Source organism: Echinops telfairi, unplaced genomic scaffold (genome assembly GCF_000313985.2).
Source record: "Echinops telfairi isolate 266 unplaced genomic scaffold, ASM31398v2 ScPeMD7_7407;HRSCAF=8445, whole genome shotgun sequence".
Classification (NCBI taxonomy): domain Eukaryota; kingdom Metazoa; phylum Chordata; class Mammalia; order Afrosoricida; family Tenrecidae; genus Echinops; species Echinops telfairi.
The window spans coordinates 5,612,422-5,665,558 of NW_022111307.1; the positions used below are offsets into that span (position 1 = coordinate 5,612,422).

The 53,137-nt window shown below is 44.5% G+C and overlaps 2 protein-coding genes across 2 annotated transcripts; both read left to right on the forward strand.

Moving 5' to 3' along the window:
• The first annotated feature begins 4,460 nt into the window (after positions 1 to 4,460).
• On the forward strand, positions 4,461 to 29,002 carry TBCCD1 (TBCC domain containing 1). The gene is made up of 8 exons (XM_004713418.2): positions 4,461 to 4,533; positions 7,778 to 8,156; positions 15,105 to 15,257; positions 17,415 to 17,781; positions 19,763 to 19,949; positions 20,093 to 20,590; positions 26,667 to 26,822; positions 28,252 to 29,002. Exons 2-7 carry the CDS (start codon positions 7,821 to 7,823, stop codon positions 26,794 to 26,796), a joined length of 1,671 nt encoding a protein of 556 aa, XP_004713475.1. The 5' UTR covers positions 4,461 to 4,533; positions 7,778 to 7,820; the 3' UTR covers positions 26,797 to 26,822; positions 28,252 to 29,002.
• Positions 29,003 to 31,661: 2,659 nt separating this feature from the next.
• CRYGS (crystallin gamma S) lies at positions 31,662 to 36,449 on the forward strand. Its single transcript, XM_004713419.2, has 3 exons — positions 31,662 to 32,050; positions 35,250 to 35,492; positions 36,032 to 36,449. The coding sequence occupies exons 1-3, from the start codon at positions 32,030 to 32,032 to the stop codon at positions 36,302 to 36,304; spliced, it is 537 nt and encodes a 178-aa protein (XP_004713476.1). The 5' UTR covers positions 31,662 to 32,029; the 3' UTR covers positions 36,305 to 36,449.
• Positions 36,450 to 53,137: the final 16,688 nt, after the last annotated feature.

Here is a 53,137-nt window from a genome sequence, read left to right on the forward strand (position 1 = left end):
CGGGACACCATTGATAAAACTCATATTCTGGTGAAATAGCCACATGGCAGCTGAAAACTGTATACCCTAGCTTGTCGTTCATTCTTTCCAAAAATCGGGACTTTTTAAAAACGCTGCCGGATGCGGGAAAAATTGTTAAAAATCAGGACTGTCCCGCCAAAAGCGGGATGTCTGGTCACCTTACCTTACCCTCATGATATGGATACTCCCACTACTGTTCCTGAGGGTTTTTATCTGTCCTGAATTTCATGTGTCCAGAGCTCTTATCTGTACCAATGTGTGTACTATGGTCTAGCCAGATTTGTAAGGTAGAACTGGGGGTGGGAGAAAGCATTCAGGAGCTAGAGGAATGATGTGTGTTTCATCAGTGCTATACGGCACCCTGGTTGACTCCTTCCTTGTAGCCCTTCTGTGGGGGAATGTCCAATCATCTATAGATGGGTTTTGGGTCTCCCCTCCAACCCCCCCTCTTTTGCATCGATATAGTTGTTTGTTTTGGATCTTTTGATACCTGATCCTGTCGACACCTCATGATCACACAGACTGGTGTGCTTCTTCCATGTGGGCTTATTTACTTCCCTGCTAGATGGCTGCTTGTTTAACTTCAAGTCTTTAAGACCCCAGATACTATATCTTTTGATAGCTGTAGTGTTGCCAATTTTTAAGAGGGGAAACACCGTTTAGCACAGTGTCTGGCAATAGTAAGTAAGCAGGCAACTAATAACTTATTACAGTTTCCAACTGAACTCTGATTCCCCAGTGTAGTTTGGCTCATTTCCATAAGCGCAGCATCTGTTGTTAGGTGCAGTCAAGCTGGTTAGGACTCAGAGCAACCCCATGTACAGCAGGTTTCTCAGGCGCATTCCATCTTCACAATTGTTCTTATGTTTGAACCCATTGTTGCAGCCACTGTGTCAGTCCATCTTGCTGAGGGCTGTGTTAGTCCAGGTTGACTAGAGAAGCAAATTCATAGACCCTTATATGTATATAAAAAAGCTTTACATAAAAGAGCAATTGTATATTGAGAAAACATGCCAACCCAGTCCAGATCAAGTTTGTAAGTCCGATACTAGCCCATATGTACAATACCAGTCTATATATACCTCTTCAGACTCACACAACACATGCAATAACGCTGAATGCAGGAAGATCACAGGCCAGTGGATGGAAAGTCTTGTGGATCCAGTGACAGTGGAGGCATCTCAGTGCTGGCAGGGGTTTCCATGTGGCTCATCCAGCTCCAGGGCTCTGGCTCCATCACCGTAGCCCCATGTGGCTTGTCAACAGGAATGTGTAGCAGAGAGAGCGTGTCTGGCCTCCAGTGAGCTATTTATCTCCATTGTGCCTCCAAATGAGGTCATCAAGCTGTGACCTGATTGACAGGCTAGACTCCACCTGTTCCTCAAGCTGGCAGTAAACTATGTAACTGCCACAAAGGCCTTCCTCTTTTTGCTGTGCTTTTTACTAAGCATGATGCCCTTCTCCAGGGACTGGTCTCTCCTGACAACATGTCCAAAGCACTGTGAGACGAAACCTTACCATCTTCCACCTCTAAGAGCATTCTGGATGTACTTCTTCCAAGGTAGATTTGTTTGTTCTCTTGGCCCATGGGGCTTATAGTATTCTTTATACCATAGTTCAAATGCATCTGGAAATCCTCATCCCTTGTTCACTCGTGAACCTCTCTTGTTATGGAAAAAGTTAAATTGTGTCACTTCTGCTTAAAAGTGCTGATGGCTTTTCATTGCATGTAAAATAAAATTCTAACTCATGACCATAACTTACATGGTCTATATGATGACTTAATATACATGAGTGTTCCAAATGCCGGGGAAACAGCTGGGAACATAAAGAACCAGATTTATGATCTCATGGAACCGACATTCCAGTACGTGAGTGCAGAAGACAGTTGTGGAAAAAGTAAAACGGGGTGGTATAAGAATAAGGGACTCCATCCAGACTCACTGCCATTGAGATGATTCCGACTCATGGTGACCCTAAAGCAGCGGTTCTCAACCTGTGGGTCACTACCCCTTTGGGGGTCAAATAACCCTTTCACAGGGGTCACCTGATTCATAACAGTAGCAAAATGACAATGATGAAACAGCAACAAAAATCAGAACTGCCTCTGTGGATTTCCGACACCGGAACTCTTTACAGGATTAGAGAGCCATGCCATTCTCCCAAGAGCAACTGGTGCTTTTAAACTAATGACCTTGCAGTTAGCAGCTCAACGCATCCCCACTAAGCCACCAGAGCTCCTCCTAATAAGGGACTCAGTAGGGACTAATTTTGATTGGATGACCATGGAAGTTCTCTCTGAAATTCTTTAAAAAACTGGTTTTGTTTTTCAAACTCACTCCATCCTAGACCCTAGTCTATTGTACTAGTGATTCCTTCTGCCTTCAACAGTCTTCCTTGCGATCTTAATATGAATGACTCCATTTTTAGCTCAGGTATCAAGGTATTTAAGCATCACCACTTTAGAGAGGATTTGTCTGAAAGAGTCGCTTATTCTCACACTACCCTGTGTTATTTTTCCACCTCTATCTCCTCACACTCACACACTGGAATGGTGGGTCCGGGAGATCATAAATCTGGTCCATCTTGTTCCCAGCTATGCTTACAAAGGTGTAGAACAGTTCCTGGAATAGAGTGGGAGAATATATATATATACATATATATATGCTTCATATGACTAGCTTATTCTTCAAAATAGTCACACTACAAAGTGCTTTCCAGACCTATTTCATTATATCTTCAGTAGGTACTACTAAAATTATCCAATCTCATTTCTTTATAAATATACACTCCAAAAACACAGGGACCTTGTCTATTTTGTTCACTGCTATAACACTAGCACCTGCTCAGTCCAGTGGCTTTCATTTTAAAAAAAAAGTTACTGTTGCAGAAAATCCTAAGGCATAGAATGGTGATGAAATTTGCCAAAGGTCATTAAGTTAATTAAATGATGTGTGTTGAATCTTAACTCAGGGCTATTTTAATCCAAACCCCCTGCTTTTTGCAGCATGATTCTTTGTGGAGTTAAAGGGAAGACAAGGATTCTTGTTTTCTGGAAGATGCATAGTAGGAAGGAGAGACTGAAATACATGTTATTGTCTCGTTTAATCTTTGTCTCTCCCATGAGGGCAGAGAGCCTAAACAAAGAAAGCAGGAAATGACCAGAAATCATGAAATAGAGGTTCAGGGAAAGGAATGATAAATTCGAATGAAATCCAAAAAAGCTTCTTGAAGGAGGGAGCATAGCATAGCCTCATCTGAGACTAAGTGAATTAAGTAGATACCACAGGGTGCTCTCCTTTCAAACTGCCTGGGTTTGAATCTTGCCTCCAAATCTGACACTGTGAGACTTTAAGGTTAAGTTACTTCAACTTCTTTAATTCAAGCAAATATACCGGACTTAAAGGACTCTTGGTTGGGAGACAGATAATAATACAAAGAAGGTGCTTTTCACATTGCCCACAGTACATCATGTGAGGTTGATTTTACAACGTAAAGAAAAAAAGCAAAGCTAGAAAACAGTGTCAGGTTTATTTCAGAGCTCAGGGAAGGGAAGGGAGAGCAGAGAAAGGGAAGGAGGCATCCTGAGCTCCTCGGGTGAGGTTCCCGGGCCCCCAATTGGGGCCCTGAGAAGTGCACAGTTGGTAGAGTTTTATAGGCCGGGTCTGGGGGAGAGGGAGTAGCTGCGGAATTTTCCACTGTAACTTTGTTGTCTGCAGGCCCAGAGCTAAACAACAACGTTCAAAGTTATCTGTAACGGTTAGTCTTCTGCACCTGGGTCTGAAGGCCACCGAAGAAGGGGGGGAGGAGGAGGGAAGAAGGCGGAAGAAGGGGAGGGAGAGGAGGGGAGAAGGGGGTTCAGTGCCCTTGGAGTGTTTTCACCAGCTCTATCTTCTTGCCCACCTGCCCTGCCAACTCCCTCTTCTGCCTGATATATTCTCCATTGATGCAAACTACTATTGTTTATGGATCAAAGCAGGCTGACCTTGCCAATAGCTATTGGCTGACTACATTTTTGTGGAGCAATTGAGAATTTCCCTTCCTTATGTGGGAGCCTTGGTGCTGTAGTAGTTAAAGCTCTCGGCCGCTAACCAAAAAGGTCAGTCGAATTCACCGGGCTGAGGGGGAAAGGCCTGGCGATCCTGTAACCCGAATGCGCTCCTCCAACCCACAGGGGCGCTGTCCGTCGGAACCAACTCCACTACAGTGGGTCTGGTTTGGGGTCGTTCGGAAAGGCAAGACCCCAGAAATTAGCCGAGTCTGGCCACGGGTTGCAGCGTGAACTCCGGGCGTTAGACCAGCTTTTCCCCCCAGAAGTAAACGAAACCAAACCCGCTGCTCTTCAATGGATTCCCATCCTCCACGACCGAAGGCGCGAGTTGCCGCTCTAGGCGCGCGCCAGCGGGCTCTCGTTGGTGCCGAGCTCGCGCTTGCGCACTGCGGCGGAGGGCGAGGGAGCGACGCGCGGCCCCGCGGGCGTGGAGAGACCGGCGAGTGGGCCTGCCTTCGCAGGTAACCGCGGGTGGGCCGGCGCCGGGCGGGCGGGTGGACCCGTCGAACGTCAGCCCTGGACTGCGCGGTCAGGCTGGCTTCCCGGCCTCGGAAACCGATCCTCTCACCGCGGGCGTCGGGCGAGGCCGCCCGGGGAGCCCGGGCCTCCGTCGGACCCCCCACCCGGAAAACCCTGAGGTGCCCGAGCATCCCTGGGAAGCTTTGGGGGAGAGATCCCTTTGCTTTTGTACACACTTGAACTTCTGGAATCTCGTAGTCCAAAGGAACCTTATGGGATCATCTCCAGAATGTAGCCTTCAGGGATAGAAATTCACGCCCTCCCAGTGAAACCTGTTCCCCTTTGGGGACCAAACCAAGTCTTCCGCCTGTCACTTTGACCATCTGGCTTTCCTCAGAATGAGGCGCGCGCACTCACTCACCCGACTCCTAGCCACCCTATGGGACAAGGTAGAACTGCCCTGTGGGTAACTCCCGTAACTCTTTATGGGAGTAGAAAGCCGCATCTTTCTCCTGTGGAGCCCGTGGTGGTTTCGAACTGCTTACCTCGAGGTTAGCGCCCAAAGTGTAGCACTCCCATATTTGAAAATAGCTATTATTTCCCAATCCACAACCATCCATTGGGCATATGCTCACGTGTCCTTTCCAGCGCTTTGCATCTATCAGTCATGGCCAACAAAGTGAAATTGGAATAGAGCTGCACATTCCAAATGTATTCGATCCAGAATGGGAATAATTACCACGCTAAACCCCGGAGTGGGGGACAGGGAAAATTACAGGCCCCCTGGGAATGAGAGACACTGACAAGGCTTCGTGAGGCCCTTTCAGGATCCTGACGCCTGGCACTGGATTATTGTCAGGACTGTGAAGAATGACACGTTCAAAGCAGCTCAGCAACCATCTTTGAGCTCGACACTGGTGTTTCCCACTCTTCTGATAAAGCTGCCCTTGTGTCTAAAAGGGAGATTTAAGTTTCTAGTAGAGCTTCAACCTGTCTTTTTTCTCATTCTGGTTCATGTTCTACATTTAAGTGTAATCCACACACATTTAAAAAGTACAAGGCTGTTTTGGTTTTGCTTCATCTACCATGACCACTGGGCTGAAGAAGTTCAAACCCAGCTAACTTCACCTGGCCTTTAGATATACGCTCTTCATTCTTGTAATCCTTTGGATACCCTCCTGTCTTCAGATGGTATCCCAAAATAGGGTTCCCTGACAAACTTTGGAGCAACACAGTTTTCAAGTGTGACAGATCTGAATTCTAATCCAGCACTGTGCTGATTATGTGACTGTGGGCAAGTTCCTTATCTGAAACTGGGCATAGTCATATGTACTCTGGCCTTGCTCTGAGGTTTAAAGGAGGTGAAGTATTCAAAATGGGCTAATCAGTGTATAATTTGATACAACCATTTTGGAAAGCTATGGGAATATATGTCAGGAATTTAAGAAATGTCAGTATTCACATGCCAATACCCATATGAGATTTTACCTTGAGAAAATATTGGAATAATGGAAATATGTTAGTAATAGCATTGCTCACAATAATAAAAAGTAAACTTTTTATACACAAAAAGTAGAATAGGTGACCGAACCCTCACCCATTACCCATCTTTAAGAATTAGGAATATTTTTTCCTGTACAAAATTTTAAACCTGAGTGCCTAAAATTGGGAAAACAATGTAATAATCTAGAGTTTTTAATGAATGACACTTAAGGAGCTCCCCTCATGAGAAAGACCATGCTTCCTACTTCTGTAAAAAGTTAAAATATCTGAAATGTGCAGGGGAAGTTCTACCCTGTCCTATGTTGAGTTGTGTGTGAGTTGAATTTTTGAGTATACATTTATTTAGAATGCCACGAAGCATTGATACAGAATTGTATCAATCCGTTACATTATTGTCACAAAATTTAGAAGCAAACTAACTTACATATGTATAGAAAAAATAACCTGCTGCCCTTTGGTAGTGGGACTGTGATTTCTACTTTTAGGTATTTTTATAGATGTTTCATAAAAATCATCCACTGGATTTTGAGAATGATGATGGCAACAAATGTACAAATGTGCTTGACACAATGGATGTATGTATGGATTGTGATAAGAGTTGTACGAGCCCCCAATACAATGATTAAAAAAAAATCATGCATTGGTCTTAGAACAGAAAAACAACAAATTTAAAATCATACACTTAAATTTTAACTAATAACAACAGCAAATGAAGAGGTTATGACATCTCTTGATTGATATTTGCAGGTTTATATCTAATTATCAATTGCAAGTGCATTTCAATCCATTTTTGGCACTCACTGCAGTCAGTGCTTTTGACCTTAAGCACAAGGAGTTGGATCAGATTTCACAGGTTAAGGGACAGTCCTCCAGACTGCTAAATCTGCCCAGGACTTCAGATGCCAGACTATGGTTTCCACCTGAATTTCTGATGATAAATTCTTGGGTTCTTAGTGCCCCCTGGGGTATGATAATTTGCTAGAATGATTAACAGAACTTAGGATATAAAGGGGCTTCAAAAGGTTTATGGGGAAAATTTCATTATTTTGTAATTCCATTTTCCATACATAGGACTTCGCACATAGGATGAAGTCCATGTCCCCAGGCACTTGTTTACTTCCTGGTGCATGGATGAATGAATGCCTTTCACCAACCAGGAAGCTCATTTGAGTTTCAGGGTTCAGGGTTTTTCTTGTGGTTTCCTGATAGAGGGATCATTGATTGACCAGGTGATTGAACACAATCCCAAGCTCTTCCTCCGAAGTCCAGCTGACTCACAGATGGGTCTTTTTGGAATGTCCAGCCCACTCCATGGGCTGTGTCCTTAGCATACACCGTTCTGTTTGGTCTTGTGCACTTCATAAATAACAAAGGCAATATCCAAGATTTTAGAAGTTGTATCCTAAGAACCAGGTCCAATGACCATATTCTTTGGATAGCCAGGTAACATCTCCAGATCTTTCACCAACTGCCCATCCCTCACACATTTACTCTCTCTTCCTGAAACTGTTATTTCTAAGAATTTGAATAAGATTGTATCACATAAATTCATCTTATAACAATTTATCTTGCTAAAATAGTTTGTAATGAGGCCTGACCAAAAAAACAATTCCGATGACTGGAAAGTACCACTTACCCAAATGATATAGCACATGTAACAAGTCAGAAGAATGCTCATTGTTCAAGAAAATGCATAAATGAATTTTGTTTCAACTCAGTTTGTGAAGAAACCTTGTTTTATAGGTATGCAAAGAAGCCTTTCCACACAGATGTCCTTAGAAGTAATATGGATCAGTCCGGAGTTCTCCTATGGGTGAAAGCAGAACCCTTTATAGTGGGTGCCTTGCAGATACCACCTCCGTCCAAGTTCAGCCTTCATTATCTCCGGAAGATAGCAACTTACGTCCGAACCCGGGCCAACGAGGGCGCTTACCCGCGGCTCTACTGGTCTACATGGAGGCACATTGCCTGTGGGAAGCTGCAGTTGGCCAAGGACCTGGCATGGCTTTACTTTGAAGTATTTGATAGTCTTGTGGTGAGGCCACCAGAGGAGCGTCTAGAATGGGCTGAGGTTATATCCAACTGCACATCAGAGGATGAAGTTGAACAGCAGAGAAATCAGGTATCAGTTTCTGTCTATGAGCGCGTATGTGTTTAATTCTTCTCAGAAATATGTCATCCTTAATCTTTGTACTAGGAACCCAGTGGTGCGTTTGGTCAGTGCTCTGTTGCTACCTGCAACCCACCAGCTGTTCCATCTGCTGCTCCGTGGGAGAAAGGTGTGGCAGGCAGCCTGAGAAATCCTGCAGGGTGGTTACCCTCCATCCTACAGAGTTGCCTTGCATTGGGATGGACTTGATGGCAATGGGCTTGGTTTTTTCAAATCTTTACCCTGGTGTATAGTTTGTGGCTGTATGTTAACCACCATTGTGATGCCAGAGCACCGTTTGAGTTGAGTTGTAACACTTGCAGATTGTGAGTATTTAATGAATTGATCCTTACTCGCCTTACTCTCAAAGCAATAATCTTCTAAGAACTCTTTATCATTGAAAGAGGAAAATACTTTCCTTGACTTAAAAAATACCGGGCGAGTTCTTTTGCACCACTGCTACTTTATTATCAGGGTACCTGACTAATTTTACGTGAGTATGCTGTGTGCTGGGATGGAAAGATGACAGAGCTCGTTGACTAGTAGGGGAGGGTAGTGTGTGAGAAATGCTGTTTAATAGTGTGATAGGCATCACCTCAGCATGTCAGTTCTGACCCATAGCAATCTGATAGTAAAGAGTGAAACTGCTCCTGGGGGTTTCCGAGACTGTAAGTGCTGCGGGAGTAGAAAGCCTCATCTTTCTCCCAAGGAGTACCTAGCTAGCAGTTTCGAACTGGTAACCTTACCCACTGCACCACCGGGGCTTAGTGCTGTATGTAATACTGAAAGTATTCATAAAGCACAGAAATAGAGTGGAGGAGAATGATTTTCATTCAGTTAATCAGGAAAGAATTCACAGAGGAGGTGTATTAATCAGGACAGGCTAATCACAGCAACAAACAAGCCCAGCAGGTAGCTTAGCACACCAAGAGCAGGCCAGCACAGCTGCACCTGTGGGTTTCTCTGAGCTATTGTTTCCTGAAAGATGATTGAGGGATTCAGATTCCTTTTGCCTTTTGGAGCTACTATTATCCAAGGGGGCTTCAAAGTTTGTGGAAAATTGCCATTATCTTTCAATTCCATTTTTCCACAAACTCTTTGGGGGGGGGGTGTTATTAATTAGTAGTAGTACTTTTCAATCATTTTATTTGGGGCTTGTACAGCTCTTATCACAATCCCAGCATACATCCATTGTGTCAAGCACTTTTGTACATATGTTGCCATCATTTTCAAAACATTTTCTTTGTACTTGAGCTCTTTGTATCAGCTCAGTTTTTCCCTCCCTTCCCCCTCCACCCTCCCTCATGAACCCTTGATAATTTATACGTTATTATTATTTTTTCATGTTTTACACTGACTGATGTCTCCCTTCACCCACTTTTCTGTTGTCTGTTGACAAAGTAGATGTCAGAGGAGACTCTGAAACTTGCTTTTAATCAGAGTATCTATGGCAAATGGAAAAAGAATGATGACATAAAACAGCTAGACAGAAAATTTCAAAGGACACCTCAAGAAGACAGTAAAATATTTTAATGGAATATGCAGACCCAGAGTTAGAAAACCCAAAAGGAAGAACATGCTCAGTATATCTTAAACTTTAAGAATTGATGAAAGAATTCAAGCCTCAAGTTGCAATATTGAAAGATTCAACGGACAAAATATTGAACAATGCAGGGAGCATCAAAAGAAGATGGAAAGAATATACAGAGTCACTGTTCAAAAAAGAACTAGTCACCATCCAGTCATTTCAAAAGGTAGCTTATGATCAGGAACCATTGGTACTAAAGGAAGACTATCAAGCAGCACTGAAGGCATTAACCAAAAACAAGGCTCCAGGAACTGATGGAATACAAATTGAAATGTTTCAACAAGCTAAGGAAGTACTAGAAGCATTTACTCATTTATGCCAGGATATTTTGAAGACAGATACCAGGCTAACTGACTGGAAAAGATTATAGAACAATATCATTAATATCACATGAAAGTAAAATTTTGCTGAAGATCATCTAGCAACAGTTGGAGCAGTACATTGATAGGTAACTGCCAGAGGTTCAGGCTGGATATAGAAGAGGATTTAGAACAAGGATCATGTTAAATGGATATTGGCTGGAAGCAGAGAATACCAGAAAGATATTTGCTTGTGTTTTATTGACTGTGTAAAGGCATTTAGCTGTGTGGACCATAACAAACTACGGATAGATTTTAGAAGAATGGGACTTCCAGAACCCTTCATTGTGTTGGTGTGGAGCCTGCACACAGATCAAGAGGCAGTTGCACAAACAGACTGTGGGGACACTGCGTGGCTTAATATCAAGAAAGGTGTGCATAAGGGTTATATTCTATCACCATGCGTTTTCATTCTGTGTGCTAAATAAATAATGCAAGTTGGATTATATTAAGAAAAATGTGGTATCAAGATTGGAAAAAGGCTTACTAAAAACCTTTGATATGCAGATGACACGACCTTGCTTGCTGAAAGTGAGGAGGACTTGAAGCACTTGCTAATAAAGATCAAAGATTGCAGCCTTCAATATGTAAATATGTCCCAAATCCTCACAACTGGACCAATAGGTAACATCGTGATAAATGGAGAAAGGTTGAAGTTGTCAGTGATTCATCTTTGCTTAGATCCAAATCAATGCTCTTGGAAGCAGCATTCAAGAGATCAAATGGCACATTGTTTTGGGTACATCTGCTTCACAAGACCCTTTTAAAATAATGAAAAGCAAGGAGGTTACATTGAGGACTAAGGTGTGCCTGAGTAAAGCCTTGGTATTTTCAATCACCTCGTATGCATGTGAAAGTTGAACATTGAATAATGAAGACTGGGGAAGAATGGATGCATTTGAATTATGGTGCTGGCAAAGAATATTGAAAGTACCAAGGCCTGCCAGAAGAACAAGTGAATCTGTATTAGAAAAAAATGAAGCCAGAAATTTCCTTAGAAATAAGGATGCCCAGACTACTTCTCATGTGCTTTGGATATGTTATCAGGAGAGAGCAGACCCTGGAAAAGGACATCATTCTTGGTAAAGTGGAGGGGCAGCAAAAAAGAGGAAGAATCCCAACAAGATAGATTGACACAGTGGCTGCTACAGTGGGCTCAAACATAAGAACATTTGTGAAGATGGTGCAGGATCAAGCAGTGTTTTATTCTGTTGTACATGGGTTGCTATGAGTTGTAACTGACTTGATGCACTCTAACAACATACTAGCAGCGAGCAGGTAAACACTGAAGTGAAACATACAATAATAATTTCACAATTATGAAATTAACTTAAAATACTTGGTTGTAAATTTAACAAAACGTGGGGCTGTTTGCTGGAAACTAGTCTCACCGCCATCAAGTCAATTCTGACTCATCGCGACCCTTATAGGACTGGGTAGCACTGCCGTTGTGGGATTCTGAGATTGCAACTCTGGATGGGACTAGAAAGCCTCATCTTTCTAATGGGGAGCAGCTGGTAGTTTTAACTGCTGACCTTGCAGCTCTCAGCCTAAGGTGTAACCCAGTATGACAGCAGGGCTCCTGAAAATTACCTAGCTCTGATGAAAAAAATCATTGGAGACATAATGTGTTTATCGATTGGGGCACTCAAATACTATAAACATGTTAGTTCTCCCTAAATTTTTACAGGTTTAATGTAGTTCTTATGGAAAATACCACTGATTTTTCTTTTGTAGATATAAACAGCATTGTGGAAAGCAAAGGTCAAATTTTACTAAAACAACTTTGGAAAAGAAAATAAGATGGAAGAATTAGTCTTCCCGATTTCAAGATGTGATTGTATAACTGCAGTAGTCAAGACTGGATATTGACAAAGGTACTGAAACTTAGATCAATAGAACAGAATAGAGTACCCAAAATAGCTACATTGATTTTTGACAAGGCTACAAAAGCAATGCAATGGTGAAAGAGCCTTCTTCATAAAATTTTAATTTGATATCCACAGACATGAACATCAACCTAAGACTCATACGGTATAGAAATATGAATTAAAAATAAACTATGCACTTAAATGTATAACATAAAACTTGAAAAATATATAAGGGAAAATCTTCATGATCTAGGGCAAGGTAGAGAGTTCTTAGTGCCCAAAGCATAATACGTAAAAGGGAAACGTGATAAATTGGATTTTATTAAAATTAAATCTCTTGCTCTATGAAAGACCCTGTTATAGAGAATGGAAGCAAAAGTTACAGACTTGTAGAAACTATTTACAAATATATTTTACAAATGAGTAGGACCTATATTAGGTAACTCTCAAAAAAATCAACATTTAAAGAAAAATCAGGTATGCAGATGGTAAAGAAGCACATGAAAAGATCTTCACTATTAATCTTTAGGGAAATGCAAATTAAAACCACAATGAGGCATCATTACATTTCTATCTATCATTACATTTCTATCAAAAATAGCTCAAATACCCTAAGACAAAATGGATGCATAAGCAAATGTGCTGAAGAAAGCTGATGGTGCCCAGCTTTCTTAAAGGTCGGGGTCTTAAAGGCTTGAAGATAAACAAGAGGCAATCTAGCTGAGATGCAAACAAAGTCCATATGGAAGAAGCACACCAGACTGTGTGATCATGAGGTGTCAATGGGATCAGGTATCAGGTATCAAAGACCCAGAACAAAAAAATCATATCATTGTGAATGAGGGGGAGTGTGGAGTGGAGACCCAAAGCCCATCTGTAGACAATTGGACATTCCCTTACAGAAGGGTCACTAGGAAGAGATAAGCCATTCAGGGTGCAGTATAGCACCGAGGAAACATACAACTTTCCTCGAGTTCTTTAATGCTTCCTCTCCCCCACTTTCATGTCCCCAATTCTACCTTACAAATCCAGCTAAACCAGAGCACGTACACGGGTACAGATAGAGCTCATAACACAGGGAATCCAGGACAGATAAACCCCTCAGGACTGAGAATGAGACTAGCGGTACCAGAAGGGGAAGGGGAAGGTGGGGGGAGAAAGGGAGAACCAATCACAATGATCTACATATAACCTCCTCCCAGGGGCACAGACAACAGAAAAGTGAGTGAAGGGAGACATTGGTCAGTGTAAGACATGAAAAAATAATCCATAAATTATCAAGAGTTCATGAAGGAGGGAGGGTGGGGAAGGGAGGGCTCAAGTAGAAAGAAAATGTTTTGAAAATGCTGATGGCAACAAATGTACAAATGTGCTTGACACAATGGATGCATGTATGGATTGTGATAAGAGTTGTATGAGCCCCCAATAAAATGATTTAAAAATAAAAAAGGAAACATTTTGTCTTGTTTCCTAACAGTCTCAGCTTGGGACTACTGTACCCAACAATTATATTCTTGGGGATTGTCCCAGAGAAAGGAAAATTTATGTTTACATGAAGAGTTTTTTTTTTCCACATGATTTTTTTGTTTAGTGGCTTTATTCTAATAGCCCCAAAATGGATGCACCCTAGGTGTCCTTCAGCGAGCGGTAAATGGTTAAACAAGCCTTGGCACATCCATGTCACGGAATAGTATTCAGCAACAAAAAGAATGAGCTACTGACGCATACAGCAACTTGATGAGTCTCCAGAGAGTTCTGCCAGCGAGAAAGGCAGTCCCCAAAGGTTCCATGCTGTAGGATTCCATTTAGGGAAGAGCAGTCTTGATGACAAGCTCTGGAGACGGCAGGCAGATAAGTGGTTGCTGCCAAGCCTGAAGGAGAGAGAGGGGTGGGGGAAAGTGAGTGTGGCTGTAAAAGGGCAATATCTGGGGTCCCTGTGTTGATGGAAAATTTGAGTCTTAACTATCAATATCCTCTGTGTGATACTCTGGGAGTATGATAGTTTTGCAAATTGGACAACTGCAAAAGGTTACATAGGATCTTCATTAGGTTCCTCAAAAATTAAGAAAATCGAAATTAAAAAGTCCGGCTTCATGAGGGTATTACATTCACAGGTGATCGGGTAAATCTGGGGCAGCTCCTGAGCATCTGTTAAAAGTTCCATAGGTGATAGTGCTTTTCAGTCCGGTAGAATCAATAAATCCAGCCTCATTTCTCTGTAGGACGGTAGACTTTCTGAAATCTTCAACAGTAGACCAGACGTATTGTCTTTTGCCTCTCCTGTACGTGCATGGGGAGAAAGATGAAGCTTCTTGCCCCCATAAAGATTTGCAGCCTTGCACACCCACAGAGGCAAGTCCACATTCCTGTCAGGGTCACTGTGAGTTGTCACTGGCTCAGTGGCAAGGAGTTTGGTTTTGGTTTGTGTATGGGGAAAGGGTATATGAGGATAATCATGTGCTTGAAACTGCGCCCATCAAATAAGAAATTATTTCTAAGCATCTATCAGACCAGAAAGTATTTGTTTTTAGTTAAGCACCCTTAGAGAATTTGGTGGAAGTCTGAGACCTTTGTCACAAAATGCACATACTCCAAAACAATGTGAATACAATCTCAGGAGTTGGTGTTGAAAGGCTAGCTGACTGGCTGGCAGTTTAAAAAGTGGCTGTCAGCTCCCGTGAAGATGTACAGCCTTAGAAACCCTAGAGCAGTGGTTCTCAACTTTCTGAATGCCGCCACCCTTTAATATAGTTCCTCATGTTGTGGTGACCCCCCAACCGTAACATTATTTTTGTTTCTACTTCATCACTGTCATTTTGCTACTGTTATGAATAGGGCAACCCCTGTGAAAGGGTCATTTGACCCCCAAAGGGGTCTTGACCCACAGATTGAGAACCACTGCCCTAGGGAGTACGACTCTGTCCTATAGGCCTGCAGTGAGTCACAATCGGTTCATTAGCAGTGGGTTTTGTTTTGGGTTGATGGCTGTGATTTAAAAATGCTGTGAAAAAACGTATATACATTTTCTTGAGCTCTGTATAGAAGTGTGGTGTAGATATTGCAGTTTCAAGACGTGCTGATAATTTACTTCCTTCTTGCACAGCTCTCCGTGGACACCCTGCAGTTTCTGCTCTTCTTGTACATACAGCAGTTAAACAAGGTCTCCCTGAGGACATCGCTGATTGGGGAAGAGTGGCCCACTCCCAGAACCCGTTCTCAGTCTCCTGACGTGACTGAAAAATCCACTTGTCATAAGGTACCATTTAAATAGTCAGATGATTCATCGTCATCAAAAACTATCTTGGGTTCTTTATACAAGTTGATTTAGTGACTTTTCCTTTTTATTCTTTACCACCACCCCACCCCCATTAGAAAACAAATGTGTGATCTGATCAGTGATTTCAGTTCCTTCATTAACATCAGGTCCCTCTTGCTAGCATTCCCATTTCCCTAAGTAATAGTACATTTGAATCTGCTTATTTAACATGATAGGGCAAAGGAGAGGATGGAGTACTTACAAGGTCTGTTGAAAAAGATTTCTATGAAACTATCTTTTCATAGTTTCGTCTCTTGCTTGCTTAATAATATATATTGTGACAACCTAGTAGCTAAATTTAATGGCTTCACACTGTGACTTTTGGAACATATCTTATTGCTTCCTTCCTTCATTAAAAACAAACCTTTTTTCTGAAGATGTTTTGAGAAAACTTAAGTAAAAGATAGCTCCAAGCCTTAGTGTCATGTGCAAGCTCTTCGTCGTCATTATTGAGCACCTTTATAACCTCCTTTTTAATAAATAGGAGCCCTGGTGGTATAGCGGTTACGAGTTAGGCTGCGATCCATCTGGCTGGCAGTTCAAAACCACCAGCAGCTCCGCTGGAGAAAGACAGACTGGACTTTCTACTCTTGTAAACAGTTACAGTCTCAGAAACGCACAGGGCGTCACTATGAGTCAGCATGGACTCCATGGCAGTGAGCTGTTGTTGTTTTAATGAATCTGCCCTTCATTATATTTCATGCGGAACACCCCTCGGGTTCTGCTTCAGAGTCCTCCGATGGCTGGTTTTTAGCAGTAGACCTTCAGGTGTTCATCTGAGACATCTCTTGATAGACTCACACTTCCATCCTCTTGACTAGCAGCCGAGCGTGTCAAACATTTGCACCACTCTGGGCCTCTAAAGCCCAGTTCACTGGATGCACATTTGTCCTTGCATATTGCTGTTCTCTCTGCCAAGAATGCTTTCCCCTCCTTTTTCGTGGCCATAACTACCAACATCAATGGAGAATCTGCACAAACACCCCCTAAATATGAAGCTTTATTGATTTATTTTATTGGTGGGGTTAGATACCCTCTCATGTACACAGAGCATCTACCAGTCTCGCTATGTCTCTTATCTCATTGTGTTATCCTTAATTGTTTGTACTCCACCACATCCCACCCGCCCTGACAAGTCGACAGTTTCTTCTTTTTTTAAGTTGACAGCTTTTTGAGAACAAGAACCATGACTCATTCAATCTGCACATGTACTACCTGACCTGACACTGCTCATGTCGCATTCCCAAAGAACCAGATCTACGGCTGCCAAGTCAACTCTAACCCGTAACGACCTTGCAGGGCAGAGTAGAACTGCTCTCGGGTTTCCAAGGCTAAATATTTCCTCCTTCTCGTATATACCACATAGGATCCCTCAAAAATAGCTCTCAAGTGAATGAAAGTTTTTCCTAAAGTTAGGATTTCTCTTAAATCGAATCACTATAAGGTCAGTTGCCTTGTTTCAACCAGTCAAATTCCTCCTTTAATTTTAGAAGGCAAAGATGCCTAGTGCTTTGTAAATTGAGTATCTCCTTTTCTACATAAAATGAGGATGACAATGAACTCTGTTTAGGATTGCTCTAAGCTCTATAGAAAAGTATATACAACATTTAGTACTTGATACAGTAAGGCAGTGGTTCTTAACCTGTGGGTCACGACCCCTTTCACAGGGGTCTCCCGATTCATAACAGTAGGAAAATGACAGTTATGAAGTAGCATAGAAAATAGTTGTATGGTTGGGGGGTCACCACAACATGAGGAACTGTATGAAAGGGTCACGGCATCAGGAAGGTTGAGAACCACGACACTAAGGGTTACCTAACCACCCGCTGCTCTGCAAGAGAAAGCCTGGGCTTACAGTCTCAGAAACCCAGAGGGGGTTGCTAGTATTACTTGACAACTAGCTAAGGTGGAGAGGTAGTCTGTATATACTTATTACAATAAAAACAAAAAATTTCCCCCAAACGATCAGATTAAAGTAGTTATCTTGAATGCTTTTTTAAAGACATCCAGTATAATACAGAATAGGTAACGCACACCAGCTTCAGATCTAGTACATTCTCTTGGTTCTGCTGAGTCCTTTCTTTTGATTTTTTCCAGAACTGGAATGATTACAGTCACCAGGCTTTTGTCTGTGATCACCTGTCAGAGCTCCTTGAGCTGCTTTTAGAGCCAGAACAACTCCCTGCATCCTTTCATCCGACCCGCAGTAGCCTGATCTCTCGAGAAGCCGTGGTGGCACTCAGCTTTCTAATCGAAGGCACAGTGAGCAGAGCCAGGAAGATCTATCCGCTCCACGAGCTGGCGCTGTGGCAGCCCCTGCACGCCCAAAACGGCTTCTCAAAGGTCTCGAAGACCTTCCCCTTCTACAAGCTGGAAGCCTGGCTGAAAGCCTGCTTGACTGGGAATCCGTTTGGTACATCTGCGTGTCTCAAGTCTGGCAAGAAATTGGCTTGGGCTCACCAAGGTATTTTTCAAAGTTTTTAATGCATATTAAATTGAATCACAAGTTAAGGAGCTCATTGCTTTTTGGTGTATTGATATTCACACATCGTTGTAATCTAAAAATATGTGTGTGCATAGTTTCTACTTTAAAAAAAGACAGTATCTTTTTGTATGTGACTTTCTCTCAAGGCAGGAACAGTCTCGGGGTTCATTTGGTGGTTAAGGTCCATTTCAGTCGCAGTTCATAGACGCTCCAACTACAGTGAGTCCTCCCTTTCTTCTTCTCCGACTCCCTCTCGTCCTCACTGTCCACATGCTTACTTGCTTGAGATTTTCCTGTGTTCGGGGCAATAGACCAAAGTTGAGCCATCCCACAGTAACAACCCCAGAGACCCTGGTGTATAGATGAGGGCTCTTCGAGCTGTGTAGACACAAGCAGACGAGATGCTTCTAAATTGGAAATTTAAATAGACAGCAGAGAGAACTGGCCCCGATTGCCCTGGGTATCTGTTCCTGATTCTCCAGCTAAGGCTAAAGGGGTAGGCTCTGGTGTGGGGCCCTGTGTAAGTTTGGAGAGAAGAGCACACATTTTGGCAGGTAGCTACACTAAGGTAAGTGCCAGGCACAGTTAATGAGGTGGGGGGGGCCGCCCTAGAATCTACTACTACAACTCTGAATTTCAAAGGTACAGAAAAAATAGGTTCCATAGAAGTGTTAAAGATTTACCCAAATTTTGATAGTTCTAAAAAGCAGATAAAGAATATTTTAAAAATCTTCAGCAACTGAAAGTATTATGATCTAAGAATTCTCTGTTCCATTAAAGTACTATACCAGTATGTGAGTGAAAACTTTCAATATGTAAAATTCTTAGGGATTCTATATGATCCTTTGACCAATCATCTTGTCAGTAATGGTTATGTGTTGGGCTGCTAACTACAGGTTAGCAGTTCAAAACCGCCAGCTAATCCATAAGTGTAAGACGAGGCTTTCTATTCCCATAGCGGTCCAGTCTCGGAAACCCACAGTGGCAGTCTTACCCTGTTCTGTAGTTACTGTGAGTCAGACTCGCCTCCATGGCAGTCAATTTGTTTTTTTAATGATCCTAGAAGCTATGTTCCTGGTACTTCAAATACCCGCATGTTGAAGGTTTCATAGGAGCTTCCAAACTAAGACTAGGGAGAGGGAACAAGATTCTGAAAATATTTCATTCTTGATAGTGATAAAGGAGTATAGGTCCAAGTAAGAGTTCGATAGTTGTTAGGATAGGCACTGGTAGGATAATAAGAAGATCCAGTCTTTCAGGATTATATAAAAATGTGAACGGTGATAAACGTATTACAAATGCTTTTTTTTTTTACTGTTGATCCTTGAATTTTTTTACAATGATCATGTATTATATAATAAAAGAATAATAGCAAACTTAGGTGACCTTCTCTCCATATTATAGCCATATTCCATACCAAGCGTCGATAAGGCTTGCAGGGAAGTACAGTCAATGAAGCCAGTCACACAATGGTAGGACTGTGCTACATACCCCTTGAGTATCAGTATGAGTAAGGCTGTGTGTGCTAGGAAGACAAGCCCCCAGCTACTCGTGATTCTGTGAAAAAAGACACGAACCCATGTAGAGTTCATTGGGTGATGTGGCAAGTGACTTGCAAGGAGTACTGTGTTTCTCTTGTAGTAAAATGAGAGGTTATGGTTAGCATGATAAAGTAGGGCATCTTGAGTTGGGCCAGTTCTGCTGCCTACTAGCCAGATGACTTTAGGCACATGATTTAGTTTGTAGATACTCTTGAATGGGTTATATGCTTCCAATCATGAAATTATGATGTATTGCAGCATACAGTGAAGAGTCACTTCTTTACTCATCAGCTGGGCGTAACTTTCTCTTACATGTATCTGATTGTAGACCTGTAGACATGCAAACAGCTATAAGCTTATATGCTTGATTTTCACTGACTTGAAACTTCATCTCATTTGTTATGTGCTTTCTTAAACAGTGGAAGGGACGACCAAACGAGCTAAGATTGCATGTAATACTCATGTGGCCCCTAGGATGCACCGCATGGTGGTGATGAGCCAGGTGTACAAGCAGACATTGGCTAAGAGCTCAGATACTCTGGTGGGGACTCACGTAAAGATTCATCGTTGCAATGAGTCTTTCATCTACCTGCTTTCTCCTCTGCGGTAAGCTCAGTCTTCAGCATGTCTTGACATTTTGACGTTTTCTTTGTACTCAGACTGATCTTTTTTTTTCTGCCTATGAGAATAATATTTTGGTCAAATATTGTTGAAATAACTCATTCAGAGGTGTTTACTTCATTTTTCAGATCGGTGACCATTGAGAAGTGCAGGAACAGTACCTTTGTCTTGGGCCCTGTCCAGACTGCTCTTCATCTTCATAGCTGTGACAATGTTAAAGTCATTGCTGTCTGCCATCGCTCATCCATCTCGTCCACAACACGCTGTGTCTTACACATTCTGACGCCCACACGCCCGCTGATTCTCTCCGGCAACAAGACTGTCACTTTTGCCCCTTTTCATACCCATTACCCAATGCTGGAGGATCATATGGCCAGGTCCGGCCTTGCCACAGTGCCTAACTATTGGGATAACCCGATGATTGTGTGCAGAGACCACAGCGACGTGAGTGTCTTCCGGCTCTTACCACCATGTGAATTCTATGTCTTTATTATTCCCTTTGAAATGGAGGGGGACACAACAGAGATACCTGGGGGCCTTCCATCTGCCTACCAGAAAGCACTGGGCCAAAGAGAACAGAAGATACAGATCTGGCAGAAAACTGTGAAGGAGGCTCGTTTGACAAAGTGAGTGTTTCCTGAAATCATTGTCTTTTGTGTGAAATCCCATGAGAAAACAAACTAAGATTTTTATTTTTATTATTATCAAATCATTTTATTGCAGGCTCATACAACTCATCACAATACATACATTGTGTCAAGCACATTTGTACATTTGCTGCCATTATCATTTTCAAAACATTTTCTTTCTACTTGAGCTCTTGTTAGCAGCTTCTCATTTTTCCCCTCCCTCCCGAACCCTTGATAATTTATAAAAATTTTTTTCATGTCCTATACTAACCAATGTCTCCCTTCATCCACTTTTCTGTTGTCTGTCCCCAAGGGAAGGGGTTATATGTAGATCATTGTGATCTGTTCTCCCTTTCTCCCCCACCTTGCCCTGCCCTCCTGTTATCGCTATTCTCATTATTGGTCTTGAGGGGTTTATCTATCCGGAATTCGCTGTGATTCAAGCTCTTATCTGTACCCATGTACATGCTCTGGTCTAGGCAGATTTGTAATGTAAAAATGGGGTCATGATAGTGGGGTGGGGCGGGAGGGGGGAAACATTAAAGATCTAGAGGGCAGGGCTGGATCAAGGGCAATGTAACCGAGAAGTGCTGGACAATCCTGTACTATCCTCAGAATTGTTTTCTTTGGGGCCAGTGTTGCAGCCACTGTATTAATCCATCTTGTTGAGTGTCATCTTTTCACTGACTGTCTGCTTTACCAAACATAATGTCCTTTTGGCTGGAAAGTATCATTAACCTCACTTCGAGACTGTTCCCCTGCCTTTTTTTTTTAACTTGTGAATTGGGTGAAGGCTTATAGAGCAAGTCAGTTTCCATCAACAACTTATGCACATTTTGTTTGACATCATTGGTTGCAATCCCCACGATGTAATATAACTCTTCCCACTTCCTCCCTGTGTTTCCTGGTTACATTCCTCCCCCTTTTCTAACCCTTCATCCCTTCTGAACCTTAGCCTTGGGCAAATGCTGCCCTCCCTTCTGAGCTTGTGTGCTTGATTGCTCTAAAGAGTGTGTGCTTCCCTAGTGTTACCTTTCGTTTTATAAATCTATTATTTAGATACAAATTGAACAACCGGGATGAGTTTACTTTGAGATCTAGAGGATGACTAAGGGCCGTATCAGCTCCTCATTTTTTCCCTTCCCTCCCTCTACCCCCTCATGAACCCTCGATAATTTATAAATTAGTATTATTTTGTCATGTCTTACACAGTCCAACGTCTCCTTCCACCTACTTTTCTGTTTTCTGTCCTCCCAGGGAGGTTATATGTAGATCCATGTAATCAGTTCCCCCATTCTACCCCACCTTCACTCCACCCTCCCGGTATTGCCACTCTCACCACTGGTCCTAAAGGGTTCATCTGTCCTGGACTCCCTGTGTTTCCAGTTCCTATAGTCTAGCAGGATTTGTAAGGTAGATTTAGGATCATGATAGTGGGTGGAGGGTGGGGAGGAAGCATTAAAGAACTAGAGGAAAGTTGTATGTTTCATCATTGCTACCTTGCACCCTGACTGGCTCGTCTCCTCCCCGTGACCCTTCTGTACGGGAATGCACAGTTGCCTACAGATGGGCTTTGGGTCCCCACTTCGCACTCCCTCCTCATTCACAATGATGTGATTTTTTTCCTTTGATGCCTGATATCTGATCCCATCGACACCTCGACACCTCGTGATCACACAGGCTGGTGTGCTTCTTCCATGTGGGCTTTGTTGCTGCTCAGCTAGATGGCTGCTTGTTTATCTTTAAGCCTTTAAGACTCCAGACAGACACTACATCTTTTGATAGCCGGGCACCATCAGACTTGGGTTTTGTACCACCCTTTCTCCCGCTCTCCCCAGGATCTTCTCATGTGGTCCTTTTCAGAGGAGTTGGGAGTCCTTGTAGGGCTCTTGTTCCTGAGGCTATCACTGTTTTTCCTCATAGTCATTATATCTTTTAAAGTTGCAGCCATTCCAAACTTTTCTATTTCCAATGATCCAGACTGCCACCTGTCTTTTTAAGTGCATCCCTAAGTTTTGCTAGACTTTACTTAGCTTTGTAGTATTCTTTGGATAGCAGCATCTCTGTGGTACGGGAAAGTGCTCAGGTTCACACTTGGGAATGCATATAGACCATGTCACTTCCTGTGTGACACTAAGTGTGTTGTTTAACTTCCCTGGTTCTTAATTTTATCATATAGAGCATATATTTTCTACCCTGTTAGATCGATGTGGAGATTCAGCCCGGTCGGCATATGCACATAATAGCCCTGTGTATGAGACACTGTGTAGTGCCGTATGGTGTGAGCTGTGCCGTGGGGGTGAGAGACCGCTTCCCAGTGAGATTGTTCACTCCAAGATCTGAGACCTGACCTGTTAGATTAACTTCATTCTAAGATTATGGTGTAATTGAAAAAGTCTCGATGTAGCCAGGGTGCATTCTCATGGTTTTTATCATCTGGATTAAGAAATGAAATACATATACATAGCTCTCAGACTCTAACAAAGACAGTTGTTACCTGTCAAAACACACAAAGATGAATAATAATCACAGTGTGTACTTTTGCTGGGAGTCCACTATCACAGCATTTGAACTGATCTGTATCTCATGAATGGAGTCACCCAAGATGCTAATACAACAAAGCAGTCTCCCGTCATGTAGTGATGATGATGACAGCAGTAACAGGTTACATGCATGGAGCATGTTCTCTGTGCCACGTTTCTATGCATCCTCTCATTCTTTGTAACAGTCCTCTACGACAGATGAGGAAACTGGGAGATGACCTTGCTCAGAGTCACAACGGAACTAGGAGTCACACCTAGTCAGCCTAGTTCCCTGGCTGGGACTCTGAAGCCTCCAATGCCTATTGTTCTCTCTGAACTATTGTTCATAAGGCCTTCGAAAAGGGCTTTTGTGAATAAATTCCATTATCTTTTCATTCCATTTTCCCTGGGATTTTTTAAGCCCCCTCATAGTTCTTTACAACCATGTGATTTAAAAATAGACCATGATTGAATAAACATCGTTTAAAAACAATTCTATTTTTTGAATGCTCCTGATATTTAGATGCTAACTTCTCTTGGGCTTGTGAAAAGCCTATATACACACAGACAAACACACACAAGCAGGTGCAGAAGGTGGAATGAGGTAAGTACTTGGCGAATGGCAACTCCCTCTCATAGCCTTTTCAAACAGCTCCATAATGACACCAGAAACAATGAAAGCAGCCCAGCCCACTTTGGGAAAATAGGAAGATGACAGAGTGATTGCTCAGCTTGAAAACACAAGCCACCAGAATGATCATTTAAAGATGATGAGATCATGACTTTGTCCCGGCTGAACCTTCAGACTTGGAATAGAAGCCAAAGTCTTTCCTGTGCCTGTCCACTCCTTCTTTCCCTCCTTCATGCCACTCCTGCTGCATAGCCTCCTTGCTGCTGAACCAAGTTGGGTTTTGTTGATCTTAGTGCAGGGAAGGAGAGAACTGGGGTTCATCTCAGCAAGGGGTTGGGGAGTCTGTGGGACTGTGTTTCACCTCTGAAAGGGGTGGATTGCATTTTGGCTTGTGTTAGTTGACTGTAGGAAGGGCTGTGGGGAGCGAGGTCTTACTGCATTGGATGTCACCCAGGAGTGAAGGAGTGAAGGTAACTCTATGTGATTTCATATCTTAAAAACACGGGAGGGGGGAGCGGGGAGGGAGAGGAAAAAGGAGCTGATGCCAGGGGCTTGGGTGGAGAGTGGATGGTTTGAGAATGATGAGGGCAATGAATATACAAATGTGCTTTATACAATTCATGTATGTATGGATTGTGATAAGAGTCGTATGAGCCCCTAATAAAGCGATTGAAAACAAAACGAAAAAAACCACATCCCATCTTCCTGATATGATCACTGAAGACAAACGTGTGCATAAGCAAATGTGGTGAAGAAAGCTGATGGTGCTCGGCTATCAAAAGATATAGCGTCTGGGGTGTTAAAGGATTGAAGATAAACAAGCGGCCAACTAGCTCAGAAGCACCAAAGCCCACATGGAAGAAGCACACCAGCCTGTGTGACCACGAGCGGTCGAAGGGATCAGGTATCAAGCATCAAAGAACAAAAAATCATATCATTGTAAAGGTGGCTGAGTGCAGAGTGGAGACTCAAAGCCCATCGGTAGGCAACTGGACACCCCCTTACTGAAGGGTTGTGGGAAGGAGATGAACCAGTCAGGGTGCAGGGTAGCAACGATGAAACATATCATTCCTCTAGTTCTTAAATGCTTTCTCCCCCCCCACTATCATGATCCCAATTCTACCTTACAAATCCGCCTAGACCAGAGGATGTACATTGGTACAGATAGCAACTGGAAACACAGAGAATCCAGGACAGGTGACTCCTTCAGGACCAGGGACGAGGGGGGCGATGCCTGGAGGGTGGAGGGAATGTGGGGTAGAAAGGGGGAACCGATTACAAGAATCTACGTATAGCCTCCTTCCTGAGGGATGGGTAGCAGAGAAGAGGGTGGGGCGAGACGTTGGACAGTGTAACTTATGATAAAACAATAATAATTTATGAATTATGAAGGGTTCATGGCGGGGGAGTGGGGAGGGGGGAAATGAGCAGCTGATATTAAGGGCTAAAGTAGAAGGCAAATGTTTTGAGAATGATGAGGGCAGCGAATGTACATATGTGCTTGACGCAATGAATGTATGTATGGATTGTGATAAGAATTGTACGAGCCCTCAATAAAATGGAAAAAAAAATCTCAAAAAAAAAAATAAAATGCTGGTGTAAAAGATTTAAAAAAATAATTATTTTACTCAGAAGGCATTACATTGGTAACACTAAACAGTCTTACAGCCATTTAAACAGGGAGGGGAAACCCCTAGTTTTCTTAATGTGTGCTAAACCGTCTTAGGTTAATGTGTGTTAACTGGGAATATTTATAAATATGAGTGCTTAGATTTAGTTAATTCAAATGGTATTTATAAACATCTGTATACTAGGGGTGTACAATAAATGGTTTTACTGAATGACTACTTGTAATCATATGACTGATGCTTGCTATTAAAATTGCCACTTACAAAGCAGATAAATATATACTTCCTTTGAAGAAAAAAAAACGCTTGTTATCTCAAAGTCAGGGAATGCAATGGGGCTAACATTGTGCATACAGAAGCAGCTGTCACTCAGCCAGGAAAGAGTAGGGTTAGCCATGTGTGTGGTTCGGACCACAAAATGTCCTTGGTTTTCTTCTGGACTGAGACTCACTTATGCAGTAATCTTGTTCTTGTCTTCATTTGTTACGATCACAGAGTGGTACTTGCTCTGTGGAGTTGTTGATGCTCAGCAGACCACCCCGGCCAGGCCAGTTCCCAGCTACCCGACGGCCTAGCTGACAGTGAAGAGCCAGCTCAGCTCCCAGCTGCCAGGAGCGACTCTTCTGACCTTGAACTTGCTGGGATGCTCTGACTTTTGAGCCTCTCCCTAAATGGTCTTTTCCAGTCACTCACTGTGTTTAATCCAGCACTTCATTCAGACCTTTGTTCTCATAGTGTCTCATAGACAACTTCTCTGCCCATTTTTTCCAAAAGTTTCATTTCCAGTAATCTCCATTCATATATTCCTTATTCTGCTTCATTTTTTTTCTCCCCAAGGCACATATAAGTTACTTTTCCTATTACTTGTCTTCCCTACTAGAATATAAGCGTCACAAGGGGTGTAGACAAGGTGGACCCTACTGTGGCTGGGGCCTTGTGGAGTTGTGCATTGCAACCTGCCTAGAAAAAGCCTTTGTCTCTCTTTTCTCTCTCCCAGTCAGGACCCTACCTGGAAGACAGCTGGTCCCCAATAAATCTCTGTTGAGTGAATCACCGCCATAAAACAGAATATGACGACTGACGGTGCATCTTTACAAGCTTGGTTGTTGTTACTGTTTCAGTAGTGGCCCAATGGCCTCTACACTGAGAAAGTATTTGAAACAAAGAAATGATAACTAGGAATCATGAATCATTTAATGTTATTTCAAAAACATTTTATAATGGCTGGCTTCTAGTAAAATTTATGTGAATTGGTATTCTCCCATTCTTTTTGTTCTCGATGGCAATTGTAGGGATCAGAGGAAGCAGTTCCAGGTCCTGGTGGAGAACAAGTTCTATGAGTGGTTGATTAACACAGGGCATCGCCAGCAGCTCGACAGCCTCGTGCCCCCCGCAGCAGGCTCCAAACAAGCAGCGGGATAGCACGCCTCCATCGGAACGCAGGGCAGGTAGGCATTTACAATGCAGACACGGAAAAACGTGTCACTTTGGGAAACATTCTGAACAAACTCAAAAGTGCACAAAATCTTCTGTGACTAAGTGTGTTATTTATCTGTGGCTGCCATAACGCACCATCAAACACTGGGTATGGTTTAAAACAACAGAAAGCTACCCTTTCACAGCTCTGGAAGCTGAAAGTGTGACATCCAGGTCCACAGGTTTGCTTCTTCCTGTAGTTCTGAGGGAGAATCTATTCCAGGCCTCCCTTCCAGCATCACACTAATCACTGCCTCTCTATTCTCAACCCTTTCTCCCCTGTGTGCCTGTGTCTGGGTCAGAGTGTCCTTCGTAGGTGGATACCAGTCATTGGAGCGGGAGCACTCTAATCCAGTCTGACTGTACTTTAACTTGACCATATCTGCAAAGGCCCTATTTCCAAATACAATTGGATTCATAGGTACCAGGGCTTAGGACTTGGACATGTCTTTTGGGGGGGGATACACGTCAACCCACAACATTAACCATTGCCAATTTTCCTGTACAACTCCTACCAGCACATGACATATGCATACCTATTCTCTCCACATTTTATAGTGAAAAGACCACCCAGAGTTTTCAAGCGGAACCCTTAGAATTATGGTCAAATATAAGCTTCAAATTTTGCCTTTTGTCATAACAAAATAATAATTTATAAATTACCAAGGGTTTGTGAGGGAGGGGGTCGGGAGGGAGGGGGAAAATGAGGAGCTGATACCAAGGGCTCAAGTAGAAAGCAAATGTTTTGAGAATGATGATGGCAACAAATGTACACATGTGCTTGACACAGTGAATGTATGTGTGGATTGTGATAAGAATTGTACAAACCCCCAATAAAATGATTTTTAAAAGAAAAAAAATTGTCTTTTTTGCTTCTTCCCCACTACAAGATGTACTGTCCCTGAATCATGATACAGGTCTAGCATTTGTAAGTTTCACTCTGCTTAGGAGTAGACGTGCAAGTGTACGTGGGAACTTCAGGTCTAACTCTTTGAGGGGCTGCAGGCTGTTTTCCAGAGCCACAGAAACGTTCTTTATTACTTACTGTGCAGATGTACACTTTAAAAATATGTATTTTTAAACAAATATTAAATTTTTAAAAAAATTAGTTAATAAATGCTGATATTAAGAATTAGACATGTGATGGAGATTATACAAAGGAACTGGAAGCTGGAAGGGCGTAAGAGTTTAGTTTAGATGGACCCGTATTGCTTATATTGAACTGATGGGCACTAAGGAAAAGGAATGAGATTAGCTTTAAACGTTATGCATTTTATCATTGTGAACTGTTATCTAACCTTGATGGGTGTGACTTTGTCAACTCAATTTTTTCCTTAGTGTTTGAATGAAGCCAAAAGAAAACTAAATTATTAATATTCATTTTTATTGTGTTATCTTCAGGGCCTTGTAAACATGAGGATGAATGGAAGATGGGCATTTGAAGGGTTCTCTTATAAAACCAGCATGAAGAAGTCGGTGAAGGCATCACGCTGTATATGTATTAACACTAAGTGACTGGGTATAGATTTGCCAGTGATACAGATTGAATGTGTTTGATAGTTTCATCCTTTTGAGAGCTAAATAAGAATTTTATAGTTTTTAAATAACTATTTAAAAGGTAATTGCTACTGCTTTAAAAATATTGGAATGAAAATATAATCTGTTGGTGTATAAATATAGCAGAAATAGTTTTATATAGATATTCTAGCCATTAAAGTATGAAGCATAACAAAATTGCGTAAGAATTTTTCAAGTTGTCTGCTTCAAACTTCAATAAACTCTAAAAAAAGGTCATTTTCTCCTTTTGATAGAAGATAAAGCTTTACTTTTAATTTTATAAAAGGTTTCCAACATCATTCTTGAAGTCAATACTGCAATAAAGCTCATATTTTGTTGGGAAAGCCTTGTTAATATAAAAAAAAACTATGAAAATATTAAAATGAATCTGACTGCTGATGCGCACTGTCTCATCTGCTCACCAATCACTGAATTAGCCATGATGGTGACAAATGACTTTCTGGTTTGTTTCCACAGAGAGAATGAATCTTCAAAATGTGTTTGTTCATTCTAATTCAGACCTTCTTAGTTTTTATTTCAAGATGAAATTCAAGCAAGCAAAGAGCGTTACCAAATAAACAATAATGGAAATGTTTTTGTTTGTTTTTAATTGCTAATGGTTAATGAAATCAATGGATGAATGTATGGATTATGATAAGAGCTGTAAGAGCCCTCAAAAAACGTTTTTAAAAGTATTTAATAAAAAAAACATATAAAGTCTGCAATACACAAAATATTAACTAGGCACTTAAAAAAAAAACAATGTTCAGAAAACTAAGCATATAACAACACTTTTCTTCCCAGTAATCGGTTCATTCACATCAAGACATATTTGACATTTTGTGAATGTCCACCATCATGGGGATATCCTATTTATAAATTTTTGTTGAAGAGCATTGTTAGTGGAAAGATGAAGCTGGACACTTGAGAAGAATACACTTGACCATGAAAATGTTCATGGAAAAGATGGATTTGCTCTTCTTTGACTTTGTGTCTTAGTGTTCTGGTGGTGCTACAACAAATACCACAATGGGGGCTTTAAAGAATACGATTATTTTCTCACCGTTTCGCACACTGGAGGTCCAAATTCGGGGCACCAGCTCTCGGGGAAGGCTCGCGTTCTCTGCTGGGTCAGGAGGAAGAGCTGATTTACCTTCTGTAGGCCTGGCACTCATTGACTCTGGGGATCTCCACAGGGCACGTGTCTCCCCCACCAAGTGTGCCAGCCTCTCTGTTCCTCATTTGTTCCCTTCACGTCTAGAAGTGATGCACCCCACACTGGTGTGACTTCACGACATACTTAAAAGATACCCTGTTCCCCTGCTCCCGAACGGGATTACATCCACAGATACATCTAAGGCCCGGTGCTGGAGAGTCAGTTTGGGCTCAATGACCCTGTGGGGTTTCTTAGGCTGGAATCTTACAGAAGCAGACCACCAAGTCTTTCTTGGAGCAGTTGGTGGGTTCGAGCTGGCACCCTTTTGGTTAGTGCCCAGCAGTCTACAGTTCCATCTCCTGGGCTACATACAGTGGTGGCCTTTCTTGTGGTTTAGAACCCTCTTTAAAATTTTGTCTTGGAAAAAAAAAAGTCAAAGTTCTACAATGTTTGCAAGACTCAAGACAATGAACTCTCATCTGTCTAAATCCAGTAGTTCACATTTTGACACATTTACTTTATAACTCTCTAATATTAGGGGTTTAGTGGTTATGCGTTGGGCTGCTAACCCAACTAGTTTGAAACCACTAGTCGCTGGGATGGAGAAAGACGAGGCTTTCTATGCCAGTAAAGTTATGATCTCAGGAACTCACAGGGGCAGTCCTACACTGTCCTATAGGGTCAGTATGTGTCAGCATGAACTCAATGGCAGTGAGTATTAGGGCCCGTAGTGGCTCAGAGTTCTCCCTTTCACTCAAGAGACCGCTTCAATTCCTTCTGGCCAGTGCACTGCAGTTACCTGTGCTGGCCACTACCTGTCAATGAAGGCCTGCATATCATTGTGCTGAACAGATTCAGAGGCACAGCCAGGCTACAAGAGTAGGAAGAAGTCCTGCCATGCTCTACTTCAAAAAACCATCCAGTAACCCCTCTAGATCCTAACAGTCTGATGTGGGACTGGGGCGTAGTTAGGAGGCAAGGACCAACCCAATGTGGGTGAACAACGTAGTGCTTTATTTTTTTGTGCAGCAACTTGAGAGTAGGTGGTAGACATGGACTTTTAAACATGTTATCGCGTGTCTAGAAACAATGACATTGTCTTATTCGATCATAGGACAGCCAATCAAATTCAGGAAGCTTCCCGTTAATAGCTGTCACAATGGACTCCAACACAGTCGACCGCGGTGAGGGTCATGCGGCACCAGGCTCTGTAGTCTGGTCGTCTGAAGGTAGCCTTGAGTCCACACCCGCTCCACTGCAGCCAACTTCAACAACACAACTATCCAGAGTTACATACAGTCCCTGTGAACAGTTCTACAAATCATCCCCCAAATGCCCTTTGTTGTCATGTTCTCAGTTGTCTATAGATGCTGATAGAGTACTATAAATTGGGTGGCTTAAAACAACAGTAGTTTACTCTCATAGCTCTGCGAGCTAAAACCCAAACCACACCCACTGGCATCTCAGTGACCCTATAGGACAGGCCAAAACTGGCTATGAATTTCCAAGACTAACTCCCATGGGAGTAGAAAGCTTCACCTCTCTCCCGAGGATCAGCTGGTGGTTTCATACTGCTGACCTTGCAGTTAGCAACCCAACAAGTATCCACTTTGCCACTAGGGCTCCTAGTTCTGGGACCTGTACGTATGAATTCAGGTTATGGGCAGAGTCACGCTTACCCGGAAGGCCTTACTTAAGGGAAGAGTTGTCCTTGCCTCCTGACTTCTCCCGGCCCGGGTCTTCATTCCTATGCTCTGGCTGCTTGACTTCAATCTCTGCCTCTGTCCTCACCTGACTGCCCTCCCACTGTGTTAGTTGCTCCGTGTCTTTTGATAAGGATACCAGCTGGATTAGGGCAAGCGTCCTCCAGTGTGACTTCTGATTTAACCTAACTGATCACACCTGTTTCCAAATAGGCCACGTTCGTTCGCAGGTAGTGGGAGTTAAGACTCCAGTCTGCCTCTTTGGGGAGACACAATTCAGCCCCTAACAGGCAGGTTGAGTGGTGTTTGGAACCTGTCACTTCTGTTCTACATCGAGAATGATCAGTGATCTTTTGACTCCTGCTTCCTATGAGCTTTGTTAAAGGGCAGAAAGATGAGAGCTCTCAGAGGGGCAGCTTAGTGAATGAGAAAACTGCCCTGGGAAGTGGGACTTTTGTGCTTTTAATTTTCAAAACGTTGGCTGGGTGTTGATGTGTTGAGTCAGCAAAGTGCAGTGCAGAAAAGCTTGGTAAGCATTACAGGGGGTACTGAAGCCTGCCTTTATTTCAAAATCCCAATTGTTTTTCTAGAAACCATCAATAGCCTCCAAATGACTGACTCAATTTTTGGATCCAATTCTCATGACCAAGCAAATGTTTGATTTGAAACCAGCCCGTTATAAATGTTGTCTCCAGACCGCTAACTCTCGGCAGCGATTCCTGGCTTGCCTTCTGCACCAGGGAAGCCAATCTACGTGCCAAAAATGTCTAAAACTGGAACCAAGGTGAGTAAATGGTTAGACTGCTTTCTTTTCCCCTCCTGCTCTGCCAGGAGAAAAGATCTTGCCTCTTTGCCTAGTGAGTATGATAATCGTTAGAATAAACGGGGGTTAAAAGGAAAGGTTTGGTACTTTATATTTTTTTTTACAGGGTTTCCCAACACTTTATTAATAGTTTAGCTTTGTGTTTTGCTATGCTAATAATCAAATAACATGTAAATATCATGTCAGTGTCTGCTCGTTCAGTAGCAGAAATTCTGTTTCTCTACAGGAAGAGGACATAGTGATAAGTGGATCAGGTAGACTGGAACACTTTGGTGTGCATTTAAGAAGGTTTTGTGAAATTAAGCCTCAACTCCTGATGTTTTAGATGACCAAGATGGGTGGACTAGGAAGGTGAATTAAATCCTCCATATCCCCTTCATTCAAGCAATTCCTTTTTCCCTCTCCGCAAGGGATACTGTGTCTCTCAATACGCCTTGCATTAGGATGAGAAGCCCCAATGGTGCAATGATGAAGCGCTGACTCATAACCAACAGGTCCATAGCTTGAATCCACTAGCTGCTTTGCAGGAAATGATGTGCCAGTCAGGTTCCAGAAAGATTGACAGCCTGAGACACCCTCTGGGGCAGATAGATCTGTGGAATCCTATAGGGTCGCTCTGAGCTGGAATTGGCCCAACCGCCGTGGCAAGGGGAAGGCTAAGATAGAAGCTGGAAAAGGTAGAGAAATGGTGTGTGTGTTAACAAGGAACTAACATAGATGAGGACGCTTTTAGGGAATAGGAAGTGGAAGGGTTAAGAGAAATGGGGAAGGGGAAGGAAGTAATTGTTAATATATTACTACTCCGAATGAACCAACTTGGGTAGAGGGGAATGAGACGCATGCCCTTTTGTGGGCTTTCTTGGCTCCGCCTGCGATTAGTCATCAAATCCTCAGTTTCATTCCCGACGTGATTCCCGTTGACCTTGCCTTCAGGTGGACCTCGGCAGCCCCACCTGGACCACTGCACCCCATGTTGACAGGCCCACGCCACTTCATTGTGCCACTCACACAATCACCACAGGGATTCAGCGTGGCTCCTGTGTCACTTTTCTGTCCCCTGTGTGTCACCACATGCCCCCAAAGCACAGGTCTTAATGAATTTCGCAAACACTTTATCACCCTCTGGTGGGCCATGTCCTTTCATTCCTTTCTTCTTTTGATCAAGCTTGTCCTTCCTTTCCCTTTGCCTTTTGAAATCCTTCAACCAAAGGGACTCACTGTCAGCAAGTCAATTCCAACAACCCTGTAAACCAGGTCAGAACTGCCCCACAGCGTCCCCAGGGCTCTAACTGTGTCTGGAAGCAGACTGCCAATGCCGTCTCCCATGAAGGGGCTGGTGGGCTCAAACCCCGGATCTGTGAGTTAGCAGCCCAGCTCTTTACCACAGTGGCCCCTTCCGTATCCCTCACTTCTCAGCTTAGCGATTCCTTCCGGACGCTTTACCAGACTCCACTCCCCCGGTCAGAAATGACTCGTGTCAGTTGGAATCGACTTGACTTGTTGGCAGGGGGTTTGGTTTGGGTATGCATGTGTCTATTTTTAAAAAGTTTCTGTGGTATTCTTGACGCACTGTTTCGCTTTGACATGCTTCTAAGGTAATTGAGAATGTGGCTTGGATCAGGCGCATCTTAGTCGTCAAAAGGACATCTTGTCCTTTAATACTTTCAAGAAAGCTTTTGGAGTAGATTTGCCCAATCTGAAATATATGATTTGATTTCTATTTTCCTTTTTTCAAGACTATTTTATTGGGTGTTGGTGCACATACGATATCATTCTATAGTGCAATCACATCAAGCAGTATTGTACAATGGCTACCACAATCAGTTTCAAAACATTCTTTTCCTTCTTAAACTCCTTGATATTAGCTCTTCCCACCCTTGTATACTTAAAAAAAAAAAAGTTTAAAAGACTCATGTTTTCACCTTTTAAAACCAATAAAACAAACTAGCCACAAGGTGGCAGCATAATGCCAGGAAAATGACCGTTTAGTTTACAGGGCAAGCTAACACGATGGCGGACTGTGGGACTGCGGAGCGTGGAGGGACAGACTCCAGAGCCTTTGGTCTAGCTGTTTCCAGAAATTGCTCCATAAAGCCCTAGGTGATCCTGGGAACGCATCCCCTGTCTCCACCAGAAAAGCTCTGGGCTTTGTTCCTTTCACGGCCACGCCTTGGCTTCTACCCTAGTTCAGCCCTTTCATTTTGCAAATGGGCTGCTGACACCTGGCAAGGGACTTGGCGGAGGGAGGAGGGCGGGTGTGGAGAAGCAGCTCTCGTTTTTTTTGCCACCTTCACTGGTCCCAGAGGGGTTGTGATAGAAACTTGAGAAAGAATAATAAGCGTTTGAAACAAAGAATGTTCATGCTCTTGTCCTTTTGATTCTTTGCAACTACTCATGCTGGCAGTAGTCATAATACAGAACATATTACATTTTCACGTGTGTTTGCTCTATATTAGGTTACAGTAAGCCTTGTAAAGTCTGTGTTTTAGTCTTCTCTATTTTCCATCTCACCTTGCATGGATTTCTACACCTGGAACAAATTTCATCTTCATCGAGGACTTAAGGGCCCGGTGAGCACTCGCAGGGGACCCATCGCTGAAGAAGGCTCAGTCCTTGCCTTTAGAAGAAATCTGGTGGAAGAGATAGGACATAGATTTGTAATATATTATGTTAAGTATAGAGCGCCGTGGAAACAGGAAAGAGGCGGCAAAGGACTTGAGTTGGCAGTTGCTGCTTCTGTCCGCACACTCTTCTGTTTGGCTTTAAGCCCTCAGAAAGCACTAAGGCATATTGAGAACTGACGTTGTCTTTGAGAAAACAAGTATTGTTCTGGGATGAGGTGTATAAACAAACAAATTCCTGTGATTGAGTAGATTCTTACTCATAGCGACCTTATAGGACAGGGTAGAACTGCCCCCGTGAGCTTCCAAGACTAACTCTTTACGGGAATAGAAAGCCCATCTTTCTCCTGTGGACTGGCTGGGGATTCAAACTGCTGGCCTTGAGGGTTAGCAGCCAGACTCAGGACCACTACCCCGCCAAGGCTCCAGGTGTGAGGTCTAATGACGGCTCCTTCTTTTCCAGAGAAGAAAGCCATTTCCACAGGGAAGTCTCTGCCCAACGTTGGTTTTCATCTGCTCTTCACTTGCCCTTCCGTCAGGTCACTTTCTACGAAGAGAAAAACTTCCAAGGTCGCCACTATGCCTGCGACGGCGACTGTGCGGATTTCCACACCTACCTGAACCATTGCCACTCCATTCGAGTAGAAGGAGGCACCTGGGTGGTGTACGAAAGGCCCAACTTTGCCGGGCACATGTACATCTTACCTCGGGGCGAGTACCCGGAATACCAGCATTGGATGGGCATCAACGACCGCCTCAGCTCCTGCAGGGCGGTTCACCTGGTGAGTGGGGGTGGCAGTCTCCCTCCAACCCCCTTCTCTTCATTTTTCCTTCTTCATTTTCCATGAAAGGGTTCTCTTAAGGTTTCCCAAGCCTTAATGTGTGCCCACGGAGTCCAGGTGGCACAGTTTAAAGCCCTCAACGACTCGCCCAAAGGTGAGCATTTCTGACCCACCAGCCACTGCAGGAGACCGAGCTGTGGCCATCTGCTTCTAAAAAGATGCCAACGTTGGGAACCCTACGGGGCAGCGGTGGTTTTCAGTAATGGTACCTTTCTTCGGGTGGCTACTGAGGTGGGAATGAAATCTTGCAGCAGCTCATCCCAAGACTAAAAGCGCTAATTATTTCCATAGTATTTTCTCTGCCTCTTAAATATTTTGTGAAATGATTTCTCAGTGGGAACGTCAGATGGCTCAGTGCACATGGGGAGGGGAGTTCACATCGCCTCGATTTGTAGGTTGTGGCCCATTCGGCTCTCTCAGTTCTTGACCTTCCAGTGGATTCCATAACGCTTTGCTTTTTGCTTTCTGCCTTTCTTCAGTCCGGCGGCGCCCAGGCTAAACTCCAGGTCTTTGAGAAAGGGGACTTCAATGGGCAGATGTTTGAAACCACTCAGGACTGCCCCTCCATCCTGGAGCAGTTCCACCTGCGGGAGATCCACTCCTGCAAGGTGCTCGAGGGGGCGTGGATCCTCTATGAGCTGCCCAACTACCGCGGCCGCCAGTACCTCCTGGACAAGAAGGAGTACCGGAAGCCCAGCGAGTGGGGCGCTGCGTCCCCGGCTGCGCAGTCTTTCCGCCGCATCGTGGAGTAAAGACGCACGTGGGGCCACACACGTCTTCCTGGGGGCTGGCCTCGGGGTCCAAACAGGCGTCATACAGCAACCCATGCAGCAATGGGCTTTTGCCTCCCACTGCCTTCCCTTAAATGCTTCTAGAGGTCGATAATGTCCTGACTCCCCCCACTGGACAGTGCACCTTCAGATCGCCAGTCTAGAGCTCTGTGCCGAATCAATGGGGCTGCATTAAAACGTTGGAAACATCGTCGTGTCGAGCGGCTCTGTCCTTAGGCTCTGCATCCATTCAACGGCCACACCAATGCTGGCCGCCATTGCTCGAGTGCCTACATCATGCCAATTTCTATTCACAGCCACCCGCTAAGGGAAGTGGTTGGTCTGCCAATAAGGAAACGGGCTTACATTTAAATTTTACCCAAATTCATCAGCTGATGAGTGGAGGGGCCCGAGTTTATTCCAGATTATTTCTGCCTCTCAGACCCTTGTCCCCTTTTCTTTACTTCTAACTCACAGGCGCCCGTCGGGCTGTAGTGGCTACGTGTTGGCCTGCGAACTTCAAGCTCAGCAGTGGGAAACCAGCAGCCTCTCTGCCAGAGAAAGGCTGGGCTTTCTACCCCGGCAGAGTTAGTCTGGGCCCTCCCAGGGGCCGTTCTACCTGCCTTGCAGGGTTGCTGAGTCGGCATTGACTCGATGGCAGTGCGTGGGTTTGGCTGTGTAACTCGTTCGTGCAGCACACATTGGCTGAGGAGGTATGTGCACCAGGCCAAGCTGGGGGGGGGGGGATGTTTACAGGGGGAAGGCACAGGCTGACCATCCTTCAGCGAGGGCCTGTCAGGGCCAACAGCTCTCACTTGGAAAGGGTGGTGCCACGGGACACCCAAAGGCCTTGGTGGAAGACCCAGCCCCCGTCTGTGCCATCCCTTCTCAGCCCCCAGACGCTCTGTGAAAAGCAGGGACACACTAAGCGGCTGCCCCCGCTTCACGTGAATTACAACGAGCTTTGACTGCGTCTGAGTCACTCCTGTGGGTTCAGCTACTTCCACAAGGAAGCGGACAACCCAGGCACGCAGTGTCACCGGGGCTATGTGTCGAGCATCCGAGCGGGCCGGGTGGCCCCATGCCCCGTTCTTTAAAAGTGACGGCAAAGCCCGTGACCTCCGTGGAATTCCTCAAATTTAACAAATTAACAAATTAGTTCGCAAATCCCTGATATTAGAGGAAGGCTGACTCAGCGTACTTCCCTGCTGTGTTTTTCTTCGTGCTCTTCTCGTCCCCGGCCTGTTGGGGTTGTGTCTGAGTGAAGGGCTCTGGGACAATATGTGAAGGTTGGGGAGGGAGACACCGAGGATGGAGAAGAAAGAAGAGAGGCCACGGAGCTCGGTCCCAGCACTGTGAGACAAATGCTCCTCATCCCCAGAACGAATGGTCCCTCAGGCCTAGCAAACACATTCTGGTCCTCTGGGGGTCAGAAGGAAGATGCTGTAAGACCACCTGATAACCAAAGACACTCTATCTAGACACCACTTTGTGAGGCACACTTTCTGAAAGCGATCCCAGAGACCATGACTCCCTTTCCATGGGGGCTGTGGTAGCAGAGGGCACCAGTCCCCCCTCTTCTCACACATCACCTGCTGCCGTGTTACATCTCCTCCTTGGTGAGTGGGTCCCCGGCTGGTCAGAACAACCAGAGAAGCAGTCTGGCAGCAGGACTCATCACAATAGCAGAGATGCTTCTGAAAGGAGGGTTATCATTTGGGGGTGTCCTGTACCCCTTGGTACATGTCCTGAGACAAAGAGGTCACACTATTCTCCCCAGCCACAGACAGCCACATCAATCAGTGCGCACCAAACAAATTTTAGTAGCAATGGACGTTAAGTGTCAAGAACATTTGTATATCCTCATCCATCAGTCAATCCTAGCTTTCCCAGTAGAACTTTGACTGGAATGTTAGGGCAAGAAACAGTTGCCTCAGTTGTCACCCACACCTGCACCAGCACCTGGGATTTCACTCTCTTCCTCTCCCAAGTGCCCCTCTGCAGTGGCAGCCCGGAGAAAACAAGCCAGGGTACCCGAAGCCATCACATCCCAGTGTCCACCCAAGTGCTCCTCTGAGATAAGTCTCTGCTTGAGTTGCTCCCAGATGTGAGCCTAGCTCTTCAAAATGTAGAACCAGGGGTTCCCATTGAAATACCTCCAGGGCAGGTTGCCAGACTAAATACACACCCCATTTGTACATCCCAAGTAGCATACAGATATTCCTTGGTTATACTAATCAAAATTTAACTGAATGTCCTATTGATTTTTTTAGCTAAATTTAACAACGCTGCTTCAGAGAAAGGCAAGTTACAGATGACACTGGGTGGAGGTGTAAAAGCAGAGGGTGGTGGTGTGTGAGGTGGGGCCTAATGGGAGCGCATGTGCCTCAGAAGGACATTCAAATACAATGGAAGAAAATAACACCATAAGCCACAAATCATGTCCCCCGATGAATTTGGCCTGCGGACAATGCATCTCCAATCTTTTGCCTGTCCATGGGTTCAGGTGTTTCCTTGCAGTGAGCCGGGGTCTGCCCCTGCAGCGCTCAACCAGCAGTGCTATCTCTATCTATTGGTCCAGTTGGCTTCCTCATTTCTAGGCGCCACAACCCCTATTTTTCCCTGGTTTCTCTCTAGATGCAGTTGGCTCCTGGAGTCTTTCCCACCCTGATCTTCGCCTCTGTGGGGGCTGCACATTCGCTACCCTTCCCCTCCCCTTTGGCTCTAGTCTACAGCTGAAGGGTTATGGTCAGTTCTTTGAACCTCCTGTCTCAGTTGTAACCCAAACCCCCTAACCTGCCGCCATTGAATTGATTCGGACTCACAGCTCTCCTACGGGACAGAAGAGCTGATCCTTGGGGTTTCTCAGACAATATCTTTTTCCCTAGGAGAAAGAAGGTGGGTTTGAACATTGACCATGCAGAGAGCGGCCCAACACTTACCCCACTGTGCCTCCAGGGATCCTTCTCTCTGCAAATACAAGAGCCCAAGTCTCATGGAGACCCAGCAATCCTTGAGCCCTCCCATCAGCCCAAATAAAGACCTGGATCCCATTTCTTAAGAACTGAAACTCTAATTTCAGGGTTACCACATCCCCCTGCCTTCTGGGGAGCATTAAAATGAGATAATGTATGAAAAGTACACAGCCTGTATTTTACCAACTGGGTTCCCATGCTGGTGCCAGATCACTCCCCGGAGCAAGACCTTGTGTTGGTGAAGTCAAGGGTCAGTGAAGAAGAGTTGGACACGGTGGCTGAAACAATGGCTCGGCCACACCGACTGTGACGATGGCGCAGGACTGGCAGAGCTTTGCGCTACTGTGCATGGGATTGCTGTGAGTTGAGACGGAATTGACTTCACCTCTCTATTACCAACTGTGGTGTTTTGTTTTATTTCCCCTAACATTTTATGTGTTTGGCTTTTTAATTTTTATCTCGTTCCATCTCCCAATTGTTTTTAGGAAAACATCTCTGAATCATCCCCCCTATCCCACTGCCTTTACAAAGGGCCAAATTTCACTCTCATAGGAGTCTGGCCTTTTCTTAGCTCTCCCATAAGCCTCTCCGTAGTTCATACCACCCAGGGAGGCCTTCCTAGGAGAGAGAAGGCAGCAAACCACCAACCGCTCCTGCCTGCCCCGGGGGCTGATCCCCTCTGGAAACACAGGAGGGTAGGGTCTCCGTGTGCTAGCACCCACCTATTCCTCTGTGTTTTAAAATAGCTTTATTGCCGTTACACTTCACACATCACGCAATTTAATCGTTCAGTCATACTAAGAAGAGTGGTGCAATCATCACACTCCATTTCAGAACAGTTTCTTCTGTACTCGGTGTTGGTACCCCCTCTGCCTCGTCCTTCAAGCCTCCGACTTTCAAGATGCTGGATGCTGTCTCTTAAACACTTGATGAGATAGGGCTTATTAGCCCGTTTGCAGACGAGGAGCCAGGGCAGAGAAAGGTGAAACAGCTTGTCCAAGATCACATAGCTAATTCATCCTGGGGGTGATGGTAGAGCCAGGGCCAGTCGCTGTTCCCTCCCGTGACTCATGTGACTTCTCTTAGCCTTTGAGAGAGTGAACCGTGCCACCCTGTCAGAGCATGAGCTCTTTCCTTTCTTTTTCATTAAAGAGTTTTAACACAATCCACCCACTAACAGCACGGACTTTTTAGTGTATTCACACATAATTGTGTACCCATCACCACAGTCCATTTTAGAGCATTCCCGCCACCTTAAAAAGAAACGTAGTTCCTTTATAAGATGGTTATCACCATCTTAATTCCTGCCTCCCTCCAGTCTGAAACTACCAACCAATTGCACTCACTCTCTACATATGTCTGTTCTGGGCACTTCATACCCTGTTTCCCCAAAAGTAAGACATCCCCTGAAAATAAGACCTACTTTCAGTTTTGCCTCTCGCGGAAATATAAGGCATTCCCCTGAAAATAAGACCTCCCTGAAAATAAGGCCCCCCGAAGCTACCGGAACTCTGGACTCTAGACCGTAACAGTGGGAGCCTCTGAGCAGCTCACTTGTTGGCAGCAGCGCAGCCGGAGCAGACAGGAAGTTCGAGGTCTTTTTTAATAAAACAATAAACAATAAAAATGGAAATATAAGACATCCCCTGAAAATAAGACCTAGAGCATCTTTGGGGGCAAAAATTAATATAAGACACTGTCTTATTTTCACGGAAACAGGGTAGAAATGGAATCAGCCGACCTGTGGTTTTCCGTGACTGACTTCTTCAGCTCAGCATACCTTTGTCAAGGGCCATCCACATTGCAGCCTGTATCCATTCTTCATCCCACTTCATGGCTCAACCACATTTCGCTTTATATAGCATTTTTCTGCTTCTGCAGTTGATAGGCATTCAGATTCTGTCCATCTTTCGGCTGTTTTGGATAATGCTGTTGTAAGCATCTGTGTACCACTTTTTGTGTGGGTGTATGTTTCCGTTTCTCTGGGTATATGCCTAGGAGTGGGATTGCTGGGCACATGAGCTATTCTTAAATGCTGACAGCATAGGAGACTTAGAGCCACACTGGCAAATACTCAGTTTTGGCTCTCCTGATTTCGAGAGGTGAGCTTTGAGGCAAAGCAACCTCTTGTAGGCTTAGCTTGTTCATAGGTAAAGCAGAGATATTTATGCATTGTTCCCCAAGGTATGGTTGGTATCAGATGAACTAATAGGGAAACAAAGCCTTAGTTCGATTAATGACCCAAAGGGGTAGGTACTCCACAAAAGCACCTTACTATTGGAACATCTTCAAAAACATTGGCTCCCTGAGGGCAGAGGGGTGGGAGGAGTCTCTGGTGGTGGGAAAGTTGGCCCCCAAGGCTGGCGGCCTCCTAGGCTTTCTCTGCTTTCATGGTAATGGATGCCTTCGGTCTCTGTGGGTGGTTCTGAAGCCCTCCTGTGGAGAGCAGGTGGGGTGGGATCTGAGCAGGGCAGTGGGGACAGGGCAGGGCTTACAGGAAGCCAGAGGCTCTGTACAGTGGAGGGAAGTACCCCCCCCCCCCTGCACAGCATGGGGAGTTAGTTAAGGGGCTCTACTTCATTTCTGCTGGGGCAGGGCCAGGCCTGGAGAGAAAGGCTTCCTCCTTGGCCTTCTCTTATCACAACTAACTGAGCTCATTCCCTTTCCCTTCAATTACACCCCCCACCCCCAGCAGATATGCCCCTTTGTGAGTCCACGACCACAGGGGCTCAGAGCCTGGCTGGATGCTCCTGGAATTGATGAGTTCGCAGGGGAATCCTCGCCAGCACTTTGCCGCCTGGAGCACAGCTTTGTTCCAATGGCTTACGTCCCACCTCCCTGCACAGGCCATTAGCCTGTCCGCTGAACCGTGGGGCCAGCACCCTGGCCGGGCTGGCTCTGCTGCTGACGGCCATGCCTCTGAGCACACTCGGATGACTTTGCAGGAGCTCACCGTGAAGCTGGCGGCCCAGTGGGAGCCAGGAGGCTTGCACCCAGAACTCAAGCAGAGAGAGAAGCTCTAGGTTGTGTTCCCGTGAACAGGAGGCGAGAGAAGGGCGAGGAGGAAGAAAGCGGTCTGTGTGCAGGTTAGTTGCAGACTAGGAAGAAAAAGTTTCCCATCCACCGCCAAGCAGTTTGAGGCCATCTATAAACCCACAGCACTGGGTTGGGATGCTTTCTTAATGTACCCTTTATATAAAACTCTCTCTTATATATATGAATTTCTACGGATTTGTTTTACCCAGACCAACAGGGCAATATTCAGAAGAAAAGAAGGGACAAGAGTCAGAAAATCTGGCCTTGGTGGTAGCTATTCAGCTAGAAGTCACATGATAGAATTCGGCAAGACCAACAACGTCTTCATTGCAAATACTGGATCTTAACTAATACACACAGTGACTATACATATGGCGCAAACACAGGAATCTGCAGTAAAGGCAGCAAAGTCACTCAGTCCCCGAGGAATCCCCAAATAGACTTCTGACTGGGGGGCAGTACTTGGCATCTCATCAGACCTGGTTGGAAGACATTCATGAAAGTCAACAGATAGACCTATTTATAGGATTTTTTTTCTTTTTGAATTTATTTTTATCTGTCTATCTATATAAGATAGGCAGAATAAACAATCCCAAGGAGAAAGCAACAGGGTTGATGGTTCCGCGGCAGAGTGGGGTTGTGGGGTGGGGTGGTGGTGCATGGGAGAGGAGACTAGGGAAAGGGAGCGGGGAGCCAACAAACTGAGGGGCAAGGGAACAACAAGGGATCTAAAATCGATTTCGAGGAAGGTGTAGCATGTCTGGTGTGGTTTGATCAATTGTAATGTAGCAAGAGGAATTACTGAGAACCAATTGAAGGGTGAACGTGATAGTGAGACAGGAGGAAAGTGAAAGGAAACAGAGGAAAGAACTAGAGAGCAAAAGCCATATATAGCAGGACATATATAGGCATGCACATATGTAAATATATTAATATATAAGGATAGGGGTATTGATCTAAGTACATATATTTATATGTTAAATTATTAAGGTAGCAGGTGGACTTTGGGCCTCTACTTAAGTCTTCCATCAACAATAGAACACATTGTTCTAATAACCTGGTATTTCATGATACTCTCCTTTTCGACATAATCGCTGAAGACAAAAATGGTGAATAAAAAAATGTGGTGAAGAAAGTTCCCAGCTATTAAAAGATATGGCCCCTCAGGTCTTAAAGGCTTGAAGTGAAACAAGCAGCCATCTAGCACAGAAGCAACAAAAACCTACATGGAAGAAGCACACGAGCCTGTGTGATCACAAGGTGTTGATGGGATCAGGCATCAGAAGACCAGAAACAAGCAATTATATCGTTGTGAAGGAGAGGGGACAGAACGGGGACTGAAAGCCCATCTGCAGACTATTGGACATCCCTCACAGAGAGACCACACAGAAGGGATGATTCAGCCAGGGTATAGTATAACACTGAGAAAACACACAACATTCCCCTGGTTCTTTAGTGATTCCTGCCCCCTACTGTCATGACCCCAGTTTTCTCTCACAAATCCTGCTAGACCCAGAATATGCACATCAGTACAAATAAGCGCTTTCAACACACGGGAGCCAGGACAGAAACCCCCTCAGAAACAGTAATGGGAATAGTGACCATGAGGTAGGGGAGGGGGGGGAGAAAGGGGGACCCAATAGCAATGATGGATGGATAAGCTCCCCATCCTCAGGGGGACAAACTACAAAAACATGGGTGAAGGGGACAGTGTAAGATATGGGGGAAAAAAAAAATATATATATATATATAATTTATCGAGGGTTCATGAGGGTGGGGGAGAGAGGGGGGAAAGGGCGCTGATAATAAGAGCTCAAGTAGAAAAATAATGTTTCAAATGATGACAACATATGTACAAGTTTGATTGAAATAATTGAATTATGGATTGATATAATATTTGTAAGAGCTCCCCAATAAAATGATTTAAAAGCATAAAACAAAAATCCAAAAAAAGGAAAGTAAACAGTTTATAGAGGAGCTCAAAGAAGTTCATGAAAACCATAGTAGAGGGCCGGCCCCATCCGAACTACGTGGACAGCCTCCCCTCCCCTCCAGAAGAATTCACTTCAGAGGACAGCACTGAAGCTACAGCTCTAGGAGAGGGATATGTCTGATCAGAGCACACAGGAGCAAATGAAGGGGGAGGAAGAGAGAGTGGAGCACATCCTGGCCCACCAAGCCCTGAGGATGATATTGCTGCTCAGAGAGCCAATGCACAGAGAGGACCATAGGGCTGTCCCCACTATGAGACATGACATCCCCCATGAATCCATAGTGCTATGGGGGACAACACTGGAGATACAGTGCAGGATTTGTGCCCGATCTGACCCCACCACACTGAGGCAAAAAACTATGGGTGTGCAACAGAACAGCAAGGGGAACAGAGCAACGAAGTCCTGAGGGAATACCAAAAATAGACTTTGGGGCCAGGGCCTGGCACCCCATCAGATTCAACTGGAAAACACTCCTAACAGTCAACAAACTGACCTGGAACTATTTATAGGCTTTTTTTTGGTCCTTGGTTTGTTTTCTTTTATTGCTTTGTTTTGCTTTGTTTTTGTGCATATTATTATCTCTGCAGGTCTATCTAGATAAGATAGGTGGGATAAACAAATCTGGAGGAGAAAACAACGGGACCTACGGTTCAGGGGGACATGGGAGAGGGAGAGGTGGGGGAAAGAAAGTGGGTGTTAACAAACCCAGGGACAAGGGAACAACAAGTGATCCAAAATCAATGGTGAGGAGGGTGTAGGAGGCCTGCTAGGGCTTGATCAAGGGCAATGTAACTAAGAGGAATTACTGAAACCCAAATGAAGGCTGAACATGATAGTAGGACAAGAGGAATATAAAAGGAAATAGAGGAAAGAACTAGGAGGCAAAGGGTAGTTATAGAGGCTAAATACAGGCATGTACATATGTAAATATATTTATATATGACAACGGGGAAATAGATATATGTACAAATATTTATAGGCTTAGTATTAAAGTAGCAGATAGATATTGGGCCTCTACTCAGATACTCCCTCAATGCAAGAATAATTTGTTCTATTAACCTGGTATTCCATGGTGCTCACCTTCCCAACATGATCACTGAAGACAATATGGGTGCATAAGTAATCGTGGTGAAGAAAGCTGATGGTTCCTGGCTATCAAAAGATAAAGCATCTGGGGTTTTAATGGCTTGAAGATAAACAAGTGGTCATCTAGCTGAGAAGCAACAAAGTCCACATGGAAGAAGCACACCAGCTTGTGTGAGGTGTCGATGGGATCAGGTATCAGGCATCAAAGACCCAGGACAAAAAGTCATATCATTGTGAATGAGGGGAATTGCAGTATAGAGACCCAAAGTCCATCTGTAGGCAACTGGACATCCCCTTCCAGAAAGGTCTCAGGGAGGAGACGAGCCAGCACCGATGAAACATACAACTTTCCTCTAGTTCTTTAATACTCCCCACACACTATCATGATCCCAATTCTACCTTACAAGTTCAGCTAGACCAGAGAGTGTATATGGGTACAGATAAGAGCTGGAAACACAGGGAATCCAGGACAGATAAACCCCTCAAGACCAATAATGAAAATAGTGATACCAGGAGGGTAAGGGGAAGGTGGGGGGAGAAAGGGTTAACTGATCACAATGATCTACATATAACCCCCCTCCCAGGGGGATTGACAACAGAAAACTGGGTGAAGGAAGACATCGGTCATTGTAAGACATGAAAAAAATAATAATTTATAAATTATCAAGGGTTTGTGAGGGAGGGAGGATAGGGAGGGAGGGGGAAAATGAGAAGCTGATACCAAGGGCTCAAGTAGAAAGAAAATGTTCTGAAAATGATGATGGCAACAAATGTACAAATGTGCTTGACACAATGTCTGTACGTATGGATTGTGATAAGAGTTGTACAAGCCCCCAATAAAATGATTTAACAAAAAATGAAAGAAAACCATAGTAGAACCTTGAGGGTGTCTGACCTGAATTCAGAGAACATCTCAAGAACAGATTAGATGAATTGAACATTAATTTTAAAAAGATGAGCTGTGGGATGGCACCAAAAATACCATACATGAAACAAGCAAAAAGTTGTTTAAAATAGGAAAGAAGAGATTTTTGAAAATTCAGAAGAGACTGAAGCTTGTTCTTGAATATACAGTAGCTAAGATGGAAGAATTGATGAAGCAAAAGAGCCTAACAGAAAAATGTAAAGGGTAGCTTGAGATGACAAAGTATTATAGTGAAATATGCAAGGATTTGGAATTAGAAAACCAAAAAGGAAGATGTTCAGCATATCTCAAACGGAAATAACTGAAGAAAAACATTCGAGCCTTGAGTTGAAATATTAAAGGATTCTATGAACAAAATATTAAACAATACAGGAAATATCAGAAGACGATGGAAGGAATACACAGTCATTGTAAACGCCCCCCCAAAAGGTTGACATTTAATCATTTCAAGAAGTAGCATATGATCAAGAACCAGTGGTACTGAACAAAGAAGCCCAAGCAGCACTGAAAGCATTAGCCAAAAACAAAGTTTCAGTAATTGATGGACTCACAAATATAATGTTTCAACAAGCTGATGAAGCCCCAGAAGCACTCAGTCATTTATGCCAAGAAATTTGGAAGACAGCTACTTGGCCAACTGACTGGAAGAAATCCATATTTGTACCCATTCTAAAGAAAGGTGACCCAACAGAAAGTGGAAATTATTAATATGACACGCAAGCACAATTTTACTGAACGTAATTCAGGAAGGGTTTTATCAATACATTGACAGAAATTCAAGTTAGATTCAGAAGAGGAAGTGGCAAGAGGGATACCATTGCTGTCCGATGGATTTTGACTGAAAGCAGAGAATACCAAAACAATGTTTACTTGTGTGTTTTAACTATGCCAAGGCATTACACTGTGTGGATCATAACAAACTACGGTAACATTGAGAAGAATAGGAATTCCAGAACACTTCACTGTGCTCATGTGGAACCTGTACGTGGGCCCAAAGCAGTTGCTTGAATAAACCAAGGGGAAACTGCATAGTTTAAGATCAGGAAAGGTGTGTATAAGACTTGTATCCTTTTTAGATTTATTCAATCTAAAAAGTTGGACTATATGAAGAAGAATGTGGCATCAGGATCGAATGAAGTCTCCAATCATGCGACATGCAGATGACACGGTGCTGCTCGTTGAAATCACGGGGGACTCCAGGCACTTACTCGTGTAGATTCGGACTGCAGCCTTCAGTATGGATTGTAACCCCGTGTAAAGAAAACAAAAACCGCACAATTGGACCAATAGATACCATCACGATAAATGGAGAAAAGACTGAAGTAGTCAAGGAGTTCATTTTGCTTGGATCCACAATCAGTGCTCATGGAACAAGCAAAACAGCATATTACATTGGTCAAATCTGCTGCACAGACCTCTTTAAAGGGTTAAAATCACAGATGTAACTTTGGGGATTAATTAATCCCATGTCATGGTATTTTGCTTTTTTAAAATAATCGTTTTATTGCCGTATCTTACACAATCCAGTATATCCATTCACATACAATTCTGTTGTTCAGTTCCATCGAGCGGGGTTGTAAAATCATCAATGCTATCCGCTCCCCATTTCCACTTCTCCCCCTGCCCCATCCCCACGCCATGGTACCTTAGATTTCCTTGTATGCGTGGGAAAGCTGGACAGAGAATAAGGACGACCGCAGAGGAACTGATGCACTTGAACTACAGATGGTGTGAATGAAGACTACTTAGAGGACCATGAACTGCCAGAAGACTAAACAAAGGCATCTGGTAAGAAGTACACTCAGAATATTTTTTTAGAAGAGAGCCTGGTGAAACCTCATCTCATACTTTTGATCACGCTATCAGGAGAGACCAGTCCCTGGGAAAAGCTTGGTAAAGCAGAGGGACGGGGGAAAATAATCTCAAACACAACAGCGATGATAGAGAGGGTGCAGGACGGAGCGGTGTTTCCGTTGTCGATAGCGTGCTGTTTCAGGACTGACCTGAGGGCACGTCAACAGCCAGGAGATTGCAATCAACTTCAAGCACACATTGACAAGAACAAACATGGCACCAACTCCAAAATACAAAACCTTTGTTGACTTCTCTGTCTAAAAACCTTCTCTATTTATGTATTTATGGTGTTGGACCTATGGGTTAATGGGCTAATGTTGCACTTGTGGGCTTGGGCGGCACTGGGTTGGGATGTTTTCTTGATGTGCACTTCACCTTTATATAAAACTCTTTCTTATACATGAGTTTCTGTGGATTTGTTTCTCTAAAATACCCAGACTAATATACTCCCACCCCCACCCCACGTGGGGGCGTACCTCTGAGCTGGTTCTTAGTGCAGAGTCCCAGTACTCTGTGCTATGCATTGCTTCTTTCCCACCCACAATGGAGAGACACTCAGGGTGCTTCCCGAGGACCTGTTTTGATTATAGTTGCTTCAAATCACCCGAAGTGGGCGTCAATCCCAAAAGTACCCCCAGAGCACTTGCTCTTTCCCTCTCTCTGCTCCTTAGAGCAGCCGTGTTGGGGTGCTCACAACTGCCGGGTGTGCTGAGCTGGTGGGATGATGGGTGTGGAGGCGCGAGGTGGTAGGTGCCCGGTTTCCTTGGTTTCCTGAGGCCCTCGATTGGGTTGGTCCCTTTCCAGGGTGCAGGGGGCACACTCACCAGCGGCGAATCCTGGGCCCAGCTTCTGGCCCGTGGTCCTGCTCCAGCTGATCTGAGCTTACAGCAGTGGGCTTGAGCCTCTGCAACGATGTCTGGGAATGGGTTACGAGGCCCTGGCTGGGAATGTAGGCTGGCCGTGGGCATAGCTACATTTATAGTTTGTAAACATCCAGACATCTGACATGGGGCCCCCCACTTCTACTCTTCTCCAAACCTGAAACTGTCCAGGGCAGGCCTGCTCCGGCATGTGACTGTCATTTGGGAGCCTCTGTAGACTGATGGCATAGTGGTTACACGTTAGGCTGCTAGCTGCAAGGTCAGCAGATCAAGACCACCTGCCACTCTATGAGAGAAAAATGGAGTCTTCTACTCCCGTAAACAGAGTCTTGGAAACCTTCAGAGGCAGTTTTACCTACAGAGTTGGCACAGTAGGTTTGTTCGGTTTGGCTCTATGGTACTCTAATGAGCAAAGGACTCCATTAGGCTCAGTAGCTCCTCTAGTGGTTCAGAAAAATATAGTCTGCATCCCAAAGTACCTGCTTCACTCCCAGGGTCTAGCTTCTGTGCTGGGAGAATCTTACCTCATTATTCCATCTGGTCGGCTAACAAGAGCAGCTGTCAGGCGAGGAGAAAACAATCCGTGCTTGGCAGTCCTCTCTGTGTCCCCAGTCAACTCCCTCACCCACTCCCCACAGCAGCTGTGTCCTCCTCCCTTTCTTCAAGACCCCACCACACACTGATCTCTAGCCAGAGCGCTCACTTAATGAGAAAAAGAAAGACCAGCAGGCTGGCATTGGCTCTGCTTCCTCTCTACCCTCAGCCAATTCTTCCTGTTTGTAAAATATCAGGGTTCCCTGACATGTTGTTCTTGTGGCTCTTCACAAGGGATTTGCCAACATGCAGTTTAATCTCTCTCCCCTCTCTTTCGCTCTCATTCGCTTGCTTGCTAGCTTGCTATCAAATCCAAAGGGACTCTTCTAAGCTAAGAACCAGCTATAATCCTGCCGCTTCCTCTCTTCTCCTAGATCCAGATGGTTACAAAATCCTACCTGTGTTAGTCTGGGTTGACTAGAGAAACAAATTCATCAACACATATGTGTATATGAAAGAGTTTTATATACAAGAGCAATTATAAATTGAGAAAACATCCCAGTTCAGTCCAGATCAAGTCCATAAGTCTGATATCAGCCCACATGTCCAATACCAGTCTATAAGTCCTATTCAGACTCATGAAATGCATGCAGTGATGCAGAATGCAGGAAGATCATAGGCCAGTGGGTGGGAAGTCTTGTGGATCCAGTGGTGCTGTAAGCATCTCAGAGCTGGCCGGGGTCTCCACATGGTTTCTCTGGCTCCCAGGACTCTGGCTACATCAGGGTAGGTTCATGTGGCTTCTCCTCAGAAATGTCTCCCAGGGAGTGAGTAGAGAGAGAGTGTCTCCTGCCTCCAAGGAGGAAATACCGGAGATTATGTAACCACCACACTAATTTTCAAGGATTTCCAAAAGCCATCTCCCCGCCCCCCTTCTCCCCTCTCTCAACAGATGCCCTTGATGTATGTTGCCTGGTACTGCTATTGCCTCCCCCTCACCCCCTGCCCCAGCTTTCTCCCTCTCTTTGCCAACCCATCACCTTCACTACTTTCAGAGTATTCTTTCTCCAACCCAGTGACAACTGTTCCACTACCTTGTTTTAAACCCTTCTGATCTTCCAGGTTCTGACTATTATCTGAACAACATCCGAATCCCCCAGACCATGCCACACCTTCCTCATGTTGTGTCAGGGCCTGATGGATGATGATAGGGTTTATGCACAAAGGCCTCTAGCTGAGGTGCGTACATTCAGCCAGAGCAAAGGAACCTGGGAAAGCCCTTTACCTGCAGAGACACCTTTTTATCTAATTGGTACAAAGGCCTCGTCTCTTTTTACCATTCCCATCTTCCGCAGTATACCTGAAGTCTATTATACCCATAATGAACTGCTGGGAATTCTTCCGAGGCATCATGACTTGGTTTACATGCATCCTTTTTCTGCCTGGTCATGTCCTCTGGATCCTTCAGAGCAGCTCAGATGTCCCTGAGAGGGGCTTTCCTGATGATACTCCCACTCCCAATACGACCACACATCTCTTTCTGAGCTCCTGTTATACTCCCTGCTCCCCTCCATCAGCCTTAGTGTCTTGAGCTTTAGTTATCTGCTCATGCTTCTCTTCCTCCTTGGACTGTGAATTCCCAAGCCTTTCAAGGATTACAACCAACATCCTTAAAATCATCTTTGTTGTTGTTAGCTGCCAGGGAGCTGGCCCTGGAGCATGGCTCCATCATGCACCGCGGGATGAGACCATTATGATCCATGGGGTTTGAGTTAATTGTGCCAGCCTGGCCGATAATCACATGTGGGGCTAATTGAAAGGCGGAGGGAGAAATGGGTGGTGAGCCTCGCCTTTCTAGTTCTCGGGTCTCTTGCTTTGTGATGGTCGCACCAGGGTGCAGCTGCCTTAGCAGCTCCCTGCTTCAGCTTGCAAGATTGACTTCCTACAAGACATCCCCAAGGAGAAGCCGCATGGACCTATCCTGATGCAGCCCTGGGTGCTGGAGCAGCCATGTGGAGACCCCTGCTAGTGCTGAGATGCTTGTTCGTTCACTGACTCAGCTTTCCTCCTGCAGTCGGCATCATTGCCTCTGTTTTGTGAGGTGGAGGACTTTGTGGACTGGTGCTGGGTTAATGGGTTAATGTTGGACTTGTGGGCTTGGGCAGCATTGGGTTGGGATGTTTTCATGATGCACACTTTCTTTACATAAAACTCTCATATATGAGTGGTGTGGATGTGTTTCTCCAAAGTACCCAGACTATTACAGGGTTTTCATTGGTGTAGATTCCACGTAGATCCCTGTGCCTTTCTTCCTCGTCTCTCTTCATCTGGAAGCTCCACTGAGACCTGCCGAGTATCACAGCAACACAAAAAACTCAACTCCAGATGGACGGTGAGGATTCTATCACTAAATCAACATCATCTGACTGGAAGCCTGCCCATACTCAGACTGTACTCTAACCTGATTGAACGCAAGAGGCCCCTGTGCGCAAAAGAAGTTCATAAGCAGCAGGGACTAGGTCAACCATGGAACCCAAGAAATTTTAATCCTGGGGGGAAAAGTTGAGTGAATATATCCAAACACTAACCTCGGGAGAAGAGCTTTGGCCTGTAGCTTCTGCCTCAACCTTAGGCAGAAGCAAGTAAGAGTCATGCCTACCAGGACTCCATCAAAGGCATAGAGGTCGGACTGGAATCCTCATGGTGCTCTGGGTTAGCAGTGGGTTGCTAACCACAATACCAGCATCTCAAGCCAACAGCCACTGCATGGGAGAAAGATGAGGCTAGCTGTTCCAGTGACGATTGAGTCTTGGGAAATGAAGGGTTGCTATGAGTTGGAATCGACTGGATGGCTGTGGGGTCAGTTGTCAGACATGGACTCTGATTGCCCTCTCTCTGAACCCATGGTTTTCAGCAAACATCTGATTCGGACTCTAGTTAGACCTGGGACTCAAGGGCTCTGATTCCTAGGAGAGTTGCTGCTGTCGGGTGCCCTTGAATCAATTCCAACCCATCGCGAGCCTAAAGGAAAGAGCAGGATTGTCCTCCAGGCCTTTCTCAGCTGTCACCTCTGCACACCACCACTCGTCTGTCAGTCTGTCCAACTGTGGGGGTTCGTGTGTTGCTCTGAGGGTGCAAGCTCTGTCACTGGTGTTTCGGTTGGCAGCAGGGTCACCCAAAGTGAACAGGTTTCAGTGGAGCCTCCGACTAAGAACCGAGGATGAAGGAGGTCCTCGTTGCTGAAGCATCGCTTCAAACATTGTCAGAAAGTGAAGGCCTACTGAGCGGACGCAGACGTTGTCAGCAATGGTGCCGGAGAATGAACCTGTGGGGTTAAAGGGAAGAGGGAACCCCACAAAACATCACATGTCTGGTAGGCGCAATTGTACAGCGATAATAAGCAGAGATTATAGTAAAGTCATAGAGAGCATGAGAGTTAAAGGATGGAGTCAAGTAATGGAGTCAGACGCAATTCATGGTAGCATAGCTCACCTCAGCTAGGCTTGATGGTCCTCGTGGAGGGGGCTTAG

Coding starts and splice junctions, on each gene's coding strand:
- TBCCD1 (XM_004713418.2), top strand. CDS start 7,821: ATGGATCAGTCCGGAGTTCTCCTATGGGTGAAAGCAGAACCCTTTATA. Junction 19,950..20,092: donor TACCTGCTTTCTCCTCTGCG/GTAAGCTCAGTC, acceptor TTCATTTTTCAG/ATCGGTGACCATTGAGAAGT. Junction 20,591..26,666: donor AAGGAGGCTCGTTTGACAAA/GTGAGTGTTTCC, acceptor TGGCAATTGTAG/GGATCAGAGGAAGCAGTTCC.
- CRYGS (XM_004713419.2), top strand. CDS start 32,030: ATGTCTAAAACTGGAACCAAG. Junction 32,051..35,249: donor TGTCTAAAACTGGAACCAAG/GTGAGTAAATGG, acceptor CCCTTCCGTCAG/GTCACTTTCTACGAAGAGAA. Junction 35,493..36,031: donor CCTGCAGGGCGGTTCACCTG/GTGAGTGGGGGT, acceptor GCCTTTCTTCAG/TCCGGCGGCGCCCAGGCTAA.